At 37.5% G+C, this 72,089-nt stretch overlaps 1 protein-coding gene across 2 annotated transcripts; it reads left to right on the forward strand.

The window, feature by feature from the left end:
• Positions 1 to 7,163: 7,163 nt before the first annotated feature.
• Positions 7,164 to 44,866, forward strand: DSC3 (desmocollin 3). 2 transcript variants are annotated; one of them, XM_061169130.1, is made up of 16 exons: positions 7,164 to 7,232; positions 13,872 to 13,956; positions 15,540 to 15,739; positions 17,424 to 17,543; positions 21,194 to 21,349; positions 23,423 to 23,567; positions 26,125 to 26,291; positions 28,896 to 29,030; positions 29,417 to 29,602; positions 32,637 to 32,896; positions 33,009 to 33,151; positions 34,448 to 34,672; positions 36,789 to 37,010; positions 38,045 to 38,166; positions 42,498 to 42,740; positions 44,669 to 44,866. In XM_061169130.1, the coding sequence occupies exons 1-16, from the start codon at positions 7,164 to 7,166 to the stop codon at positions 44,864 to 44,866; spliced, it is 2,676 nt and encodes an 891-aa protein (XP_061025113.1). The 2 variants fall into 2 exon arrangements, with proteins under 2 accessions (XP_061025113.1, XP_061025114.1); XM_061169131.1 differs by lacking the exon at positions 44,669 to 44,866 and adding an exon at positions 44,547 to 44,573.
• Positions 44,867 to 72,089: the final 27,223 nt, after the last annotated feature.

Below are 72,089 nucleotides of genomic sequence, written 5' to 3' on the forward strand. Positions count from 1 at the left end.
TCTTCTCCTTCTGGGACCCCTATAATGCGAATGTTGTTGTGTTTAATGTTGTCCCAGAGGTCTCTTAGGCTGACTTCATTTCTTTTCATTCTTTTTTCTTTATTCTCTTCTGCAACAGTGAATTCCACCATTCTGTCTTCCAGGTCAGTTATCCATTCTTCTGCCTCAGTTATTCTGCTATTGATTCCTTCTAGTGTAGTTTTCATTTCAGTTCTTGTATTGTTCATCTCTGTTTGTTTGTTCTTTAATTCTTCTAGGTCTTTGTAAAACATCTCTTGCATCTTCTCGAGCTTTGCCTCCATTCTTTTTCCGAGGTCCTGGATTATCTTCACTATCATTATTCTGAATTCTTTTTCTGGAAGGTTGCCTATCTCCACTTCATTTCATTGTTTTTCTGGGGTTTCATCTTGTTCCTTCATCTGGTACATAGCCCTCTGCCTTTTCATCTTGTCTATCTTTCTGTGAATGTGGTTTTTGTTCCACAGGCTGCAGGATTGTAGTTCTTCTTGCTTCTGCTGTCTGCCTTCTGGTGAATGCGGCCATCTAAGAGGCTTGCGCAAGTTTCCTGATGGGAGTGACTGGTGGTGGGTAGAGCTGACTGTTGCTCTGGTGGGCAGAGCTCAGTAAAACTTTAATCCACTTGACTGCTGATGGGTGGGGCTGGGTTTCCTCCCTGTTGGTTGTTTGGCCTGAGGCAACCCAACACTGGAGCCTACCTGGGCTCTTTGGTGGGGCTAATGGCAGACTCTGGGAGGGCTCACGCCAAGGACTACTTCCCAGAACTTCTGCTGCCAGTGTCCTTGTCCCCACGGTGAGCCACAGCCACCCCTCGCCTCTGCAGGAGACCCTCCAACACTAGCAGGTAAGTCTGGTTCAGTCTCCCCTGGGGTCACTGCTCCTTCCCCTGGGTCCCGATGCACACACTACTTTGTGTGTGCCCTCCAAGAGTGGAGTCTCTGTTTCCCCCAGTCCTGTTGAAGTCCTGCAATCAAATCCCACTAGGCTTCAAAGTCTGATTCTCTAGGAATTCCTCCTCCCGTTGCCGGACCCTCAGGTTGGGAAGCCTGACGTGGGGCTCAGAACCCTCACTCCAATGGGTGGACTTCTGTGGTATAAGTGTTCTCCAGTCTGTGAGTCACCCACCCAGCAGTTATGGGATTTGATTTCACTGTGATTGCGCCCCTCCTACCATCTCATTGTGGTTTCTCCTTTGTCTTTGGATGTGGGGTATCTTTTTTGGTGAGTTCCGGTGTCTTCCTGTCGATGATTGTCCAGCAGCTAGTTGTGATTCTGGTGTTCTCACAAGAGGGAGTGAGAGCACGTCCTTCTACTCCGCCATCTTGGTTCAGGGCTCTACTTAATATTGTTTTGAGTAGGAAATAAAGCTCTTAAGGATGACTCCTCTGTGAGTTTGGAATCATTTATTTTGAGATGTCTAAAAGTACTATTTATTACTTTGGGGGCCTGAAAGGGTGATTTTAGTCAGAGATTCTCATTTTTAAAGTGAAATATTATAGTTAAGATCAAGTCTTTCTCTGACCACCATCCAAACAGAACTTGGAATCTGGGAGAAACAGCTAATTTTATTGCACATGTCAAGAACACTGCAACCTTAGGAGAAAGGGACAACAAAATAGCCTTTCTGGGATATGCCTACGTGCCTACTAGGAATATTTCTAGCTTCTCTCTCTCTTTTTCTTTTAACATTCAGGTAAGACCCCTGCATTAGGGTTCTTTAGAGGAATAGGGATCTGGTATAACCTTACATAGATGCTTGAAAGCAGTGCAAGAAAAGAACCTTGGTGTTTGGCTTGTTCAGTGAACACTAAGTAGCTAATTGGTAGAAAGCTATTCCTTATCTAGTGACAGAAGGGCTTGGGAAACTGGGCAGGCTGAAAAGAAGAAAACAAATCAAGATGAATAAATCTTGAGTAAATAAAATTAATGAGTAGATAATTAAAAATAAAATCAAGAATTAAGAACAATAAATAATAACTGCTGAATTAAATAATTTACCGCCCATAGAGAACTGGTGGGAAAATCTGCTTCTCCACTCCTGAGCTAGCTGATAGGCATCTGAGCTGGGGGTCTGCCACTTCCCCAAGCTGATTTTGAGGGATGGTCCTCCTAAACTTCTGGGAAAAAAGAAGACTGACGGGCCAATGAATCAGATGAATGACACATGGGATCTGGAAGTTGGACCATTCACACCTGTAGCCTTCATCCGTGAGTAATGCTCTTTGAACAACTGATGTACACAATGCGCTCTCCTGGCGACATGAGAACATACAGGAGAAACTAAAGCCTCACCTGGTGGGAGGAGACTTTCACGCTGACGTGAAGCGAAGGATTATGGGATGATTCCAAGATGAGAGGGACTAAATTGACCCTGTAGCAGGGCTTTGTTACCCTGGGTTTGTCTAGTTAATGTAAGAAGTTATCACTCACACAACGGAGTTGTTGTCTGTGTGGAAATCCATCTTCCTTCCAGTCTGGTGAGAAGTCACCAGGAGACCATTCCTCTCTCCTTGAAAGGCCTGTTTGCAGAAGAGAGGCTATTTGTCAGGGCGTCTGAAGATTTCCGTGGAGGAAGAGTAAAACCATTGTAATAGTTCTTGAATCATTTATTAATAAGGAGAGACTGAAAGGGAGCCTTTCTGAGCCTGGCACACCCTATCTGGATTGGACTATTATCATGGTGTTACTTAAACTGGATACTTCTGAATTTGAGAGATGTACAAATGTTCAATTTTTGAATGTTTGTTGCTAGGTTAGAGTGAAAGGTCACACCTCTGTGGCAGGGAGTGTTTTCTCCGGAAAGGAATGGGTAATCCTACTGTCAATCACTCTGGGTAGAAATTAATCCTCAGGAGTAAGGACACAGCACAGAAAAGGAGGAAAGATAAACTTCTGTTCCCTGGGAGGCCAGGGCTCATTCTGGTCTAGGCTCGAGGTTCTCTTTGTTTCCTGGAGCATTTCCATGGGGGTGGAAATAGAGCTGGGAGGGGTGCTTGCCATGAGGTTGATGGGGATCGTGGGATGGCTCTCGTCCTGAGCAGCAATGCAATATTATAGGTTACTCTTCACGTCAACTGTCTTCAGCAGTCTTTTTAAATGACCAAAAAAAAAAAAAAATCTAGGCCGTTCTTAGAGGCGCTGTGGGAAATTAGTGGAGGACCTATGGCCACACTTTGGGAAAGGTGGTACAGGAAAAGCAGCAGACTCTCCTGGAGGCTGGAAGGGCAGTAGCAGAGTTTAGTACTCTTAGAGAAAAACAGCAGTGGAGATGAGAGAATCCGACCGCCCAGTTGCCAAGCACCAGGGAAGAGCCTTCTCTAAAAGAGCAAGTGATTACACGAAGGGGAGCTAATTTCTAAAAATTAAGTCTGAGAACGCTCCTGGCATTTGAGTACATGTTTGTACAGTATTTCCCACTCTTGCTCCAGCAAGCAATTTGTTTGAATACTGTTCATTACCGTGACTATTTACCCTAAATAATATTCTACAAATGCTTCTGAGCTAACGTCTCAGGGCAGAACTCATTCTGTGTCACTATTAGGACTATTCAACATGAAACTTTTACTTGGTTTTAATTTAAGCTTTTCATAAATATCTCTTCCCTTACCAGCAAATTTGTTCCAAACATCATACAGTTGTACTGATTGTGTTTTATAGGCGTGTGTGAGGGGACCCACATTTGCGGTGTCACCGCCCATATAAACCGCTGAGGTGAGTGGGTGTGTGAGACCAGCACCTGTGGGCACGGAGTTGTACAAGGCAGCCTTCTCAGTGGGCTAGGAGTCGGCTCCCAGCTCCTAGGGTCTTTACCCTTTCTGTGGCCAGAGATTCCTCCTAGCTACAGAGAACTCTTCCTAATGATCTTAAGTTTGCTTTCTACTGAAAATTTGTCAATTCACCTGGATCCCTGAAGTTTTATACGTTAGCTTAAGATCACCTTCCATTTTTTATTTTATTTATTGATTTATTGATTGATTGATTGATTGATTGATTGATTGCTGTGTTGGGTCTTCGTTTCTGTGCCAGGGCTTTCTCTAGTTGCGGCAAGCGGGGGCCACTCTTCATCGCGGTGCGCGGGCCTCTCACTATCGCGGCCTCTCCCATTGCGGAGCGCAGGCTCCAGACGCGCAGGCTCAGTAGTTGTGGCTCACGGGCCCAGTTGCTCCGTGGCATGTGGGATCCTCCCAGACCAGGGCTCGAACCCGTGTCCCCTGCATTGGCAGGCAGATTCTCAACCACTGCGCCACCAGGGAAGCCCCCACCTTCCATTTTTGATCTTCTATTTATTGCTGCTCTTACCCTCAAACTAAGAAGATAACAAGAAAAAATAATATTTCGTTCCCATTTTGTACATTATTCTTTTAGTAGTGACTTCCAACTGACTTTCCAGTTTGGGGTACAGGGTATTAAAATAAAGATATTTCAGAATAACTCTTTACGCTTTATGATGTCTCATGATGATTTAAAATTAATTTTATTATAGAAGGCATCCAGTTCTAACTATATTCAAACTAAAGCTCATGTTTTAAATAAATTTTCAACAATTTCATTTAAAATTGTAATCTCCACAGGAAAAATAAAAGCAATTTTTAAATTTGTCTTCTAGTCATATTTATAATTATAACTGCCTATGAAGATTCTTTTCTAAATTATAAAAATGCATTGCTTTTTATTAGGACTTTAATATACTCATGGTGGACAAATGCATGTCTTAGCAAAACAGGAAATTCCAATTCCAAGTTATATTCCATATTGTTATTATTCAGTATTCATATTGCACCTAGAATTTTACAATACAAATAGAAAATATCACCAATATGCTTTCTTACACTATTTCTGGAATAGATTCCTATAATTTTTATTTTGTAGAAGTTAAATATAGAAGCTCAGAGGAACTGTCATATATAGTCAGTAGGTTTAACAATCGCCTTAATTATACAGCAAATGATAGCTATCTTATGGTTTTAGGCACATGGAAGACAGTAGTAATCAGGTCAGACTCTATTAGACAAAGTTGAAATCACTGAAAACTAGGGCTACTGAGCATAAAGAAAAACATTTCAAATCTTTTATTTCCTAAATATTAAGGAAAAGCTATATCATGGCAGAAACAGGTTCATTAATGAAGTTAATGAGCCCATTAACTCACCCAAAGTGATCATCTTTCTTACAGATTGAGGGGACGGTTCTCCATCTCTTCTAGGATGAAATTCAACTCCTGAGCCTGGTTTGTTAGGAGACTACCTTTCTAACTTAATTCTCAGCACAGAAGGTCTTCCATCCAGTGGTTCTGAAGAAACTCCTTTCTATTTCCTTGATGTGGGAAACCCTCACAAGACTCCTGAGAGCTCCACTAGGGCTATTACTATCGTCTTTGCCCCAAACATGTTCTTACCCTTCTCCTTTTCTCTGTTGGTTCTTATCTCAGGCATTATTTAGTTCTGGAGGCTGAGGGTCCAAAATCAAGTGCTAGCCAATTTGCTTTCTGATGAGAGCTATCATCCTGGCTTGTTTCTAAAGTTGGCCTGGGGCCAGAGGACACTTTGAGAGGCTGGTCTTGAGGTCATGGGTCAAGGTGAGGGTCTGGAGGATGGGAGGTGAAAATGGTTGGAGTGAAGTGTGGAGAGCATTCTCTGAGGTTGGAAGAGCTCTTCCATACGAGGCCTCCAGAGGTGAAACAGGATCTCTGATGGGTGCATAGGAGCCTTGGATGCCTCAGAGATGGGACTGGGAAGCTCAGCTTAGGGTCTGAGTCCTGAGAGCTTAGGCCTGTGAGTTTTAGGGAAACACATGGTTTAAACAAGCAGCCTATTGGGGTGACCAGGGTGGGATGAATGAAGGCCTTAGTGCCTTCTCTGATTAATCTGCAGTGTCTGAGGGTCCTGACCTTGGAACTTGTGCATGGACTTTAAGAAGCAACAGCACATATGTAAGAGGGAGTTCATCCTGAGTCTAGTAGGTGGGGCCTTAGAGGACACAAAACTCAGTCTAGAGAGAAACAAAGGAATGTGCCCTAGTGTTGTAAGCTTCCTCTCTATTAAAAGGTTTAGCATACTGGGCTATGATGAATGCCTTTATTCTTCCCTCGTAGACTTTGAATTGCTTTGGGCAGGAACTGGGTTTTGTGCATTTCCTTTCTTCCAGCCCCAGTGCCTGTGCAACTCTGGGCAGTGATAAACATTTGTCGAATGATATTGAATCTGGAAGCCTCATTTTATACTAGAAGCTTTTGTGTGGTAGATTTTTCTTTTACCACAAACTGAAAAATTGCGTCTTAGTACAATTACCAGGTAATTACTCAAATCAATAATTTCATATAAGAAGAACAAATTCTTAGAAGACTCAGATAAGGCCACGAGATTGGCAGGAAATGAAAGCTTTGAGTGTAATCCCTCATATTTTGGGTGCGTGAAAATGGTAAGATATCAGAATTTCCTTTATTTGCTTTTAATTTCTGGTATAACAAGTGTCAGCTTATTCATGCCTCTTGGGATAATTTCCCCTCCCGTCCTTTATCTTATCGCGTGAGTCAAATTTGGGAAGAATACGTATATTTTGCATTAACCAGGAGACTTTGCCCAGCATTTGATCAGATGTTGAAGGGAGGATCCGCTGGTCCAATGACAAGGGTGTTGCTGGCACCCAGGAGCGCCCGTGTTGGGGCAGGGATCCCTGCAGGCGGTTTTGGGTTCTGCAATAGGAATGCGCCAAGCAGCGTCTGCGAGGAAGACGCCACTGAGATTTGGGCGGAAGGCGTGGCAGCCGGTGGGGTGGGGGTGGGGGTGGGGGTGGGGGGAGATGGTCGGGGCGTGGGAGAGCTGGCAGAGAGAGGGTGGCCTGGACAGCTTTCCCGCGAGCGAGCACCCCCGCGCGGCCTCCGAGAAGCCTAAGGGCAGGCTTGGGCAGCTCCCCAGAGGCTCTCGCGGTGCTAAAACTTGAGAAAAAACGAGGGGCGGTGCGGCGTCTCCCGAGTCCAATCCTGTCTCAGGAGTGAAAACGCTCTCGGGCAGGCAAGCCTGAAAAAGGGCCGGGCGACGCAACGAGCAGCTGAAAGAAGCGCACCTCCGCACCGCTGCACCTCGGCGGGCTCTGGTCTCTTGCGTCCCACCCGGTGCCTGCGTCCTCCTCCCCGGCCCCGCGCCCCGATGGCAGCCAACGGGCCCCGGAGCTCCCTGCGCGGAGCCCTCTGCAGGCAGCTACTGCTGACCCTTGTGGTGAGTGGAGCCCGGGCGGGATGGGGCGCGACCACCTACCCGGAGCCGGGATGCGGCAGGGGGGCGAATGGGCCCTGGTCCTGCGGCGGGAGCGGTGGGGGCGAAGCGGTGACATCCGCGGCTCAGCTCCATCTTGGGGGGGCGGGCACAGACGAGCCAGATTCGGGCTCTGAGGGATGAGGATGGGAAACGAGTCCTGGCGGGACGGTTCCGGACTGAGGGTTTTGTTTCGGACTTGTTCGAGTGTTTGAATTACAGGATGGGCTCCCGCTTCGCTGAGCTCTCTCGTGCGCCGTGGCGAGTGGGCCGGCTTGGGGTTCGCGCTCCTTTCCTGGCTCCTAGGGCTGGTGATGATGGTTGGGGTGGGTTTGGGTAGAGAGCGAAGAAGAGTATTGGGTTAGGTTTTGGAGGATCCCTGAGTGAGTTACAGGGGCTGACCCCCTACCCCAGGGTCCCCTGGGATGGGGACGCTGGTGAGAGGAGGGGTTGGAGCGGTGCCCCTGGGTCCCGGCGTTGAGTTACCTCTGAAAAACGGCTTCCAGGTTTTGCCTCCGTTGAAGCAGCTCACCGGAGCGGTCCACCCCCGCTGGCCACCCGGAGTGTACCTGGGGCGCGAGGGCGTGCGCGGCTCGATTAGGGATGGGGGTTGGGTCGGCGGTGTAATGGGGGGAGTGGGGTGGGGCAGAGGGGATAGAATCAGGCTGAGAGGAGTGTTGGGAGAGGCGTGGGATTGGGTGGTTCTTTGTCCGGCTCCAGGCAGGACTGCGCAAGCCCAGAGCCCAGCCTGGGGTCTTCTGTGCCCAGGAAACCTGAGACCCAAGATGAGATCCACCCCGAGAGGAAGGTACGGACAAGTCTCGGATAACTCGCGAGACACAAAGCAAAAAATCGGGAACTCTGTGCGATTACGCGGAGCTGCGGGCGAGACCACGGCTGCGCTCAAGACGTGCTCTGGAAAGAAGCTGCGAACCCCCGACTGCCCCGCGCTTGGTCCGGTGGCGAGAGCACCAGCCTGGCTCGGGAGCAGGTCGACTCTGGCTACTTGGATTCTTGCTGCTCTTCTGCCCCCAAGCAGGGCATGTTGGTGCAAGCTTTGACCTCTCTGAATCATCGAGTTATGAATAATGGATTAGTAGTTATGATCTAAGATACATTGATGGACAAGGGATTGTACAGATGAGGGCGTCGACCTGTCAGGTAGCTGTTCCAACAAAATGAGCTGAGAAACGACTCTTTACAAGTGGGAACTGCTTTCAAAGTGTGCTCTTTTGTGACATCTTTGAAAGTGTTTCCAGCTAATACGTTTAAAAGCGTGAATTTAGTGTTTTGTGTTTTCCCTGCGAAAGGAATCCCGGAATGGGGAGAAAAAAAACAGAGAAGGTGCTGTGTTCTCAAGATTTCTCGTGTATTCGCTGGAGGGGAGGGCGTGGAATGCAAGGAGCTGTCCCGGTGGCAGGGTGTGGTGGTGGGAGTACTGGGGTGCGGCAAGGCAGGAAGGTGCCTGTATATCTAAACAGGGATAGCATCAGCTTTAGTGTATGACTTCCTCGTTTAGGATTATTTTTTAAAAGAATTTCCTGAAGTTTAGATTAAATGGTCTATCTGGAGACTTGAATACTAGAGAGTGTATATAGAATAATTTCTTTCACCTGCAATCCTCAGTTTACAGACAACTTCAATTTCTGTCCAGATGGATAAATTAAGACTTCTGTTGACCATCCTATATCTGTATTTCCTTTTGACTCCTAGGACTCTCCACTTTTCAGTATAATATTAAGGGCATAACATTTTAGAAACGCAGTTTGCATTTTATGGATCCCTTAATGGATCTCTCAAAGACAATTCTTTGTTTGAAGAGAGCTCTTCAAAGCAAGTCTTTAACAGAAAACTGAGACTTTTAAGGTGTTAGCTTTCCCACTGAGCTGCCCCGTAGGTTGTGGAATCTTCCCTTCTGCACTTTTCTCCTGAATCTGCATCCCTTTCCCACCTTTCTATCCTCAGTATACTCCAAACTGCTGCAATTAACTACAATTCCTAATCATCCTTCCACACACATATACAAAGAAAAGGAAGAAAGGAGAGGGGGAAACTAGAAAAGAAACGTGTCAGATCATCCCATTATTGTTGAAAGCACTGAGTATCTCTTAAAATGTTTCTCCTTTTAAAGTAGCAAAATTGTTAGGAATGGTGAAAACTAATTCACATTAGCTCAGTTGCTCAGATGTCTTCTGTTATAAATAAGGAGATCCTTTTATATGTGTGTTGAATATTGTTTGCCATATCAAATCCACTTTGGGAATTATATTTACCATTATATATTATAAATGGTATGTACTTGGACATGGTTAATCTATCACTTGCTAAAAGGGCTCTTCAAAAGGAATTAAAATAGTATTTTTCTTTATAACATAACATGCTTTTCCCCTTGGAGTATGTGAAATTCTGCCTGCAACCTATGTTGACAAACGGGCATTCTATCTTTTCAGACTTTATAGCATTTGAGAATAATGTGACTCCTTTAACAGACTTTTTGTTATTATTGTTCTTGATAACATTTGACATATTCAATTTTTAAAATAAAAGTGAGTATAATACTTTCTATTATCTTTTGCATTAGTGGGGGAAAAAAGCTTAGGACAAATAAAAGAAATAAATGCAAACTAGTTTATTTCAAAACCACGATCTTAAGGAAGTCAGAGTTGTAGTATATATTTATATCAGTGCATTATCACCGACCTTCTTTAATGGAGATTATTGGTGCTCATATTGAGATACAGCTAAATGGTGCAGCACTCTCTGAGTCACTAAATACATGTAAGCTGTGCACATTTTTTGGCCCTGTTGTAATCCTTGTGGCAGTTGCCACCCCATATATGGCATCTCTGGTGACCTGCAGCTAATCATACTTTCCATTTAACTAGAATCCCATCGTACAGAGTTTGGTTAGAAAGAAATTTAGTAGACTCATCAAAGCACTGAGAATACAGAAAGAAAGGTAAATATTACAATTCAGGGTGGTAAGAACTTGAAAGGTAAGATTTCCGTCTTGAAGGTGGCTAGTGTCCACAGGAGAAACGACGAATTGAAAATTCTGTAACCGATATGCTCAGTCAAGATCTCCTTTATGTTTCAGATACTCTATAAATTTCTGTTCTTTGGCTTCTTTTTCCTCTATTGAAAAAGGTGTTATTTTAGAAAGCCTACCTTGCGTATTCACTCTAACATTGAACAACAGCACAAAAATGAAACACTGGCAGGTATGCCTGTGTTTTCACTCTCCCTTTGGCATTAGATAGTTCTATCAGGATTTAATGATTTGTATGATAAGCTTTCTATTATACAATTAATACAATTTGGACAGTACTGTAAAGTGAAACAAAGCAATTCATTTCTCCCAGACTAGAGTAGATAATACTTTATATTATCATTTTTTAAAACTTAATTTGTTACATTTTAATATAAAGTTGCTCGCAACTCTTAAGTTTTATGTCAGATATTTAAAGTTGTCCTGGAGGGTTCTTCATTAAAATAAATTCTTTTATAACTCAAATAGTCAATCCATAATTCATTAATCTTTAAAAAATTTTTTGTATGTTGTATTTTTTTTGTTGGGCACTCATCTGTACAAAAGTTACTTTTTTTTTTTTTTAAGTTACTTGCCTTTCTTTTATTTATTTATTTATTTATTTATGGCTGTGTTGGGTCTTCGTTTCTGTGCGAGGGCTTTCTCTAGTTGTGGCAAGCGGGGGCCACTCTTCACCGCGGTGCGCGGGCCTCTCACTATCGCGGCCTCTCTTGTTGCGGAGCACAGGCTCCAGACGCGCAGGCTCAGTAATTGTGGCTCACGGGCCTAGCTGCTCTGCGGCACGTGGGATCTTCCCAGACCAGGGCTCGAACCCGTGCCCCCTGCATTGGCAGGCAGATTCTCAACCACTGCGCCACCAGGGAAGCCCACAAAAGTTACTTTTAAAATACCTTTAAAAGTCATTAGTTCATCATTGCTAATCTAATGGTGGTTTTACTTTATTTTATTTTTTTACTTTATTTTCAGTAATATATCCAATCCCCACAAACATAGTATCAGATTTCTTTATAATTCAGGAAACATGGCATAACTGAAATCTATATATGAATATCATCCTTTCCAATATCAATCCCTTATATTAATGAATTAATTGTACATGCTTTCCAGTGATGTACTATACAGCGACGAAGATGAATGGGCTGCTGCTATATATTCAGCATGGATCCATTTCACAAACATAATTTGAGGAAAGAAATCAAGTTGCATATAATTAGCATATGACTACATATATTTAAAGCCTAAAGTTGGCAAAACAAACCAATCTTCATTAGGGATACATACTCATGGGATAAAATTAAGCAGAAATGGGGAAGTAAATGATTTACAAAAAAATATCATTCATTAGTGGTTACCTGAATTTGGAGAGGTTGAAGTCAGGAAGAAAATGCAGTTATATAGGGACTTTGAAAATAATAGTAATGTTTTATTTCTTAACTTTGAAGGTAAGTGCCCTAGTGTTTCTTTTATTATTTCTTAAAATACACGTGTACTTAGAATATATCTTATGAAGAACAGTTAAAAAAGGAAAAAGAAACAAGTAATATAGAGGATTAGCAAAACCAAACGCTATCATTTGAAAGTATAGACCAACCTGCTATGATTGAACAAGTGAAAAATAGAGAAGGCACAGATAAGACAATATTAGCAATAAAAAGAGGCACAGTTATGGAGAGGACAGATGTTTTAAAAAGTAGATAATAATATATTATTCTAGTTAATTTGAAAAGAGACAAAATAGGCAATTTTCTACAAGACACAAATTACCAACATTGACTCGAGGAGGTATACAAACTGTAAATAGACTTATAAAGACACTGAATTAGAAGCCAAATGTCTCCACATACACACACTGTCATATCCATCAAGCCCAGACCTGAGATAGGTGAATTTTTCCATAATTATATGGAACAGATAATCTCTACCTTATATACATTGTTTCAAAGAACAGAAAAAAGTGGAACTCTCCCTAACTCATTTTATGAGGATGGTATGAAGTTGAAAAGTAGTAGCCTGATCTTACTTGTGGACATATATTTGAAATATTAAAATAAGTGGCAGCAAACAAAACCAATAATGTATTTTTAAATATGTAAGGGCCTATTTATGGAATTTCAGTTCCATTCCATTCATCTATATGATTGTCCTTACACTAGTACCACTCTGCCTTGATTATTGTATTTTTGTAGTAAGTTTTGAAATTGGGAAATCCTTCAACTTTGTTCTTTTTCAAGTTTATTTGGGTCTTTGGGTCCCTTGCATTTCCTCAAGGATTGATTTTTAATTTCTGCAAAAAAAGCTATTTGGGATGTCAATAGGGAGTGCATTGAATCTGTTAGATGAATTTTGGGAATACGTCGTTTAATCTATGAAGATGGGATATGTATTGTGAATAGAATTGTTTGCTTAATTTTGTTTTCAGATTTTTTTATTGCTAGTATATAGGAAAACAATCGGTTTTTGTATGTTGATCTTGTATCCTGCAACCTTGCTGAAACCACGTATTATTTTTTTTGATAGTTTTTAGTGGATTCCTTAGGATTTTCTATGTACTAGATCATATCATTTGAAAATAGAGACTATTTTATTTCTTCTTTCCCAATCTGGATGCCTTTAATTTTATTTGTGTGTGTGTGTAATTGCCCTGGCTAGAACCTCCAGTACAATGTTGAACAGAGGTGGTGAGAGTAGGCATCATTGTCTTGTTCTTTATGTCAGAGGAAAGCATTCAGTCTTTCTCTGTTAAGTAGGATGTTTTTCATAGATGCCCTTTATCACATTGAGCAAAATCTCTTGAATTCCTAGTTTGTTGAAAGTTTTTTTTTTTTTTTAATTAATTAATTAATTTATTTATTTATTTTTGGCTGTGTTGGGTCTTCGCTTCTGTGTGAGGGCTTTCTCTAGTTGTGGCAAGTGGGGGGCCACTGTTCATCGCGGTGCGCGGGCCTCTCACTGTCGCGGCCTCTCTTGTTGCGGAGCACAGGCTCCAGACGCGCAGGCTCGGTAGTTGTGGCTCACGGGCCTAGTTGCTCCGCGGCATGTGGGATCTTCCCAGACCAGGGCTCGAACCCGTGTGCCCTACATTGGCAGGCAGATTCTCAACCACTGCGCCACCAGGGAAGCCCCTGTTGAAAGTTTTTAATTGTAAGTCGGCATTGGATTTTGTCAATTGCTTGCATCTATTGAGATGATCATATGGCTTTGTTCTTTATTCTTTTTTAAAAACTATGTTATTGAGGTGAAATGGACACACAAAAAGCTGTGCATATTCAATGTACACCACTTGATGAGCTTGGAGATAAGTATGTACCCGTGAGAACATCATCACCATCTATCCCATAAACATATCCAGTACCTCCAAGTTTCCTCTCACCTTCTTTATATATTATTGTTATTTTCTTTTGGTAAGAACACTTAACATAAGATTTACTCTCAGCAAAAATTTTAAGTATACAATACAGTATTGCTAGCTGTAGATCTCTAGGACTTATTTATCTTGCATATCTAAAACTTAGTTCTTTATTCTATACTGTATTAATGTGACCATTTTTTCCTAGGTCTTCAGTTTTGCTTGTGAAGCTTGCAAAAAGGTGATATTTCATATACCTTCCAAACTAGAGGCAGACAAAGTGGTTGGCAGAGGTGAGCAATTTCAAAACAGTGTTTTTAAAACAAATTTAATTTACTTATGCTGGAAAGAGCATGTTATCCAATCTTTGCCTTTTGGAATTAGCCTGAACCAATAATTAGATACAAGTCAAGTTTAAAATGTATGTTACGTTCTTTAGAACTCTGTAGAATTCTGTCATCGATTCTAATGAACATGTGCTAATCCATGCTTTTGTAGTCAGTTATGTTTTAACAGTAAAAATTACACAAAGAATTACATGTAGAATGTAGCCCTTTCATTACTCTAGGATTCTAAGCACTGGAGAGATATAGGTAAGGACCTGAGAGAATCAGAGCAGTATTTTTATCAATGCCATAGCTGCAGTGAGAAATATAACAAGGTGAGCTATTCCATTCAAAACTGAGCTTAATCAGCCATTTGCACACTTGAGAAGTTAGGGAACCTCAAACTTTCCCAACAGCTGGGAAGCTCTGCCCAGGTGGACTTTCCCTGTGGTACAGGGAATATTGGAGGAAAGCATCATGTTTTTTTCAGAGATACAGCTTGTCCCAGAGATACCACATTAATTTTCAACAGAGTGTCCCATTTCTGGGAAGGAAGAAAGGAGAGGATGTAAAGAGAAGTCGGGGGTGTTCCTCCAGGGGAATAGACCAGAGGTTATCACTCTGCTAAAAATGTGAACACGAGAGAAATATGTCATCACTTCTAAAGATGTTCACTTCATTTTGACTTAACGTTTCCATCTGTAACAGATTTGGATTAAAGTGAAAACACTATACATGGGTAACATGAATCTTTTGAGATGATATTACTTAAGTGAGTATTAGGTTATTACTTAAGTGTGTATTAACGTATCAGTTTGGTTTCTGTCAAAGCAGATAGTGGAAGAATGGGATGGATTTGATACTTTTGATATAAGTATCAAAACACTTGTATGATACTTATATTTTATGACTTTTCACTTGGCAAAATTCCCAGGGGGAGAAGATTCCACATAGAATTTCACTGGGGAGCCCAGGAAGGCGAGGAACAGGAACACGAAGAGAACTGTGGGCCCCGGGGGCGTTGGTGAGGGTCGGGGGATGTGACAGAAAAGTGCTCGTGGGAAGAATTTAAAGATTTTTCTTACTTGACTATTTGCCAAACTCATACACTCTGTCACTCTTTGTGTGTAACTTCTGGCTTAACACAGGTGTATCTTAAAAGACTCAGACTATATTGTTAAGGAAAACTTTTCTGTTTGTTTATCCAGGTGTGTGGGGGGGCACGTAGCTCAGCTTTGTCATGACTGCAACACACAGACGTCTTTAATAGGAAGATCATTTTCATAAGCCTGCTAGAAGCATATAAAGGTTTAAAACACCTTATTTAATACAAATATACAATCCAGAATTATCATTTTTTAACAGAGAAAGTATTATCACTTTAAAAAAATACATGTAAAGAGTCTTGTTAAGATATTTGATAAATGCAGAGTGATTGGTTCATTTCATTTCACTTCAGGATTTTGAAGAAGATTGTATGAATTATTTTAACACTGTTTTTCTTTTTGCATGTGTTTCTTACTTTACAACTTGGAAATTCCTACTTGCAGTTAATTTGAAAGAGTGCCTCGGATCTGCAGACCGCATCCAATCCAGTGATCCTGATTTCAGAGTTCTAGAAGATGGGTCAGTATACACAGCCCATGCTGTTGTGTTGTCTGATGAGAAAAGATCTTTCACCATATGGCTTTCTGACTCAAAGAAACAGACACAGAAAGAGATTCCTGTGCTCCTGGAACATCAGAAGAAGGTATTCAAAGTATATTGATATTTTCAGGCATGTTTTTCTTCTCATTTAAATACTCTCATTAAAAATTGCAAAGAAGACAAAAGAAAAAATGGGATTTATTTTCCTCATCTTTTCTCTTTCCTTCTGTTTGCTTTCCCTTCCTTCCTCCTCCCTTCCCTCCTTCCCCCTCCCTTTTCAACACTGGTTAGACATTGGATCTTACTTTGTTAAATCTAAATGACACCTCCTCTGTGAAGGTTTCTTCCACCTCTAAAGTCTACTTGCTTTTGTATGCCAGTGTCAGTTTGGTTATCCCTCTGTTGTAGCATTGGGAATTTTTTATTAGCGCAAACAATTTACCTGTAGTTGTTAAAGGGCATGAATCAATCCCTTTTGTGCTTATAGCCTCATTTATACCTCACCCATAGTCAATAGGTACCTGTTAAATTAATATTAAGTGCAGTAGTTCCCAGTGAATAAGAGGTTGATTTCAAGTGCCACAGTGATTCTGATGTTAAAATAGGATGGAAATCCTGGAGTATGCATGCGTCTGAATGGTATTAGCCACCACTCAGTGATTGTTCACTGTAGTTCTAAATTCCATGTCATGAGGAATGCCATTGTGAAAGTACTCACTGGATTACAACTAATCGATGTGAAGTGTATCAATGAAAAAGTCATCTAAATGCTTAAATGACTGCTTAGATGGAAATCACTAAAAACTCCAATAGTATGTTCTACAGTGATGGAAATGTTCTGTAATCTGCACTGTGTGACATGGTCACCCAATATTAATGGCTACTGATACTTAGCATGTGGCTAGTACAACTGAAGGATGGAATTTATATTTTATTTAATTCTAATTAGTTTAAATAGTCACATGTGGCTTGTGGCTACCATATTGGACAGTGCAGGTAGAGTGTTCAGGCAATGAAGAACACGCATTATCTTACTATAGTTCACCCGAGAGCATGAGGTTTTAGCAGAAAGAACAAGTAAGTGCCGTCTATAGATTGTCTGAAAGAGGATGTGTTCTCCATCTCATTTTGGGATGGAACGGGAAGAACTGAGAGTACAGTGATAATTTTCCTAACCTGAAAGTATGGTCAGTGTTAGAAAGGTATGTGAAATGAAATTTTTTGGTTCATGAAAGTGTTAAAGTCTGGATACATTCTTTCTTTCTTTTTTTTTGTTTTTTTAATAAATTTATTTATTTTATTTTATTTATTTTTGGCTGCGTTGGGTCTTCATTGCTGCACACGGGTTTTCTCTAGTTGTGGCGCGCGGGGGCTACTCTTTGTTGTGGTGCACGAGCTTCTCATTGCAGTGGCTTCTCTTGTTGCAGAGCACGGGCTCTAGGCACGCGGGCTCCAGTAGTTGTGGCACGCAGGCTCAGCAATTGTGGCTCACGGGCTTAGTTGCTCCGCAGCATATGGGATCTTCCAGGACCAGGGCTTGAACCCGTGTCCCCTGCATTGGCAGGCAGATTCTTAACCACTGCGCCACCAGGGAAGCCCCAATGGATACATTCTCTCTTATCCTTCTAACACAAAGAAGACCTTATTATCTGGTCTTTAGTTTCAGCATGGAAATTCCTGACACTGAGCCTCCAGAGAGGTGTTGGATTTATGGTCCATCCACTATTTTACAATGAAGGAGGCTGTGATGCTTTTGTTTATTGTTAATTTTCTTTCTCTAAATTCAGGTACTGAGGAAGAGACACACTAAAGAGACTGTTCTCAGGCGTTCCAAGAGGAGATGGGCGCCTATCCCCTGCTCAATGCTAGAGAATTCCTTGGGCCCTTTCCCTTTGCTCCTTCAACAAGTAGGTTTTCCATTCCTTCTGATTGGGATTGCTAAATTAGTTCCAAGAGTCTGTTTTGTCCAGGTTTTCATAACTCTTTAAACATTTAAAAATCAACAGATTTGATTGAAGATATTCATGAGGAGTCATAAAAGTACATAAAATGGGAAAATCACTAAAAAACTAATAATGAGAAAAACTAGAAAATCACTAAAAAACTAATAATAATAATAATATGAGAAAGACTCTACAGCCATTAAATGATCTTTATTAGTTTATTCATTCACTTAGCAGCCAGCTATTGAGCGCCTACCCTGTCCTGTGGAAGGCACTGCTCTAAGTACTGAAGCTAGAAATAACATTTAGTCATGGCCTTTGCTCTCATGTATTTTATGAGTCTAGCGAGGAAGATAGAAATAGGCAAATGATCACAATACTGCGTGATGAGTGCTGAGATGGGGCTGGGTTGGGGTGATTTGAGAACTCATGGGCTGAAATGCTGTAAAAAACAGAAAAAAGACTTAGAGGGGGAGGCATCTGAGCTAAAGCCTGAAGGATGGGAGAGTGTCATGCAGGGAAATCATTGTGGAAGAAGAGAGGGGGACAGAGGTGCAAGCAAGCATGGCTCCTCACAGGAGCTCACAGAGCTTAGTCTTCCTGTGTGTGATGGGCGTGGAGCAGGGAGATGGGGCAGAAGAGGCAGGTAGGGTCCACCCAGAATTGGCCAGGTGTGCTCTGCTAGACAGTTTAACTTTTTCCTAAAAACAAGTCATTTTTAAGCAGGGTCAGGTTTACTTTTCATAAAGATCCAAATGGAATATACACAATGGAAATAATGACTGAGGTGAGGCTATGGCATTGTGCTTGCCTTTTTCCCTTAAATTTCTATTACTGTGGTTGATGTTTAATACCAATGGTGCCACCCATGTCCTACTTGTTTATGTTTTTAACTATGCTTCCAGTGTCTTTCACACTTGTAGAGAATTCTATCCAGTTCTGGATCCTTGTTTCTTCTCTTAGATTATTGTACTTTAAGCACTGGTGAAAGCATCTTAAGAAATGATTTCTGTTTACCAAACTTATACTGATCAGAGGTAATTTTGGTCTTTGCACTGTTAAACCAGTCATCACTTCTAGTCCTCATTTCCTTGACGTGTGTCCATTTGATTTAGCTGACCTGTCCCTCCTCCTTCACGTCGCTTCTAGTACAACATTCACCTAGTTTTCCACTTTTCTCACTGGCCACTCCTTCTTCATATGTTTTGCTGGCTCTTCTTCATTCCCACATCCCCACAACCCTCACCACCCTGACCCCTCAATCTCTAAGTTTGGAGAGCTCCAGGGCTCAGACTATGAACCTTGTGTAATGTTTATTTATATTCACTCTCTCGGTGATCTCATCCAGCCTCATAGCTTGAAGTACTTTTTATACATTGGAAACTTAAGACTTCATATCTCCAGCCCAAACTGCCTAATTAATATTCCTACTTGGAATTTCAGTAGACATTTCAAACTTAACATATAAATATCAAATATTTGAGTTTTCTTATAAAAAATATCCTCCCCTCTCAGTTAATGGCAGCTCCATGCTTTCAGTTCTTGGGGCAGTAAAGTCCGTTCCGTAAGGTTTTAATTGTGGAGAGCACAATTCTCTTTAAGGAATTAACAGAGGGATTTACTATAGTGTATTAAACAGTTTACAGAATTGTTGGGAAGGCTGAAGAAACAAACTTTAGGTTGAATTTTCAGGAACGAATCTCCTAGTTACCCCACAGAATCTATAACCAAGGGACATACTGCTTTCTTCATGATGGGGAAGCCAGTCATTTTAGAGCCAAAGTGCCACTGCCATGGTCAGGAAGCTGCACTGGTCAAGGAACCATCACAGGCAGGAAGCTGCTCCTCCAAATGCAGCTCCAAAACAATCTTAACTGCTCCCATCAGTGTCCACAAAAAGATTGGTCTGTATCCTGTCTCTCAACATCCACAAAGTCTGTGAAAAACCACTAGAACTTCTGCTGCTGCAGGAAAAAAGAAAAAAAAAAATTGCACCACAAAGTGCCAGCAAAAACAGTAGAAGCAGCAAAAAGGAGGCATCTATCTCCCTTATGGCTTCCAAATTTCATGCAAGCACACCTGACTGTCTGTATTTTAATTCAGAACTCTCGTTTCAAGAGACCCTGGAAAAGGGAGAGTTTTTGGTTTGTTTTTATCTGAATCTTTCTAATAGCTACACTATGAGAGGACACAGTAGAAGGAGATGAAATCGATGCTGAGCCCCAATTTACCATATCCATCCATTCTTTATAGTTAAAATTTTAATTCCTGTATTATAATAGGATAAGGACATAGCCACATTTTACCAAGATCTCAAATCATAGTGGCTAAAGCATGACAGAGATTTAGTCCTTTCATGCCAACGTGTGATCTGGTAAAGAGATTCTAATTTGAGAAATCACCAGGGGCCCAGGCTTCTTTCCTTTTAAAGCTTGGCCATCCTTGCAGGTTCAAGATGGCTCATCATTGCGTCCCAATGAGGGGAAACACCCCTCCACTTTCTAGAGTACAGTCTGGATCCTGCATGTATTATTTTTGCTCACACCCTATTGACCTGACTTTTTCGTGTGGTCATACCTAATTGCAAGGGAGACTGAGAAAAATCTTTCTTCCAGGCAACCTCGTGCTGAACTGTAAATTCTAATACTAAGGAAGATAGGCAGAGTAGACATCAGGGGATACTTGCACCCACTGACATAGTGTCATCCCTGACTTCTGTCTTCACACCACGCAGCCAACCCATTGGCACATTCTGTTGGCTGTATCTTCAAATTATATCCAGAATCTAACCACTTCTCACAACCCCTATTGCTACCATGCTGGTCTAACAAACAGTTCTCTCTCCCCTGAATTCTTGCAGTAACTTTCTAAATGGCCTTCCTGCTTCTTCCTTTACCTGCCCACCCAAGTCTAATCTTAACAGAACACCAAGAATTATCCTTCTAAAATATAAATCAGATACTACTCTTGTCTAAATTCTCCAATGGCTCCCCGTCTGACTCCAAGCAGAAGTCAATATCCTTGGAATCTCTTACATGCCGTGCCCCTATTACTGCATTCGTCCTCCTCTCCGACTTCCTTTTCCCCTAGTTCTCTCTATTCCAACCACAGTGGCCTCCTTGCTCCTTGAACACTCCAGGAACAACCCTGGTCTGGTTGTTTTGCACTTCCTGTTTCCTCTGCCGGGAAGAGTCTTCCCTGTTTATTCTCATTCTTTTAATTTTTGTTAATTCCCCTCCCTAAGGAACATTACAACTGGCATTCCTTTCAACAGTATATGAGAGCCCCTGTTTGCCTCACCTCTGTCCACAGTGGGTATTATTGTTTTTTTCTACCTTTGCCAAATCACTAGATGGGAACCTGTGCCTTAATGTGAGGTTGTCTTTGGTTACTATTTATGTTGAACATTGTTGTCATTAAATTTGAGCAGTTTAAAAAAATCTTTTGCCAAGTTACCATTGTTCATTACCATTTTGCATGTTGATGAAGTGACAAAGGTGATTATTATATTATTAAAGTCATCTCTTTAAAATAAAAAAATATATAAACATATAAATTGTATTTAAAAATAGCATTTTCATGAAAAATTTTTTACATATGCTTTTTCCTCTTAGGTTCAGTCTGACGCAGAACAGAACTATACCCTCTTCTACTCAATAAGTGGGCGTGGAGTTGACCAAGAACCTTTAAATCTGTTTTTCATAGAAAGAAAAACTGGAGAACTATATTGTCGCAAGCCTGTGGATCGTGAAGAATATGATGTTTTTGATGTAGGAGTTTTATTGATACACATAACTTTAAATGATTAAACTATAATCATAGTTTAAACTAAACTTCTGATAGCGCATCTACTCTTTCCTGTCTTCTGAACTTCTTCTTAGAGGGGATCTGAAAGACAAAGGAAATAGATTGTGTAATGTTTTGGAATACTTGGTCTGCTCTTTATCTCAACTTCTATTAGGTAAGCCTGAAATGAAGCCAAGAAATTTAATTGTATTTGGATGTAAATTCCAGCAAATTTGCAGGAGTTGGTTTTGCTTATGAGATTCTCTTTCTCTCTCTGGTCGTGGTACTTTCTCCTCTCTCCGAGACAGGGCCACAGTTGATTGGAAGGTTCCTCTTCCAGTGTCCCTCTTCTGCTCTGTGTTTTTTGTTTTTCCTTTTTTGGTCTTTGTTCCACCTGTCTAATTATCTGATGATATCTGAGAAGTATATAAGGAAGCAAAACTGGGAGACCAAGTCCAAACGAGGCATAATAAGCCAGGATTCTGATATGGATGAACTTACATCAATGGGGAATCATTCAGACAATTTTCAGTGTAATATGGTCAGTGCTCTGGGGTCATGTGGTACAGGGGGACTGATTCCCCATAGGAAAGAGGGATTCTCTTCCTAAAAGAAGAGGGAAGAGATGCTGGGTAAGTAAACTTGACTGATGTTCACCACATGACATTTCTTTGCTTTTGGCTGGAAAATTTTCAACTCAGTGTTGTAATCACATGCTGAATAGAAATACGTTCTATTTGTCCACCAATAGGGGTCTAGTTAAATAAATTACAGCATGTCTATGTGGTAGATTATTAGACTGCCAATAAATCCCGTTTTCAAAGCATGTTTAAGGGCTTTGGGAAATGGTTACAGCATAAAGTCAAGTTTGTTTGCTTTTCGGAAAAAAAGGATATAAGCTTACAGTAGTATGATCTCAATTTTTGTGTACAAATATATACACAGAAGGGACTGAAGGAATACATCAAATGTGAACAGTACTTATCTCTGGGTAGTAGCTCATGGATTTTTATTTTCTTCTTTTGTACTTAACTGAATTTTTAAATTTATCATGATAAGGATGTTTCTTTTATAATTGAAATAGTGCACTTTTAACTATGGAAAAATTGTTTATATTAAAAAATCATTTAAAAATGAAAAAAAAGATATAAGTTCTATTTGACATTACATTGCTTTTGATTAATTAGTAATGTGGAAATTGTTAAATGTATTTTGTTAGAAAACCTCTTACAAATATGTGATCTATGAGGTTAAACAATAAAGGGGCTCAGTAGTGACAAAGTTGGGACTCATTGCCTTATTTAGATGATATAGTCAGGATTTTCCCCATTGCAGGGAGGTTAACTGTTCTTCCCAATACAATTTTATGATTATGGGGAGAATAAGGACTGTAATCCACGTCTCCATATTCAAATTTAATTCCTTAGTCTCATGACCTGAGTAGTCTCTGATTCTCTGTACTCTGACCTAGGTTTCATTTGATGTGTAGCCACTTCTACCAAACATTGGATACTTTTAACTGTAGTTAAAGTCGTTCTACGTTCGATGTTTTGATAACTAAAGAAGCATTGAATAGGAATTTTTTTTTTTTTTAAATTTCCACCACCACCTCCCCTTCCTAGCTCTTTTTTTTTTTTTTTAATTTATTTATTTATTTATTTTTGGCTGTGTTGGGTCTTCGTTTCCGTGGGAGGGCTTTCTCCAGTTGTGGCAAGTGGGGGGGCCACTCTTCATCGCGGTGCGCGGGCCTCTCACTGTCGCGGCCTCTCTTGTTGCGGAGCACAGGCTCCAGACGCGCAGGCTCAGTAGTTGTGGCTCACGGGCCCAGTTGCTCCGCGGCATGTGGGATCTTCCCAGACCAGGGCTCGAACCCGCATCCCCTGCATTGGCAGGCAGACTCTCAACCACTGCGCCACCAGGGAAGCCCTGAATAGGAATTTTTGAAGTGATTTATTATTGAAAAGATTTGCAGAGAAGGTAGTAGATAAAGCATAGTATTCTTTCATGCTGGAATCTTTTATAATGGACTGTTGAACTTGCTTTTCACTGTTTTACAGCTGATTGCCCATGCGTCAACTGCAGATGGGTATTCAGCAGAATTACCTCTTCCACTGTCCATCAGAGTGGAGGATGACAATGACAACCGCCCTATTTTCACGGAAGAAATTTATAATTTTGAAGTTCCTGAAAGCAGTAAAATTGGTAAGACAACTTTTAGGAGTAAAATGTGCTATGTTAAATGTTTATATACATTGTTTGAGAGGTTGAGTTTTTACTCAAAGCCAGATCATCCTGAGATGACACTGGACCAATAGCTACTTACCAGAATACATTTAATCCTATCAAATCTAATCAATGTGTAATTTACAAGGTATTATAGGAGTTTGTAGTGTTGTTGGTATGATACCGATGAATTATAAAGGCAGATAACAGTTATTCAAGCTTTGTACCATATTTGGCTTATATACTTTATTTCATCTTATTATTATGTGGGTTTATCATTATTCCTAGCTCCAAGGGAGGACATGCAGGGTAGAATGTACGATAAAACTAAAATCAATGTAGATATTTTTATTAGGTTTTATTTAGGAAGGTGTTGAATGATGTCCACTGAGGATACAATTTTTTAAGCTCTTATCTATATTGTCTCTTCTCTTTAAACGACTACTTTACTACTTCCAATTTAGAGTGAATACCGGAATAACTTTAGAGAAACTTGCATTGTGTGTTCTCCATCCTAAACACTTGCTCTCACATGTGGAAAACCAAAGTGTTTCACTTCAATAGGCCCTTAAATGTGGCATTCTTAATGTCTTCTGAGACTTGCAATATGGAGAATAACCACTCACAATAAAGTTGAAAGGAAGTGAACTCAACCATAGAGGATTAGCTAACTTGCTTATTAAAGTTTCTAGGAGTTACTTAGATCTTCACTGGACTGTTGTAACTGCTCTTTCCTTTTATATTTTAGTTTGGTAATTTGATGTCATAGATGTTAACCTCTTTATTACTCACATGGTACAATTAAAAAAATTATTGTTGCTTTGGAGTTTAGGAAACCTAGTTTTTGATTCAGGGTCTGTTATTATTTCACTGTGGGAACTCATGGAAGTTCCTTTGAGTTCTCTGATCTATAAAATGAGTTAATTATGTTAGATGACTTATAATGTTTTTAACCTCACAAGTCTATGACTCTTACATTTTTCTGTTTTCAAAGAGGGATGATTGGTTTTAGACTCTTTCTTGAACATTCTGTTCTCTTTGGTAGTAACAGAGAAGGATCTAGGGCAAACACTTTGATGCCCAGATTAACCCAGAATACTTTAAGCATATCACACCAGTAGGTTCAGCCCTGTTAAGGCTGTGATACTCTGAAGGTGTTCTTTGAGTTTGCCTTAACTCACACACAGAGGGTTTGGGCAAAGGGTGCTCAACGAATAGTGAAATATAGCACTCATGGAAAAGAATTTTCAAGTCAAGATTTTAGGAAGGTTTTATGTAATAAGTAAAGGAGTTCTGTATCCAGAGAATTAAAATAGTGTTTATGTCTTCCTGACTGTCAATGAAATTGCAGGAAGAAAATGTATGTCTTATAAAGATTATAAACAGTTTTCTATGAAAAGATAATTTATTTTCTTATAATAATAAGATTATTACTTCATGTCTTCATATTGATCCACTGCAGAAATCTTTTTGTTACTTATAAGTTTGTATTTGGACATTCTCTACAAATTTATATCTATATCTATATATACATATATATGTATACATATATATACTTAAGCACACATATACACACATATATAAAGTTTAAGGATATAATGACAAAATTATTTAAAACTAATACTTCCTTGCATTAATAGTTTTACTTGGCTTTTATTTCCCTCAAATATAAAATTTTAACAAAATATGTATATATATATATATATATACATATATATATGTATATGATTGTATGTGTCTATGTATTGTTCCTCAGGCCAACCTCTCATACAGGGCTATAGGCAAAGTGGATCTATGTATTATAATTTCATGGGCATTGGAACACTATCCTTAGACTATAAAAATACCACCTGTATGTACTCTTTGATACTTGAAGTCCTTTACCAGAGCAATATTCTTACTTTCCATACTGATGAAAAATACTAATAGCTCTAACTGCAGAAACAGTTAACTTAAATTCTCCCTGAATGGTAAATAGTATGAAATAAGATTAAGTGGGGCTGGGGGCAGTGAGGTTTGGCTACAAATCTGGTGAAAGAGAAGGAAGCAAATCAAGAACTAGCAAAAAATAGAATAGAAAGGAGACTGAGATGTGAAAGGTCAACTTCATCATCTATCCAGTTATAACCCAAGTCAGCCTTGATTTAGTTATTAATCAAAACTTTGATTTTAAAAAATCTGATTTACTTAGGAGACATGGTTTCTCTCTCCAGCTAGGTTAGTTATTGCAGTATGTGGGAATATGTGTTGAAATTATTCTTGGATGCCATTTAAATAAGTTTTTAATAAATTTACTATCAAATAGTTTAAGCTGTGGGCAAAGTAAGAGTATGCCTTGATTCTCAGCATTAAAGTGTTTCATATTATAAATCTGAAGTCATCTTCATCAGTACTATGTAAAGATGGAATATCTCTGGTAAGAAATACATCGTAAATGAGGTTTCCACCATCACTGTTAGAATTTGAGAAGTGTAGATGTGCCTAAACATATTTTGCAATTCTGGAAAGTAAAGACTCTTTTTTTTTAAACATGTAGGTACTACAGTGGGAGTGGTTTGTGCCACAGACAGAGATGAACCAGACACGATGCATACGCGCCTGAGGTATAGCATTTTGGAGCAGACGCCAGGATCACCTGGGATCTTTTCTGTGCATGCCGGCACAGGTGTAATCGTCACAGTCTCTCGTTTTTTGGACAGAGAGGTAGCTTTCACAATCCGTAGATTATCATTTTATTTGGGGCTGAACCCACCACCCCCAATTTACTATAATTTGCTATCCTGTGGATTAGGAGTTTCTCATTTTATTTTATTTAGGCATAAGACAATAAGAATTCCTGCCTATGTTACATGTTTTTATATTATTTCTATTTCCTTATGTAAGAGAAACCATGAGGAATAGAAATAAAGATCAACTGGTGTTCAGAAGGGGTGAGAAAAAAAGATATTGCTATGAATGTTGATATTATTGAATAATACTTCATTTCTTGTGTATGGCTAGTTGGTTCCAGCTCAGTGTTCCAGCTCAATTCTCATGTAGGACAATTAGTGTTGCTTGTTCCATGGGTATAGATTATACCCTGATCCCTATCCAGTTATTATAGATATGTACTTTTAATCAGGAAAGGATTAGCTGAGATAAAGTTGATAGATTATTAAAAATCTGTAACACTATTTGGATGATAGTAATAGCATATTTTTATGTGTATAGCACTTGATGTTCAAATTCTTTATGCATAATTTGATCTCATCTTTATAATTTCCTTGTTTGATTAGACAGAGGTTATATCCAATCTATAGGGGAGAAAGGTGACAGTCAGAAGGATTGATTGACTTGCCCAGGTCAAATTACTGCACTGAATCTTCTGATCTTGCTCTTGTCCATTTCATCAGCCCATATTTAACTCAGAGTCTTGCATTATTGACTGAGGCAGATCAATCAATTTCATATGTACAAAGTAGCTTTATTAGAACACTTCAGTGGTTCCCACTAAAACTAGAATAACATAAATGGAAGGATCGATATGACTGGGAGAGATATTATAAAGAAGAAATCAATGGGATTTGATGTCAGAGCAAAAGGGAGGGATGGTGAGAACCTATAAAAAAGAATAAAAAATAGTACAAAGGTTTTATTTATTATTATTTTTATTTTTGTGGGGTCAGGACATGCTATGTGATAAAATACATAATGGTCATAATAAATGGGAAAGTTTGAAGGGAACAATATGAATGTGTTTTGAATCTGCGGAATATTTAGAGATGATATGGTAATCAGGTGAAAGCAAGGATTTTTCCTAATTTTTCAATATTGACAAATGAGGCTTAGAGAAATTAAATAAATTAAGGTTACACAGCTTGTAAGATACAGATTTGGGGTCAAACCCAGATGTGCTTGCTTGATCAAAAAAAATATAATGGGATTTTGTGGGGAACAACCATGAGGTGTGCTGTAGGGGACAATACAGGAAGTAAAGAAATGAACAAGGGAGCTAGAGAAACTGCATTTAGAGGAAGAAAAAACAGGGTCTCAGAGAGTGCTGGAGCCTGTGGAAGGAGCGTTTCGGGGTGGGAATGTTGGTTTCCACCGTGAAAGAAGGATGAGTAAAATAAAGACCAAGGAAGGGAGAGAGGGAAATAGAAAATGAAGAAAAATAAAAGAACAAAAGGAGTGGCTAAAGAAGAGTAAAATAGAAGGGAAAGGCAACAGAGGTGATTGTGTCAGAGACCAGGGACTCCATTTCATCATCAACACACCATTTGCAAACTCCATTCGTAGAAGTCAACAGTGACCACCTAATTGCCTAATCCAAAGGTTAATTATTAAAACTCTCTCTATTGCTGGCAGTTATTAAAACTCTCTTCTCTTGGATTTCTGGTTCTCCTCCTGCTTCTCTGATCTTTTGTTTTGAGTGTCTGTCCTTTGCTTAGTCTTCTTACTTCCCTCCTGCTTGAAATGCTGTTGTTCCTTATATCTTCAGCTCTTCTCATCCTTGAACCTCTCCCAGGAAATCAGATTCTTGCCATAATCTCAACCACTATCTACGCACTGCTGACTCCCAGATTGGTGTTTCTGGCCTTGAACTCCCCTTAAGTATAGGGCCATCTATCCAGCTGCCTTCTGGACCTTTCTCCGTAGATTTCCCATAGGAACGTAAAATTCGATACCCACCAGACAAAACTCATTTTTTTCCGCCTCTCCTTGCCAACCTTGCCAGTGTTCACTTCCTCAGAGAACTGCTGTCTTCCTGTATTGGTTGGTGATACTTCTGTGTGCCTGTTATCCAGGCAGTACACCTGAGCAGCAGCCTCCACCCCCTCTTTCTCTCGTAACTTGTGCATACAATCTGTTCTGAAGTCCAACTCCATTCTGACTTACAAATAACTTTCCTCACCCTTTCTTTTTGTCCTCATTGCTAATGCCCCAGCTTTGTACTACTTCAGGAGCCTTTAACTGGTTTCTTTGAATCTCATCTCAGCTCACTCCAAATTATGCTCGACCTTCTTTTAAATATATTCTTTCTCAAACTCAAATGTTTCTATTTTGTGCTCCCAATGTGACTCCCATAAAACCTTCCCCATTACCTGCTGCTTAAGCATAAGTCTACATTCTTACTATGGATCTTGTAATTGAACTTCTGCTTACCTTTTCAGCTTTATTCCTGTCTACCATGTCTTTGGGTATATACAAATAGGGAAATCAAATAAAAGCATGGATACACACCAATAGAAGTGTGTACAACTGAGGTTTCCTTTATAAATCTAAACAAGGTTTTCAAAGCTAATTAAATATTTGCTTTGTTTTCAGGTTGTAGGCAAGTACTCATTGAAAATGAAAGTACAAGACATGGATGGTCAAACTTTTGGATTGATGAGTACAGCAACTTGCATCATAACAGTAAAAGATTCAAATGACAATTTACCCACTTTCAGCAAAAATGCTGTAAGTAGATCATAGCAAAATTGATCTCTATTGTTATTTTTATTTAATCTGAATTAATAAAATATTTATCATACTTTGAAGTATGTATGTTTATTTTATCAATAAAATGAAATATCTGATGTATAAATATCTTTTATTTATTCATAATAGTATTTATATTATCTCCCTTTTGTTAAAGGCCATAGCATTAGTCTTTATTTGTAACAAAGTTCTTCATTCATTAAAAAGATAACCCTTAGTAAAACAATGCTTTTGTGATGCATGTTTTAAAATAATCTAGGCAAAAACTGTAAGAACAAGTACTTTTGGAGTGGAAGAAACATTTTACTTTCTTTGTAAAAGTTTCCTTTATAAAGTAAGTTTTTAATGAGTTTTCTCTGTTTCAGTATGAAACATCAGTAGAGGAAAATCTGTTCAATGTGGAAATCTTACGAATACCTGTAGAAGATAAGGATTTAATTAACACTACCAGTTGGAGAGCCAATTTTACTATTTTAAACGGCAATGAAAATGGACATTTCAGTATCAGTACAGACAAAGAAACTAATGAAGGTGTTCTCTATGTTGTAAAGGTAAAGTAATAATGAGTAATAGACAATTTGGCAAGTTAAGTTTTAATCAACTAATGGTTTAATCAACTAAGTAGTTTCAGATCATAGACTTTACAAGTTGGAAGAGAACTTAATCTATTTAGTTCACTTGTTTTGCTTTAATGCTGCCTTTCTTCTATAATTTGTTACCAGCTATTAGGCATCTAGCTTATGCTTGAACATTCTCTATTGTAAGAATCTCCGTATATCCATTGGCAGCTTATTCCATGTCTGGAGAACTCTAATTCTCAGAAGGTCTTACTTTTACTGTGCCTAAATTATTCTCCTTGTAACCCATGTCTTTGGACCAGGTTTTGTCTCTAATGTTATACAAAACAGGTATAATCCTTTGAAAAGGCTGTGATGTCTATTTGAGATTTACCTTCTCTAGGATAAATATTCCCAATTCCTCTAACTATTCTTTACATGATATAATTTAGAGGCTCATATTCTTCTCTCTGTGTGTCTCTCTCTCTCTTGAATATATGACTTGTTGTATCTGATCTTCTTAAAGGTAATATTGAGGATGAAATATAGTATTACGTCAAACAGCACTGAATGAACATATTCTTTGTTCTATATGTTGTATTTTTGGTAGTACTGTTACATTCTAGGGTCCAGGTTATAAGGGCAGAAAAGGCTCTTTTGGGAAGGACTCTTGGTTTTATATTCCTAACCCAGAAAAAGAAAGAAAATTGTCCTGTAGTGTAAAACACTTACTGTGTGCGCTAATGTTAAATGTCACTCTTATAACAATTGTACAGAAGAGAAAACTTAGTCTCAGAGACATTAAGAAACCTACCCAAAGTGACACAGCTCAGATGTAGTAGAGACAGGATTTGAGTCTATGTTTCTTTGATTCCAAGTTATCTGCTCTTAAGCCCTGTGTTAAATTGCTTTGCATAGCTCTGTGATCTTGGAAAATTAACCTCTGTATTATCTGTAAAATATAAATAATACTTCTCTCTGCTTTCCTAGTAGCTATTCAAATATGATAATGAAAATGAGAGCACTTGGTAAACTATAGGATATTAGTATTATATTTTTAGAAGTCACATCATGTTCTTGGGAATAGTGTTATAATTTTCCATAATAGATAACTTTTTTGAAACTGTAGAGTATGAGCTGATTCAGCCTTTAGCTGTGTCCTGGGTAATCTTTCCATCTTAGTATTTTCTCTCCATTTCAGCAACAGCAGCTGTGCGTCAGAGCTTGAGTGAGGAAGACAGAGTTCTTGGTCATTCTCAGCGTAGGAAGTCCTCACATCCATCTTCAAAACAATACATTTTCTAGGGAATTGTTAGCATCTTAGTGCAGATATGGGATATTTTTGGACAATTATTTTTCAGTTGATGAAACAAGAAGGTATCCTATGGTTGAAGAGAGTTCATATTTTTTCATTAATCATTGATTTCATCCCACCAGATTTCTAAATCTTGCAGAGTTTTAAGCTACTACAGCAATATCCAGTTTAAGCCTTAAAAGGTTGCATAAAAAAACTCTAGGGCTTTTAGCAAGTAACTCTAGATTGAATAACTGCACCTCTTCTAGGGCAGCAGCTATTTTCTAAATTTCCATCCATTTCTCATTGCTAGCAGACTCTCAGCCTGATCATAGCAATACGAGCAATTTGTGAGGTAGTGTTCATTAGCAGCAAATAAACAGATATTAATCTTTTTCTCTCTTGGCGCTCGAGTTTCTGGGATATTAATAAAAGAATCAAAAAGAGTTTCACATACATCTTGTAGATTCTAAGATTCAGAAATTTTCTTGACTTCTTATTGGACTTGTGGTATTAGTATCTCAGCTTGATAATGCCTGGATGTGGAGATGTGGAGAAAGGCTTAAACCCAAAATTCTACTCCTCAGTTTTGATTTTGTTCAATGTTCAGCCAGCGATTATTTTGATAAGCAGAAAGAGAATGAAAGAAAAAGTGCGTTAGCTTTTCAGTACAGTGTAAAATACTGTTTTATGGATTTGGCTTGTTTGCTGTATAAAAATCAATTGTAACCAAAGAATTGATTTAGAAGATTTTAGAGGCTGGTGAGTCAGTTAAGCAGAAAGATTATAGTGTGGCGGTTAGGAAAATGGATTCAGACCAGACTACCTGGCTTCAAACTCCAGCTCGAATGAGTTTCTTTTGGCTTTGAGAAACCCAGTTTATTTCCTCTTCTTCACTTTCCTGCTCTCTAAAATGGGGATGATGATAATAATAGTGCCAATAGCACATTATATTTTTCTTACCCCTCTGCATTCTTCACTGTGAGAGTTTCATTGGATAAACTACAAACAATGCCAAAGTATAATTCTCAAATTGTCAAAAATAAAATTTTCATAAAAATAGATAGTTAGCACGGGTAAAAATTTTACTTAACTCATCAGTGAGGGACTCAGCAAAAAGCCAAAGCAGCTTCCTAGAAGAAATGAGAAGCTGTATGGATTTTGATAAAAGGAAAAGCTCAAATAAAGATTGCTCAGTTATATGCCTTAGAGGACAATTAAAACGTGCATTTTATGGTAAAAATGGCATTTTTACCATTTCTATCAGAGAGAAAATAAAATCACTGCACCATTTCAGCTTTAAGTCAACATCTAGTTTTATAAGAGCTGTAAAATGTCTGGGCCCTTATCAATGGTAAATAGTAAGTTGAACATTCTCCGAGAGTCAGATGACCCTTAGGCCGGTCTTCTAAATAAGGCCAGAAGAACACGGTCATGTTTTTGCATTATCTTCAGGTTCAGAATAATTTTCCTTAGTAAGAATGAGCTATAAAAATATTTTAGGAATCGCTTTCCCACAACTCCATAAAACCACCTGCAGAAACTTCCCGACCACTCTTGCTAAAGGCTTAGTGAAGAATCACCTCTCTCTTTAGCAAAGGATAAAAATCAATATTGGCTAAATGGGAGCACAGAATTTATGTAGCACTGTTCATATCGACAGAAGTTCACTTGCTATTTGAAATACCAAATGTATTTTACACTGATGTTCATATACTTGTCCTTTTTTTAAAGCCACTGAATTACGAAGAAAACCGTCAAGTGGTCCTGGAAATTGGAGTAGGCAATGAAGCTCCATTTACTGGAGATGTGACAGGCATAATTACAAACATGAACAGAGCCTTTGTCACAGTTCATGTGAAGAATCAGGACGAAGGGCCTGAATGCATACCTGCAGTCCAATATGTACAGATTAAAGAAAACTCCCCAGTGGGTTCAAAGATCAAAGTATATAAGGCATATGACCCTGAAACTAGAAGTAGCAGTGGTTTAAGGTACAAAGAAATCTATAACCACATACTAATTATGTATTTGTAATAATTGAGACAGTAATATATTTTAATACATTTTATAGTGCTAAAAACTATTTTTACTTTTTATTAACAGGTACAAATTATTGTATGACCCAAAAGGGTGGATCACGATTAATGAATTTTCGGGCTCACTCGAAACTTCCAAAATCTTAGACAGGGAGGCTGCAACTCCCAGAAATGCCTTGTATAATGTTACAGTCCTGGCAATAGATCAAGGTAAAACACCAGTTTTCATCTGGTATGTTATAAAAGAATTAAAGAATAAACTTCATTTATTCTTGTGCAGAATTATCCTTGTGCTAAGTATATAGAATTCTTAGAAATTACTTTAAAGATTGTTTCTATTTATCTTAATCATCAAACAAGGTGAAACTGCTTGGTGACATGAAACCATGCCTTATTTATCTTTATATCCCTAGCATGGCAGCATCTTAAATGCCTATATATCTCTATGTCAGAGGACAGAGATGAAACTTAAGTCTAGGACTAGATGAAATGGTCTCACCAGACTCTTCTAGATCTCTTTACATCATTTTAAATTGAGCTGTTAAATAGCTCAGCTGACTATTAAGTCAAAATAATTCTTTCCTTGAATTCTGTTCCTTAAAGTAACCCAGAGTTTCTCAACCCTGGCTATGTATTAAAATAATTTGGGACATTTAAAAAAATATCAAGGTGTAGATACTACCTCAGACCAACTGAATCAGAATCCCTGGTTGGGGAGCCTGGGCATCGTATATATATATATATACTTTTTTTTTTTTTTTTTAATTTTTCGTCACTTCTGTAGTTTTAATTTCTTTTTTTTTTTAAACAGCTTAAATTTTATTTATTTATTTATTTATTTTTGGCTGTGTTGGATCTTCGTTTCTGTGCGAGGGTTTTCTCTAGTTGCGGCGAGCGGGGGCCACCCTTCATCGCTGTGCGCGGGTCTCTCACTGTCCTGACCTCTCTTGTAGCGGAGCACAGGCTCCAGACGCGCAGGCTCAGTAGTTGTGGCTCACGGGCCCAGTCGCTCCGCGGCATGTGGGATCTTCCCAGACCAGGGCTCGAACCCGTGTCCTCTGCATTGGCAGGCAGATTCTCAACCACTGCGCCACCAGGGAAGCCCGGGCATCGTATATTTTTTAAAAATCTCCCTAGGTGGTTTAAATGTGTACCAGGATTAGAGTAACTTTTCTGTAGTCACTTTACTGTTCCTTAACATCTGGACCAAAAGAAACCCAAGGAAATAGAGAGTTTGAAATTCAGACATTTATTTTTACTTTTTGGTATAATTCTGGTAAAAGGTTTATGGCCAGTTATATCTGATACTATCAACAGCAGTACTCATTTTAGGTGATCTACAGGTTTCATTTATCCATCTACCTTCTTATTTACCATTTTCTCTAATTATCAGAGTTTATTAAAAAAAAAAAACCCATACATCATATGTAGAATCTAGTTGATTATTTTTCTTAAGAAACTATAAAAGTCTATGAACTACACTAAACTTTTTTCCTTTCTTCCTAGATGGTAGATCATGTACTGGAACCCTTGTAGTTAAGATTAAAGATGAGAATGATAATCCACCAGAAATATCTCAAAGTTATCTAGTAATTTGCAAACCAAAGATGGAGTATGTTGACATTACAGCTGTTGATCCTGACGAGCCCATCCACGGCGCTCCATTTGACTTCAGCTTGGCAAACGCTTCTCCAGAAATCACCAGACTATGGACCCTCGTCAAATTTAATGGTATTTCATCAAAAATAATGATTTATATGCTCTGAAATAATTGAGAATGGATTTACTGCTTTACTCACGTGAAGCATAATGTAAAATGGATTCTCATGAACATATTTTAGAAGGCTAACTTGAACTTGTGCACACATTGTGTGGGACCTGTGTTATATATTGTACATAAAATGAAAAAAAAATCGTAATTTTTATGAAGGCTGAATTTACATTTACAACAAAGACAAAAAATCCTTGTTAAAAAATTGGGCAACTTATCATTAAAACAAATTGCTCTTGCTGTGTTTTTGAAGTAACTACTGTGCGATGAGGAAAGAACAGAAGGTGGGCGGCTTAAATTTTAGTGTAAGCAAACTCTGGAAATGAGGGATCTGGGTATGTGGGATAAGCACTCTATAACATTCTGGAAGGAAACATGGTGGGCTGTGGACAGAGGCCTGGCATTGAAGCCTGCAGTGCAGACTGCTACAGTAGTGGTTTCTGGGGCGTACAGTTTTCTATGTTATAGCCATAGTTCACTGCTGTTCTGTTGCTATGTTGTGCTCTTTCATGCAATTCGACTTTTGCATATGCTGTTCCTTCTGCCTAGACTACCTCCTTCCCACTTCTTAGCTTGATATTAATTCATAATATTTATGGAGCACCTACTATCTACCTGTTGTATCTACATGTAATCTACATGTTGTATTCTTATCTGTTTACCTTTCTGCTCTAATACATGACTTTCTCAGAACATTTGTAACCCATCTGTGTATTTCCAGCACCTAGCCCAGTGCTTTGTAGACACTAACTGCTTAATAAATGTTTGTTTAATCAATAATTGATAAACAAATATGCATGAAATCAGGAAAATAGTAGGGCAATAAGTAAATCAGGGTTGTTAGAGTTTAGAAGGTTTTAGTAGGAATGCCGAGAGATTTGGCGGGAGTGGTGATGAAGGGCCTTATGTACTAGCTGAGGAGGCTGACCTTTGTACGGTTGGTGACAGCAGATACGCATTGAGAGTGTACAAGTAAGGCAATGCTGTACCAGATTTATGTCTTTAAAACAGTGACATTGATAACAGTTAGGAGGGCAGTTTGAAGAGTGCAGAGTTGAGTGGCAGGGAAAGTCAGAGGCTGCTGCACTAGTACGAGTGAATGGACATGAATATGGCTCAGGCTGTGGTCTTGAGGGACGAGAGAGATTTGAAGGATTTTACTTTAAACACAATATAATCCTGAAAAGTTCCAAATAAACCTTAGTGGTAATTCACATTCCTCTGGGGAGCTTTGTGTCTGAGGTGTAGCCAGAAATCTTTGAAGTTCTCAACAGCTCTAACAGTGCATTTAAGAAAGGCTTAGAAATTACAGATCACTTCCAGGAGGTGCATTATGGTATTTTGTCATTTCACTTATTGAAAAACCCAAAAGATTGCAATTGCCATTGAAAGTGTGTGGAGCTTTCGGTCAGTTGATAATAAAGTCATTGAAATAAGGTAACAAGATCATTGGGGAAATATCACTGTTCGTAAAAACTTGTATTGTTAGGATATAGATATGTCTGTGTTTATGTAAGCCTTATACCTAGCCTGGGTGATGTTAATTAGTTTTCTGGTATTGAGATTACTTCCACAGGGAAGGTGTTAAATACCAAGGGTCAATTGTGCTTTGAGAAATTACCTTATACATAAAGACAATGGACAGGTACCAGAAGGTAAATGGATAAGAAAATAAGAACTTAAGACATCTCTTGTGTGTAACTATTGGTGTTAATTCTTCATGAGTACCATAAACTGGTACTTTAGAGAAATGCTTGGAGTGTATGTCAAGAGCCAATCTAGCATCATTAGCTTGTAGATAAGGGAGGAAATAAGGGAATACTAAATATCGCTGAAAGGCTGCTGGGTCACTCCAATGCCAAATTATTTCTTTAAGCCTCTCTTCTAAAAAGTTACAATGGGCAACATACATCTGGTGATATTAGTGCTTGAAAAGGTTGAAGATCGTCATCTTTTTTTATCCATTTTCACATGGAAGGTGGTTCCTTGAGAATAGTGTCTTTAAAAATAGGTGTGGTGGAACAGATGTTAAAGGAGGAATCAATGTTCATTAAAAATATAATTCTTTTCTTTCAGATACAGCTGCCCGTCTTTCATATCGGAAAAATGCCAAATCTCAAGACTATTTTATTCCTATTACTGTAAAAGATAGAGGAAATCAATCTACAACAAAAACCTTGACAGTGAACCTCTGTGATTGTACTCATCCAGATCAATGTCACACGTTTCCACCGCATAGAGCGATACTTGGCAAATGGGCGATCCTTGCGATACTTCTGGGTATAGCATTGCTTTTCTGTAAGTCCTTTTACTTACCTGACTTTAAAATATAAAATAAATATCTGAGTGCAGGAAAAGGTCTTTAAAAAGAAATCTTGTCCAGCTATCTGTCAGGTGTGAGTCCCCTTTACAAATTCTTTTTGTGTTATTTTCTGAGTTCTGAGTGAATATTTTCTGTGAGAAGAAGCAAAATCCTTTTTGAGATCAAAGATTTCATACTTGGACAGAACTGTTGAAAATTCCTTAGATTTTGCCAAACCTGTCAATGATTTGATTTGTAACCAATCAAATCTGCCCTTGTAGCGAGAGAGCAGCCATAGAAAATATCTAAACCACAGGCATGGCCGTGTTCCATTAGAACTTTATTTATGGACACTAAAATTTGAATTTCATATAATTTTCCCGTGTAATAAACTATTATTCTTTGGGTTTTTTTCAGTCATTTAAACATATAAAAACCATAGCTCATGAGTCATACAAAACATGGTGGGCTGGATTTGGGGCCATAGGTTGGCAGTCCTTGGTATAGGGGCTTGTAGAACATTGTAAAGAGTTGTTGTTGTTGTTGTTAGCTTTATTATCATGTATTTCAACCTCCCACAATTATGAGGCAGAATGAAAATTCTGAATAGGCAAAATACAAAGTAAGTTTAATTAAGATACTTGGAGATAAATCTATTCTGGGAAGAAAAGTCTGCTTTGTTATCTTTTCGTATTGGCAAACCATTATTTTGGGAATCAGTAAATCTCTTTAAAGTCTTTGTCTTAAAAAATGTCATTGATTTTTTAAAAATTCATGATTCAAAATACTTAAATGATGGGTGGAATTCAAACTCTTGAAGATATGTGTATCAAAATATACATATAATCACTTTAAATGTTAAACTCTAAGCTAAATCATGGCCTGTTAATTTAGAAGGGCCAAGGTAATTTGTGGGACACCATGCTCAGTGACTTGTTTTCCCCCTGTGCACCTTAGGTAATAAGAAAAGATGAGTATTTTATTGTATGCATGTTAAACATTTTTGTTTTTGTTTTTGTTTTTAACTCAGTTATATTGCTAACTGTAGTATGTGGATTTGTTAGTGCCAGAAATAAAAAAAGTTTTCCTGAAGATTTGGCACAGCAAAACTTAATCATCTCAAACACAGAAGCACCTGGAGACGATAAGGTGGTAAGTAATTTTTTTATTTTTTTGAATTTTTGAATTTTATTTTATTTATTTTTTTATATGGCTATTTATCTCTGAGTAGTTCCCACAATTTCTGTAACTCATCCTTATGAAGTTATATCAGAATTTAGGAGTTAATTTCTATTTTTCATTTGATCAGATTCTGTAGACATAAATATGTTATCTGTCAATATTCAAATATTTTTGTAGTGGCATTTATTAAACTAGATGTATTGCTTTAGTTATCTTTTTTCTACTCTCTAGAGTTATGGTTTAAAACTTGTTATTTGATGTTGTGAATTTATTATAAGAAGAATCTTTTTGACTGCTCTCTACGATGTATATTTTCAGATATTGTTTGTTTATCTAACTCTTTGACCATTTATAATGGGAAGAACTTGCTGAAAGTTCTCAAGATAAACTAAAAATATCAAAAAGATATATGTTTAAAAAAAAGTGTGTGTTTGGGGGGGCAGATTGGAAGAATACTGCAGCTTTCTTTTCTTACATATTTCTTGGGACCTCTGAGGTGCTTGGCACTATGCTTCTTGTTCTGCGGGAACTATGTAAAAAATTATTACAAGGCATGTTCTTCCCTTGAAAAGATTTCAATTCATTCTTGAGAAATTGAAAAATAAATAGGAATGTGACAGTAAACTATTAGCACCAATATGATAGGACACTGGTGGAGTTCAAAGATACTGATGATACATAAGTATATTCATGATGTCTGGATATCAACCAGAAAGGCCTGGTGGAAGAGGTACAGATTACTCTGTAACATAAAGAACACGAAGGGTTTGAAAGTGAAGAGATGGAGAAAAACAGCCTAATGAATAAAAAAGGAGATGACAAAGTTTAGGGATTATTCAACAAATAGTAAATAAATTGATTTGAAATGGAAGAAATGATGTTTTGGACTAGAGGCTTGACACTTAGGTTCTGGAGGGAGAAGATATAATAAGAGAGGGATGGGGGATGAAACTTTTTTGTGGCACACTAAGGATTTTGGATTTATTCTCTTGGTAAGGGAGAGCCAGTCAAGGCTTTCTGCACGAAAGTGGCATAACGTGAGCAGTGTGATACTGAATCAGTAGGGTGACCAACAAGAACAGGAAGACGTTAGGAATGGGGAGGATAAAGGATTAGGATCTTTTGATAATTTAAGCATGAGATAACTCTACTAGGATAATGGTTATTGGAAAATTAAAATAGGGGTGGATAAGAAATATTTTAAATGTATAAATAAAATTGTCTTCTTTTAAGTAATAAAATAAAATAAAAAGGGGAGTCAATGTGATGGAAGCTATAGCCCGGGACAGTGACTTTATATCAGGCCTTTTCTGTATCTCAAGGTGACGATGCCTTTCTTATCGACTATTTCTTTCACTTCCTTCCCACCATCAGGCAAAATCATGACTCATCTATGCTTGACATGCCTATGTGTGGAACCCTGTAATTATCTCTCCATTCAGGAAATAGATTTAGCCCCATGATAGTCCTTGACTCATAGTAAGCTCTTACTTTATATCTGAGAATGGAATGATTGAGCTGTACTTAATATTTTTTCTTTGCCATTTGATGCTGGAGTCGGTGGCATTGATTGGCCACTTCACCATAACATACATCCATTTACCTGCTCTGTATTAGGAACACTTCTCAAAAGGACTTGAAATTGTTAATTTATACCAGTATATAATTTTAGGCATATTTTTACAAAATGCAACAAAATTTCACAGTGAATATGTAAACTCATTTTAATACAATGAGTAAAGGTGGTAACTTTAGTTTTGAATCTGAGTTTAAGTCAAAGGCATTCAGATGGGGTTAGGAGTTGTGTAAAAAATCAGGACTGGAAAAGTAAATTTGAAAATCACTGACATGGAGAAGGAGTTGTTGATGCCCTATGAGAATAAACTTGGGGGAAGGAACAGAGATTAGAGAGAATGTGAAACAGTACTGTGGATTCAGCTTTGATTTTAGTTTATTTTCATTTCTCCCTTTATTAGCTTAGAAATATGATCTCAATATGTATTTATAATTACACAATTATACCCATCAGGGAGATTTGATAAACAGGATTTGTGTGTGTGTGTGTGTGTTAGTGTGTGATAGAATTTTACTGTAGCAGCAACCTAAGCAAAAAATGTAGGGTAGCAGTGCTACCAAATGGCTACTTTTCAGTTCTCTTTTCTGGTATTTTTTTCAAAGGCAGTAAAATAATATGTTTGACTTTTATAGATATATTTCAGATTCAGTAAATTATCTGAACTTGAAAATCTTTGTTTTGATAGAGACTCTGCATATTAGATAGAAAAAATAAATTGGTAAGAAGATGACACAATGGCACCTGATTATAGTGGGGGTCTTGTGAAAGTGATGGTTTAGAATTCGAACTGACATGCAGAGGTTATTGCTATAACTAAACATCTCACCTGTGGCCTGGAGGGTTGGTGTGCAGTTCCAGCATTAAGTTAATGTTTAATCAAGTCTTTTCCATTTTAAAATATTCCCTTGACTCTTTGTCCTCCCCTAGATCCCTCCATATTTCTTTTTCTTTGAAACTGAATTTTTTGAGAGAAATATTTTTTACTCGATTTCTCTATGACATTACTTCCTGTTCATTCCGCACTCCGTGGAAATTCTTTTGACACAGATCACCACTGGCCACTTTTTTGCTTGACTCTCATGGGTGCTTACTTTATTTGAACCAGTTCTTACCCTACTTGGATTTTTTCTACACCATTGATCTCCTTACCGTAATCCTCTCTTGGCTAGAGAGTCATGCCTCTTTGGTTCCGTATTATCTCAGTGGCTATTCCAGATCAATTCTGTCACAGCTCTAATTCCTTTCTCCACCCTTTAAAACATGATGTTTCTTGTCGTTCTATTCTTAGCCTTTTTTTCTTTTGGTCTGCAATTTTCTCTGGGTGATATCATTTATTCCCATGGCTTCAACTCCCCGCTACATGGAAGTGACTCCCAGAATTATACTCCAGCTCAGATCTCTCACCTGAGCTCCAGACCACATATTCATATACTCATTTTGGAAATCCACAGGTTTCTTGTTTACCACGTCCAAAATTGAATTGCTTACCCTCCTCTCACCCGCAAGTGCATCCTTCATCCCTGTTTCAGTGAATCATACCATCTATCCAGTTGCACAAGCAGGACACATAGGAATAATTCCTGACCCTTCCCTTTGCTGCCTCATCCATCTAACCACCAGTAAGCACTCTATGAAGTCCATCCTCTTCTTTTAATCATCCCTGCTTCGACTTTGGCTTAGATCCTTATCGTTTTTCACCTATAATGTTTCAGTGACCTCTCTGATATCCATGACTCTAAACTTGTCTCCTTCTTATTATTTTTTTTTTTAATTTATTTTATTTATTTATGTATTTATTTTTGGCTGTGTTGGGTCTTCGTTTCTGTGCGAGGGCTTTCTCTAGTTGCGGCGAGCGGGGGCCACTCTTCATCGCGGTGCGCGGGCCTCTCACTGTCGCGGCCTCTCTTGTTGCGGGGCACAGGCTCCAGACGCGCAGGCTCAGTAGTTGTGGCTCACGGGCCTAGTTGCTCCGCGGCATGTGGGATCTTCCCAGACCAGGGCTCGAACCCGTGTCCCCTGCATTGGCAGGCAGACTCTCAACCACTGCGCCACCAGGGAAGCCCTCTCCTTCTTATTTGTTTTTCACATTATTGCCTAAAATGATTTTTTAAAAATATGTCCCTTGCCTGTTATTAAAACCGTTCTTTTAGTCCCCATAATCTTCAAGATAGTCTAAAAATTTTAGCATGGCATATAGATCTTTATGTCCTCTGGCCTTTTATAACCTCTCTAGCTTCCTCTCTCTCTCTTTGAACTTTCTGTGGTAGGCATTCTTGACAGGCTGAAGTTGGGAACCCCCAAGGAACTCCATTTGCCTTTGCCTTTGCCTCTAGACCCTCTTACAGATAATGCATTCTTCCTCCTATTTCTCAGTAGGAATCCCTCAGCTCAGAGTTTTCCCAGTTTGCTCCACTTACTTTCTCCGAGTTTGAATTTTCATGCTCTTCCTCTGTGTCCCTATAGCATTCTGTGTTCACCTGTACATCAGCGTAATCACATTCTTAAAGTAATTGTCTATTTTTCTGCCTCATTGGAGTAAGAGCTTCTTGGAGCCACTGAGGGACCATGTCTCTATCTTTGCCCCTAATTGGAAAATGATAAATGTCTGTTGAATGAATGAATGAATAAAAGGTTGAGTAAATGAGCTGTCTCCTTTGCCTTCTTGTGACTTTACTTGGAATCCATTTCCTCCCTATATGAACTGTCTTATTTTATTTTATTTCAGTGTTCTGCCAGTGGTTTTACGACCGATACAGTCAACAACTCTAGCCAAGGCTTTTGTGGTACTATGGGATCAGAAGTCAAAAATGGCAGGCAGGAAACCATTGAAATGGTAAAAGGAGGAAACCAGACCTTGGAATTGTGCCAGGGGGCCGGGCATCGTCACACCCTGGATTCCCGCAGAGGAGGCACCATGGAGAGGGACCACTCGGAATGGTACAGTTTCACTCAGCCCCGCCTTGGTGAAGTGAGTTTCCTTGAGTGTTTTGACCCTGCAATTTAAATGTCCAAGTGGAGGACATTAGGAAATTGAGATTAACATATATTTTCAGAAACTTCTTTTTCAGATTCTCCAATGTATCCTTTCTCTTTCACTCTCTGATTATTTTTGCCCCTGCTCTTCGATTTTGTTACAGTATTTGATATAAAAGTTTTTATTTCATCTGTCACATTTCTCTTAATTTCTAAAATCTCATGAAAATTGGAGGATTCTACTATCCCTCACTAAAGTTACATTTCATTTTTAGGTGTGTGTTTATCTCATGAACTCTTTTAATATAGAAGAATAGGGAAAAAATCTCATTCTCCACAATCACAAAAATCCCCAAATCAAATCTGCATCTCTCTGTGAAAACAAAGCATCTGTACAGAATTCTGGAGTGAATATTAAATAATATGGTTCATATGAACTATTTTTTCATGTAAAAAGCATCATGCATATATAAAGTGTTTTCTAATTCAGAGGAAAGCAAGGATGTGAAAGATAGGGGGGTTCAATAAGGGATTTTCTTTCCTGGCAGCACATCAAAATTCCCTGGGAAGCTTTTAAAAAATACTAATGCCTGTGCTTCACCTTGAAAGATTCTGATTTTAATTGGTTTGGCTTTTTTTTTTTTTTTTTTTTTTTAAGCTCCTCGGGTGATTCAAATGTGCAGCCTGAGTAGAGGACCACTGAATTAAGTATTCTTTCTGGTACTAAGTTTTCACTTCTTTTATCAGAGAGTACCAGTGCTGTTGTAATACAAACACTGGTCCAGAAACCCTAAGGCCTTTGATGGACTGCAGATGGGCAACATTCTGTGACATGGCTGTAGGTTATCATAGGTCCACAGCATATTTATTTTTTTCATCAAATTCAAGTGTTAATCCCTTTTCTGTTTCTAGACAGTCAGTAGCCATGTAAGATCAGGCTGAGGAGGAGGGAAGCTTAAGAAACACTCTTAGGGGTGTTCTCCAATGTGCATGTCAGGTAATGGGATGTGAAGCTAAAATGGTCATGAAGAGAGACACTTGCTAATGTAAGCCAAGGTAATAAGTGCTGGGTTTGAGAGGGGATGGGTACACAGGTGAGAAAGGGGAGAGGTGCACGAGTTTGACAAGTTGGCAGACAGGCCAGTGACAAACAGCGAGGGTAAATGTGGCTGAATGCTTGGCCTCTATTCTGGCCAGGTTTTTGCAGTGTGAGTTATCTTGATTATTTTAAATTTCACTGAAACTTTTTGGTGCATCTTTTTATTTTGCCATGTTTTGGCTCTCTCGGAAGCTTGATTCTGAAGACAATGTGGTAATCTTGCCGACATTATATCTGCAGATAATAGCGATTTTAGTTTATTGAACATGTACTACGTGCTGGACATAATAAGGGTATTTTTCATGCATTATTATTTCATCATTTAATAATGATCCTGTGAGATAGTCATTGTCTGTATTCCTATTTTAGAAATGAGGAAACTGAGACTTAAAGATGTTCAGTATTATAACTGGCTCAAAGTCATGTAGCTAGTTGGTAAAGCCAAGCAATGACTCCAAATCAGGACTGCTTGACTATCCAAGCTCAAATTCCTAACCGTTATGCATATTGTCACCATTTTGTGGACTAGCCTGACCTCTAGTATAAAATTTAGGGATAAGAATTTAATAATAATTTAAATGTACTTAAATATAATGTGTATACATAATTTTGGATTTGTATGGATTACTAGAAATGTAAAATATACTGATTTTGTGGTATGGCTGTGATATAGACCAACCATGTGCATTTTTTTGTAGGTAGGAATCCATTAGAGGACACACTGGTTAAAAATTAAACATAAAAGGTAAATAAAAAATAAATTTTATATTTATCTTTCAGTGTGTTTAAAACAATAATACAATCCCTTTTTTTAAATTTTACAGAAATTGCATCTATGTAATCAGGATGAAGACCACATGCCATCTCAAGATTATGTTCTTACGTATAACTATGAAGGAAGAGGGTATCCAGCTGGTTCTGTAGGTTGCTGCAGTGAAAAACAGGAAGAAGATGGCCTTGACTTTTTAAATAATTTGGAAACCAAATTTACTGCCTTAGCAGAAACATGCACAAAGAAATAATGTTACAGTGCTACAATTAGACATATCTTTGTCAGACATTCTGGAGGTTTCTGAAAGGGATATTGTAAATTTTAATTTATATCTAGATACCTAGATATATATGAATATGAATATATATGAATTTTTCTAAAATTTTTGAATTATGCTACCTACCAATTTGTACTTTAAAACAGTTTGTTACTTATCTTTTCAGGAAGTTTAAAATGTTAAAACAGATTTTGCCTCTTTTACTGCTGAGTAAATAGACAACCAGCAAATCTCATGCTATAGTACTGGAATTAAGGTCTATAAAGTACCTCCTCTTCTTTGCATATATTTTTCCAATAAATACATTGGCTGAATATTAGTCCAACAATAGAAGCTGTATTTGATTGACTATAGTAGAACAGCTCTCTGGGCTAGAAATTCCATTCTTATTCCAGATTTAGATAAAAGTAGAATATTAATCATTATGGTAAATTATGTTGGATTTTTTTAGCTCTAAAAAATCAGTAGCACCTGGTCATTTGCTCTGAAGGCTACTAGAGTTTTGTTTTTCTTCTGGGTAGCAATTAGATCATGAAGAGCAGTTCTAGCTACTAGATTGCCCTAATAAGGTCTCAAAAACACAGAGCCACAATGTGAAACTAGACCAGAAAAGTGTAGACCAAAAAAAAAAAAAGTGTTGTTTTTATACTTTTGAAAGTGTGTTTTATGGTTTACAAAAGTATTGTTATGAGGAATATATCTAAGTTTCCTTAATCTCGAGAAAGAAAATTATATTCACCATACCATATTTTCCTGAGATTCAGAACTACCTTTGATAACTTGCCAGTAATGAGAATTATGTTGCTTTTCTTCTCTTGAGAATTATACTTTCATATTTTCATTTGCAAGTTTAGCACATATGGCTCTTTATTTTCTCTCGACAGTAGTCATTTGCAATTAGAATATCTTATCCTTAGATGGACTGTAGTTACGCCATTGCATCAGTCTGAAGAAACAGACTCCCATCGTAGTTATGGTAGCAACGAGCATTAACATTCATTTCTATTCACTACCATTTTCAAATAAAATACATTATTCCTTATTAAAGCAGGTAACATTACACAATGCTAGAATGAATCAAATGAATATAGGGAAACTTAAACCTTAGGTGCAATTTAATGTCTTCCAAGGTGTTGCTTAAATTTTGTGCTTCTCAAATTTGTTCACATGCTACAGCCTCTGGAAGGCCTTGCAAAATTCCCCAAAGCAATGACGTTTAAACTTAAAATAATTAACATCTAATCTTATGATAAACCTAATAGCACATTATTATATACTCACTTCAAATGATAGTTTAAAAAATAGACAACAAATAATAGGTACCACTAGTTGAAGAAAAGTTTGAAAGAAAAATAATTAAGACTAAATTAATTTTAAAATTTTGCAGCTATGAAGAATTGGGACCTGCTCCCCATACCCGACGCCTGCAAAAAAAAAATTCTTTATTTTACTTTGGAGGCAGAATTTGTTGAGCTAGCGCATGAGGTGGCAATGTCGATAGGAATACAGTTTGAACTGGATATATGTATATATATACACATACATGCATATTAATGTTTATTGATTAATGGTTAACTATATAACCATTAATCATTAATGGTTAAATATATAACCACTAATCATTAATGGTTAAATCATTAATCAATGCAACATTTAAAACAAAGTGGAAAACAAAGTGAAAAACAACATTTAAAACCAAGTGAAAAACATTTAATTTTAAATGAGGCGGGGGTGTGGTGTGTTCTATAATAGAAATCCGGGATTTAAAAAATAGAGAACTTATGTTTGGTTCTTAGGTGCTGCATGATAACTAAGCATATCAGGAAATGGTTCATGTACCTTTATGTAATTTGTTTAAAATTGTATACAGTTAATTAAACTTTTCTGGTTTCAGTGGAAAGGAAAGAGGAATCAGGTGGAACAGTAGATTTGCTTTGCAGTCTCCTTCTGCATCTACAAACTGGGAGCAAACTGGTGACTGGCTATCACAGCTAGGGCTCCCTGGCTTCCAGTGACAGGTTTCCAGAGATGAAATGTTTTTCTTGGAGCTAACGCTAAAAACTTCTTTTAACTTAATTCTGGTAAAAAATAAATCTTCTACAACCATTTTCATTGTCTCTCCTACCAATCGACATTTAAAAAAATTTAGAGCCAAATAACCATGTTCTCTGGGTCAGATTTTAAAGGCTAAAGGGGGCTGTGGGGGGGTAAATCTTACGAAAGTGGGGCATGACTGTCCTAAGACCTCAAATCTGTCACCTTTACGCTGTGTTCTAATCAAAGCCTGGAAACTATAAAATGTCATTTCCCTAATCACTGCCCTGTTTTAAAGAGACATAGATGTGATTCAAGGAAATCAGCCCTCCCATCAGGCCCCCTTTCTTTAATCTCTCTCTCAACCTTGTCAATAACACTTAGCTGGCAAATACTCCGGGCTGTCAATCACCCTTCAGTATAAATTACTTTTTACAGGTTTGCTTTCTTACGAGGATTTTTTAAATAATAGAAAAACTAAGAAGTTTGAATTCATGAAAGAAAAAGATTACGTGGTCAGGTGGGGACACAGAGAACTCCAGGAGAGGGCAAGCCCAAGTGGGGTATTTGCACAGTCAGAGAGGAACATGAAAACCCAGGCCTTCAAGGGCAAAGAGAGAGGCCACAAAAGGGACATGAGTGGTAAACGCTGAAGCAACATTGTTTGCTTCTTAATTTGTCCTAGGCCAGGCCCTTCCTTCTCCTTTTTCCTCAGGCCAGTGGCAGCTGCCATTTGATTTTGGTGAAGTGTCACCAACCCTTTCTCTGCCTCAGCTTATTTGGAGTGTGGAATCAAGAAGAGAGCTGACTCCTTGCTGAGTCTGAAAGCGTTTTCAGGACAGGCCTGAACTGGTTGTGCAGGCCAAACACGGCATTCGTGGGGAATGCTGGATTCCTAATGTTGCCCTCTGGTCACTGAGATAGATGTCTTCAATGAAACAGGTGTCTGAATTTTCTATTTGATGCTCCATTTTCTGTTTTCTAATTTGCTCCTGAAATCTAGCTTTTTAGACTTAGACCTTTTAAAGAGTAATTTTCCTTTTAAGGGCTTCTTATTTTTAATGTAAACATTTTTAACATATAGTATTCTTCTTTCCTTACATGTGTAAGGTGAAAATTATGCTATTTTAGTGTGAAAGAAAATATCTTTTTGAACCTTTTTCTTCCAGTGAATGTTCTTGAATTTTTATGTAAATGTACAGATTATTTTTTTCTTATTTTTGTAAGAAAGCAGCTAACTATCTGTCTAAAGTACAGTGAGATTTTGCAACGTTTTTAACAGAGCTTTAATTTTGCTGTTCAGAGAAGTTACTTTGCTTTTAGAGAAACATGGCAGGTTAAAATAAGCAAAAATTTAATGTGTAAAACAATATTTACAGATCTGGGATATAATAAAACAATGTTAACTTGATTTCTTGTCTTTGCTATTTTTAGAGATTAAATTATTCCAAGGTGGTCATGCTGCAAAATTGTGCTTAAGACTGGAATGGAAACAGATCCTTAGTAATAGTTTCATTGTATTTACAGGGAAATACTTTAGAGAAGGAGTCATTACCAAATTGTCAACATCATTATACTATTTGGGAGGAGGTCACCATTTGGGGCACAGCTTTACAAATATTAACTGTCTGCTAACTGTCTATACATCTGTCTAACTATCAGCTGATTTTGACTGGTGAAGAAGTATTGTAAGGTTGTAATTGCAGAATGTTCCAGAATTAATACAGTGATACAGGATTCTTACTTGGAGGAGCAATGTAGTCAAGGATAAACATTATGAGTTAAAAAAAAAAAAATCAAGCAATATTCCATTCTTGGTTCCACGTGTCCAGCAGAATTGGTTTGGTTAGATTTTGGGTCATAGTGGCTGAGAAGCATGGAATCTAGAGTCATTGTTTGAATTTGAATCCTGGCTCTGCCACTTACTAAGTGTGTAACTTTAGAAAGGCTACTTATCTTCCAAGTCTTAGTTTTCTTATCTTTAAAATCAAAAAAGCAATACCAACTTTACAGAGTTGTGGGGATGATTAAATGAATTCATATATTTAAAGCATGTAGAACATTGCCTGTACATAGTAAAAGATTTATGAATGTTATGTATATAGGAAGTAAAATTATGTAGTTGAATATAATACAAAACAATATCTGATCTCTTTTTGGAGAAAAGGTTATGGTTATATAGGAGAAAAGGAGGAGGGGGGAAGAGACACTTATTCCCCCCCAGAATTTGTGCTCATAATACACAAAACAATTCTATAGCATGTTTTTCTTTCTGATAGGTTGTTTTTATTCCCCAACCCCCATCCCATTTAAGCAACTAAGTCCTGTTTTTATTAGATTCTGTGTACGTGTGCCAGAGAATTAACACCTAGAGATTCAAGGTCTAAGCCATCCAGGTAACCCTGATCAGACTAAGAGCTGCCTTAATGACCACTTGTGTGAGTCGAAGACCAACCACCAGACTCTCTCCCTACTCAGTGCCACTTGCCACTTGGTACTCTATCGGAGTGAGTGAGACTTAACCCCAGAAAAGAGAGCTGAAGATAAAATCCCAAATGACTGAGGTTTGTTTTCTGCCACCTTGACTCAATAATGACCCAAAAAAGAAATTGAATATTAGAAAAATGAAAGGAGATATATTTCTGGAACTTCTGGAGAAGTGAACTGAGATTCTTTCCTACTATTCAAACAAGCAACCGGTGATTGTGGAAAGACAGGGAAGTACGTATACAGCACATTTTCTTATCCATTCATCTATCCATGGACATTTAGGTGTTTCCACCTTGTGGCTATTGTGAATGGAGCTGCAATGAGCATGAGAGTTTAGGTTTCTCTTCAAGATCATGATTTCAGTTCTTTTGGATCATACCGTAATTCCATTTTTAATTTTTTGAGGAACCTCCATATATTTTTCACAGCAGCTACACCATTCAGCCATTAAAAAGAAGGAGACCATGCCACATGATACAACATGGATGAACCTTGAGAACGTTATGCTAAGTGAAATAAGCCAGTCACAGCAGGACAAGTACTGCACGATTATGCTTATATGAGGTATGGAAAGCGGCCACAATTATAGGAACAGAAGGTAGAATGGTGGTTGCCAGGGGCTGGGGGCAGAGGGGGAAATGGGCAGTTGCTGTTCAATGGGTGTGGGGTTTCAGTCATGCAAGATGAAAGTTCTAGAGATGGGCCGTACAACACTGTGTTCACAGTTAACCATACTACACTGTACACCTAAACGTTTGTTGACGGTACATCTCAAGTCATGTGTTTCTCACCACGTTGGGAAAAAAAACCCAACATACTTCCCTTCAGGAAAAACTGGTTTCAGGTGTCCTCGGGCGAGGTAATTTCCATGAGTCTTCAGGGTAGGAGAGGCTTGGTGTTCCGCCTTTGCCTCTGGTTCCCAGTGTCCGTGGCTCCTTTTCAGACACCCTTCGGTCACTCAGACATCTGCTGTATTTGAGCACAGCCTGAAGACACCTGGGGATGCACAAACATGTGGGCAGTGCCAGAGAAGCACGCTGTTGTTGTCACATGTAACTGCAAAAGCAGAAGGATCTTCAGAAGGCAATTTGAAACAAGCTAAAACATTGGCAGAAACACCTGCAACCTATGTCTTCTGTAATTGTTCTATCTCCTGTGGACAGCACAACAATAGTGGGGAAAATACACACTTGGGATATTATAAGCTAGTATTTTACTTAGGGGCAAGCTAATAGATATAATATTCTAGAAGAAACCTGAATATTTGTTACCAAGTTCCCACGTATTTATTAAATTAATTTTATTGTTTTTTTTCAAACTACGTAAGGTAAATACAAGCTGTGTGATATGTGTTTATACATTTTTTAAATTGAAGGATAGATTTCCATGTTACCTTATTAGATTCACTTCCTGTATAGAGACAAATTGTCTGTGGTGGTGAATTGTATTACTGGTGACAGCTGAGACACTGGCATTCTGACTCATAGACTATGCAAGTTTCTCTGACATGATGTGATGAGTTCCAAGCAACAGTGCAACTTCACAAAGATTCCTGCTACATTGAAATTTCTCTGTTTTTTTTCTTAATATGAATCATCATAGTCAAGTTAAAGCAGATAGAGAATAATAGAAGTTTATTTGGGGGAATGCAAGAAAACAGCTTAAACATATTAGGCATAGAAGGAAAAAAAGCAAAGCAGAGAGGAAAAAAGTGATGTGAATTTTATTAGAATCACATTGGTTTAGTCACATGTTGTTCTGTGATTCTAACTTGGTGATACTGGATGTACCTGGTCCACTCTGGCAATGGTCCTCAGAATTAAATATGAATACTTTCCTCAGTCCAATTCTCAAAACACTGTATTCTTCAAAAGGAAGGCTTATTCACCTCACCCTCTTGATTTGGAAAGATCATGTATGATTTAGAAGGAATTCTATGCTGTATGTGTGTAAACCTAGAACACAGATAATATCCATGACCACAATTCCAGATGTAGAAAACATGTCAATATTTTTTCATAACTTAATTTGTCTTTATCTTGACAGTCCCTCACACCCTATTTAGCTGGTTGGCCATAATAAAATAAAAATGGACATTTTATCAGACTAAAATTAGGGTTCTCTTTCACTCTTCTATTCATGGATTGTGTCCCCGTTTCAGAGAGTTTATGCTACTTCAAGCAATTGGGGATCAGAGGGAAGGGTTTCTCTTCCTGAGATCTTCAGATCCAGGATGCCCCCTAATTTTTTTAAACTATTTTGCTAATCCTTGAAAAAGTTGTAAGCTCCTATTTTCTGACCAGATTTGTAGGTAATTTAATTGAGCAAATTATTATCTCAGGCAGCCAATTAGACTAATTTCCCATCTCCAGTCTACACACCAACACTCATACCGAATGTGTAATGATAGAATAAGATTATTATCTTGATAGATGAGGATAACACATTAGAACAATGATCCAAAGAGAAGCACAAGAAAATAAAACAAAAACACACATGTATACACAAAGAAAACATCAGCTTTAAATTTGAACGCAATTTATGTTCTAAATATCTACAAAGGTTGTTTGGCTCATTACAGTAAGATTATTTAACTTGCCAAGTAACCTGGACAAACTATTTAATTTCACTGTGCTTCTGTTTATTGTCTAAAGCAAGTCCCTTCCCTCCCCCCGTCCCTCCCTCCTTTCCTTCCTTCCTTCCTCCCTCCCTCCCTCCCTCCCTTCCTTCCTTCCTTCCTTCCTTCCTTCCTTCCTTGTCAGTCAGTAAATCACTGACAATTATTTCTTGGTCAACTACCACATGCCAAGCACAGTTCTAGATGCTAAAGATACAGCAGGGAATAAAGCAGCCAGTCTGTGCTCATGACAAATCCCAAGAAGGGAGGGGAGACAGATAATGAACAAATGTACAAATACATGTCATGGAGCAATGAATGATGTAAAGAAAAAAATAAAGCAGAAAAAGGGCACAGAAATATGGGAGATTTTTATTTTCTTAAACAGTGGTTATAATTATAACAGTCTTTAGGTGACTTTTGAGCAAAAACCTGAAAGAAGTGAATGAGGAAGCCCTGTTGCAGGGCTGGGGAGGGCAGACAACGTTCTGGTGAAAGGCAATAGTTAACCCAAATGCTCTGAGGTAAGATTTTGCTTGGTGTGTTCCACGAAGCTGGTGTCGCTGAACTTGAGTGGAAGAGGGAAGACGAGTGGGAGGGCCGGGGAAGGGGCGTCACCGTGGGAAAATCCTGCAGGGCTCTGTGGCTATCATAATGGTTTGGGGTCTTACTTTGGATAAGGTAAGCGTCCACTGGCAGGTCTTCGGCAGAGGAGAGACATGAATTATAACAGCAGTTCCTACTCCCCAGGTGAGATGAGTTAGTACATAGAAAGGGTTTTCTTCTTCCTCTTTCTCTCTTCCTTCTTCGCTGCCTTCTCTCTTTTAAAATTTTCTTCTCTTCTCCACTTCTTCCTCTTCCGCATTTCTTCTTCTCCTTCCCATCTCCCCCCTTCCGCCTCCTCCTCTTTCTCCTTTTTCTTCCTGTTGTCTTCTATTTACTGCCTCCCCGACTTAGACTTGAGTTGCCTCCTAACTTTACTACTTACCAGATCCCCTCCTTCACATGTCACGATGGAGGCGCCCACGTGAGTGACTTTGGAATGTCACAAGGAATACATAAATAGGCGTGAACCGGCAAGTGTTTTGGGGGGAACCAAGCTGCCAATGTCAGCGCTTGGCATCTTGTTTCTCCTCCAACAATGGGAATCCAACTTGTCTTCGAACATGTCGCTACAGCCATGAGCCTGGTCTGATTTCAGATCTGATGTTTGCCTTCCAGCCAGCTTACGTCACCTTTGAATGGTTTGTCTCCACCCCAAGTCAATCCATTTTTCCTACAAGGCTTGAAAAACATCCCTCTTAAACAGAGCCTGCGTGTCTTTACTAATCTGATGTCATGTATTCCACAGTTTAGGTTTTCTATTTATCTCTACACCAACAGTCCTATAATTTTTCATGCTGGTAAGAAAGGTAAAGGACATAAAGGTGTATGTTTCAAGGAGCCTATCAAATAAACAAACATACAGAACCATTTCCTTGACGATTAAGCAGATTAAAGCGAAGATCTTTTTTTTTTTTTTTTTTTTTTTTGTCTTTCTCTGTCTTATTTACTTCATTTAGCATAATGCTCTGAAGGTCCATCCATGTTGTCCCAAAAGACAGAATTTCCTTCATTCTCATGGCTGAATAAAAGTCCATGGTGTGTATATCTATATCATCTATACCTATGTTTATACTATACCTAGATCTATAGACACATGTATAAGTCTATATATCTTTTTTTTTTTTCTTTCTCCCCTCTAGGTGGTCAGAAAGCACCGAGCTGATCTCCCTGTGCTATGTGGCTGCTTCCCACTAGCTATCTATTTTACATTTGGTAGTGTATATATGTCCATGCCACTCTCTCACTTTGTCCCAGCTTACCCTTCCCCCTCCCCATATCCTCAAGTCCATTCTCTAGTAGGTCTGCATCTTTATTCCTGTCTTGCCACTAGGTTCTTCATGACCTTTTTTTTTTTTTCCCCTTAGATTCCATATATATGTGTTAGCATACTGTATTTGTTTTTCTCTTTCTGACTTACTTCACTCTGTATGACAGACTCTAACTCCATCCACCTCACTACAAATAACTCAATTTCTTTTCTTTTTGTGGCTGAGTAGTATTCCATTGTATATATGTGCCACATCTTCTTTATCCATTCATCCGATGATGGACACTTAGGTTGCTATTATAAATAGAGCTGCAATGAACAGTTTGGTACATGACTCTTTTTGAACTATGGTTTTCTCAGGGTATATGCCCAGTAGTGGGATTGCTGGGTCGTATGGTAGTTCTATTTTTAGTTTTTTAAGGAACCTCCATACTGTTCTCCATAGAAGTCAATATATCTATATCTATATTTATCACATTTTCTTTATCCTTTTAATTGTTGATGAATACTTTGGTTGTTTCCATGTCTTGGCTATTGTGAGTAATGTAAAGCAAAGATCTTAAGGAGATTAAATTTGGCAATTTATCTAACTTTTATTATAAATTAAAAATCACCTTAATTGTGTTTACTGACATTCACTATAAAAAGAGATGAGGGCACTTGTCCAGTTGTTTTACTACAGAGCTAATTTTATCTTTGAGTTTATTTTATGTCCTCAAATAACATTCAGATAATTTTAGGAAGCCATCAGACATGACTAGTGTATGATACAGTGATTATTAATCCACTTTATTCTTAATTATGTCAGCTCTACCTGAACTCACAGTTAACTGTTTTCTTTTTTTCCCCCCTTTCCCCTTCTCTGTTCAAAACCAGATGCTTTATTTCACACACCATAAAAGCTCAGTGCAATTCATGTGTGGTGGATAGCTATTTACAAGTGCTTTCTTCCTGCTGCTGCTGTTGCTTATATGAAACATGAATCATATAAATGTACTGGAGATGGTTTCTATGAGAAAATTAATTTATTTTTCATACCTTGCCAACATTAGGTGAAAATCCCAGTTTTGGGCTATGGTCTATTTTTCTAAAATTCTATTTTAAAATTAATGAGGTTAAGATTTCAGGATAGAGCCCAATCTAAGTGGTACTTTTCCCTGCTCCTTTATTTTCTACCTAAAATAATATTAGCTAAACATGTAGATATTGACCACATTCATTTCATACCTCTGTTGATGAGATGACTTTTTTTCTTCTCCTCGAATCTAGGCAGTTTCAGAATCCCAGCATTTTGGACAGTCAATGGGGATTTTTTTTCCCAAGCCAACTGGTGTATTTTACTAATTTTACTATGGCCTTCGAGGCAGAAATAATGGACAATTATTAGTGATACCAAATGTGTTACTTTATTTGAGGCAGTTTTAATGGACAACTTCTTTTCTATTCCTTAATAACAACATTACCCAGCAAGTTGGCATAATTTCTGGACCTAGAAATTTTCCAGAGGAATCTTGCAAAGTATTCTTTTGGAAGTGACATAGAACTTCTGTAAATTTCTTGTGGGAGATTTTACTCTGAATGAAGTGAGAATCCATTGGTGGTTTTTAATCAGGGGAGAGAGATGAAATATGCCTACCTCACTGGATTGCTCTGAGGATGAACTGAGCCAGTGTGCGTAAAATATTTAGAGCTTTGCCTGGCACTGAGTGGCATTCAGTAAATGTCAGCATTTGTGTGGTTATTTGGTATTCCAGATCTAGAGTCAGATCTGGGCCACCCCAGTTCATTGCCACGTGGGCTTCTTCAACCCAGCTGATTACTTGTCTCTCCCTCCAGTCCGCTGAGCTGGAGCCTCATAATGTAACCTAATCATGGGAGTCACATCCTATCACCTTTGCCATATTCTGTTGGTTAGAAGCAAATCACAAGTCCAACTTGCATTCAAAAGGAGAGATGACACAAAGATGTGGACACTGGCAAGTGGGAAATCATTGGGGGTCACCCTGGGGTCTGTCACAACAGGCCATCTCCTGGTTTCACTGAAAAATGGAGCTTCAGGGGTTCATGTTTATTTTGCTTTGTTTTTAATGTTTTTTATTATGAATTTCCAGAGGAAAGGTAGAAAACCACTGACTTAGACCTCTATGTTCATACTGAAACTCCAGTGATAGAAACTATAATGATTTATTGAGGGATACATTTTTTTCATCTATGTTATAATTTTTGATATGTAACATCTTACATCTGTATAGTAAACATCTCACATTTCCTTCTGTAGCTATTCTATCTAGATACAGTCTAAGATTATAACTGGAGCCTGTGTTGTTTAGGATGATTGGGAAGAGGAAAGGAAGAAAGAAAACATTACTGAGTACATGTTGGATGGCTTAGAATTTTATTCTGACATGTTATTATATTTATTTTATAGATCAAGTAACCCAAGGTCAGAGATTCAGGAATCTGGCACAGAGCCATAGAGATGTGAGGGAGCATGGGGCTGGAGGAGCTTTAATTTACACCTCGATTTGTTTCTTTTAGAAAGTTTATTCAATTTCCACTCTGTTTTTTTGTTCCTAAGTGGTTACAATGCTGAAAATTATATAGAAAACTTCTCAAGTCAATGCAATAAACATTTCATTATTTGAAATTGTCGAAGAAATGGGGTATTCTACTTCCCTGCTTTTCAAAATTTAAAAGAATATGTTTTTTGAAGTTGCTGCAGGTTAAGTTTTATATATGTCATTTAGGTCAATTTGGCTGATCAGGTTGCTCAAATATTGTATTTTTTACCATATTTGGTCTGCTCATTCTATCACACATCTATACTGAGAGGGGTGGTTAAAACCTCCTATTATGATTATGGATTTGCCTGTCTTAAATTTTTGACAATTTTATATAAATTTTCATATCTTTCTGTTTAATTGATTTATCACTATGAAGTGTTTCTTTTTATCACTTGTAACATTTTTAGCCTTAAATTCTAATTTGTTTAATAGTTATACAGCTATACCAGCTTTCTTTTGCTAAGTATTTTGCTAAGAGTATATTTCTTTCCCTTTCCTTTATTTTCCTCACATCTGTGTCTTTATTTAAAGTGTGTTTCTTGCATACAGCATGTAGTTTGATCTTGTCTTATAATAAAGGAAAAATCTTTTAACTGGGTTAATTCATTTATTTAAATATTGATATAGTTGGATTTCAGTCTACCATCTTGCTATTAGTTTTCTTTTAGAACCATCTGTTTTTTGTTACTTTATTCCTCTTTCCTTACTATATTTGCATCAATCCAGTTAAAAAAAATTCATTATATCTCTACTACCAGTTTTATTCATTATATCTCTACTACATTTACTTATTTATTGATTTGCCAATTAACCAATTAGTTTATTTATTTTAACAGCTTTATTGAGATGCAATTCACATACCATACAATTCATCTAATGTGTAATTAACTGAATACCTTCATTATAGTCAAAGTTGTGCAACCACGACCACAATCAATTTAAAGACATTTTCATCACCCCCAAAAGAAATCCTATAGTCATTAGTTATAATCCCCTTGTAACCCCAGCTATATGCAACCACTAGTTTACTATGTTTCTATAGATTTGCCTATTCTGGACATTTTATTTCAATAGAACCATATAGTATGTGGTCTTTTGTGACTGGCTTCTTTCACTTAATTAACATAGTATTTTCAAGGTTTATCAATATTGTAACATGTATATTATTTCATTCATTTTATGGCTGAAAAATACTCCATTGTATGGCTATACACATTTTGTTTATTTATTCATCATTGATGAACATTTTGGTTGTTTGCACCTTTTAGCTATTATGAATAATGTTTCTATGAACATTCATGTGCACATTTTTGTGTGGACATATGTTTTCATTTCTTTTCTATATAGCTAAGAGTGAAATTGCTGGATCACATGGTAATTCTATGTTTAAATTCTTGAGGAACGGTTAAAATGTTTTTCAAAGCAGCTGTACCGTTTTACATGACCACAAATGGTGTATGAAGGTTCTGATTTCGCCACATCTTTGCCAGTGCTTTATCGTATGCTTTTTGATTGTAGCTGTTTTAGCAGATGTAAAATCATAGCTCATTGACAAACAAAAATACACCAAAAAAAAAAGTGAAAAGAAAGAACAACTATCTCTTCCAGTTTTTGCAGACTGGCTTTTTGTTGAGACCGTCCTTCATGGATCAGTGCAAGGTGAAAGCTTAAGGTCTTCTTATGACTCTTCTGAACCTGCATCTTGCCTAGGCATGCGTGGGATATTCTAAAATCCCACATATAAGCAGCTGCTTTTGAATGTCCTGATTTCTCAAAGAGTCTCTCTCCAGATTCTCCTCCAGATCTTAGATGGTCTATTGCATGTCTCTATCTATAATCTCTTACTCGAGGTGTCTGTGAATTTGTAGCCCCCTTGTAGCTTTTTTGAGGAGTGTTTGCCACTTTACTCTGCCTGCATTCCAAGTTATGTGAGACAGAGACTAGTGAGTCAGCCCTTCAAATATCCTCCAGCCAGATTAGAACACACTTACACAATAACTTACAAATAAGGTCTGTTCTGTTCCCTCTGGTCCAAATATGAGGGGAACTGGGAACTGGATTGCTGCTGCTTAAGACCAAGCCTGCCACTGTACCAGGGAGGAGGTAAAGGCAGATAAAAACACCACAAAACTTTGCCACCATTTTGGAGATGACTTTTTTGTGGTTGGGTGTTTGCTATGTCACAAACCTTTGTGTCTAGAACTCTTGCAAAGTTGGTTTAGATAGTTTCTGGTTGTTTTGTAGATGTTTTTATGTAGGAAGGAGAGTTTGGACCTTCCTAGTCTGCCTTTTTGCTGATGTTGGATTCCATAGAGTTTTTAACTACACAAAAGATTCCAATTTTTTCCATGTTTCTCCCCACTTTCTGGCATTTCACTTACCAGATGTGCTAAGGAATGAAAGAAAATCAAAGGATCCATTGTTTACTGCCCAAAAGTTGAGCTTTATTCCCCATTGTGTTACAAGTAAGATACTAAATACTAATGATTCAGGCTCAATGATAGTATTTGCATATAAAATTATTTATAAAATTTTTCTGACTTGAGTAATATTGATGTAAAATATCTTATGGTGCTATGTTTGATTTCCCTGTAGAGTTGGTAAATATCTTTATATTTCAAATGTTTTTTAATATACTTCAAGTATCACATTTTATTTCAAGTCATAAAATTATTTGCTATCAATTTAGAAGAAGGAATACCTGTTTCTCCTTTTTAAAATACTTGCAAATGAAGCAACTGACAAAGGATTAATCTCCAAGATTTACAAGCAGCTCATGCAGCTCAATAACAAAAAAACAAACAACCCAATCCAAAAATGGGCAGAAGACTTAAATAGACATTTCTCCAAAGAAGATATACAGATTGCCAACAGACACATGAAAGAATGCTCAACATCATTAATCATTAGAGAAATGCAAATCAAAACTACAATGAGGTATCATCTCACACCGGTCAGAATGGCCATCATCAAAAAATCTAGAAACAATAAATGCTGGAGAGGGTGTGGAGAAAAGGGAACCCTCTTGCACTGTTGGTGGGAATGTAAATTGATACAGCCACTATGGAGAACAGTATGGAGGTTCCTTAAAAAACTAAAAATAGAACTACCATATGACCCAGCAATCCCACTACTGGGCATATACCCTGAGAAAACCATAATTCAGAAAGAGTCATGTACCAAAATATTCATTGCAGCTCTGTTTACAATAGCCAGGACATGGAAGCAACCTAGGTGTCCATCATCGGATGAATGGATAAAGAAGATGTGGCACATATATACAATGGAATATTACTCAGCCATAAAAAGAAATGAAATGGAGGTATTTGTAATGAGGTGGATGGAGTTAGAGTCTGTCATACAGAGTGAAGTAAGTCAGAAAGAGAAAAAGAAATACAGTATGCTAACACATATATATGGAATCTAAGGGAAAAAAAAAAAAAGGTCATGAAGAACCTAGTGGCAAGATGGGAATAAAGACACAGACCTACTAGAGAATGGACTTGAGGATATGGGGAGGGGGAGGGGTGAGATGTGACAGGGTGAGAGAGTGTCATGGACGTATATACACTACCAAATGTAAAGTCGATAGCTAGTGGGAAGCAGCCGCATAGCACAGGGAGATCAGCTCGGTGCTTTGTGACCACCTAGAGGGGTGGGATAGGGAGGGTGGGAGGGAGGGAGACGCAAGAGGGAAGAGATATGGGAACATATGTATATGTATAACTGATTCACTTTGTTATAAAGCAGAAAGTAACACACCATTGTAAAGCAATTATACTTCAATAAAGATGTTTAAAAAATAAATAAATAAAATAAAATAAAATAAAATACAATTTAAAATATCTACTAGCGTTGCCTTCATGTTTAAAATCCTTCTTTTGAGATTTCTTATGTTTTTCATTTTCAAGTAATGATTCTTTTTCTTCTGAGAAAATGTAATATATGGACATAGGAATTGTCTTTGTGAAGGTAATTTTCAAAATGGTGTTGATTTAATCAACCCAATTAATGTTGTAATTATGAGATATCCTCACAAGTAGGCTTCAAAGTTGGTTTTTACTTTCAATTACCTTTTCAATTAGCTAAGAAGTGCTTCACAGCTAAAAATTTGTCCAAATAAGACCTTTGAGAATAAAGGGGTCATTTTGAGAGAATGACCAGCCAAGCAGCTTTAAAGGATTATTTTCGTAATGAAGCAAGGGTAAACATTAAAGAGATGAGGTGCTTTATGATTTTGACAGCCTGTGAGAACATGCCAAGAACTATATTTAAAATAGATAACCAACAAGGACCTACTGTAAAGCACAGGGAACTTGGCTTAATATTCTGTAATAACCTAAATGGGAAAAGAATTTGAAAAAGAATGGATACTTGTATGGGTATAACTGAATCACTTTGCTGTACACCCGTAACTTAACACATCACTGTTAATCAACTATACTCCAATGTAAAGTAAAAATTTAAAAAAAAGAACATGCCAAGATAGTAATGACCACATGAGTCGATAACCGGTAATATCATGATCAACCTTCTTGTGCATGTATTTTGTGAATATCTTTGATTATCCCATTATACTTTTTATATTTCTGGCTTCTTAAAAAGTAAGTATTGCTATAATAAAATAATACAAACTCATTATTCAAAAATATAAACATTGAAAGAAAAGTATAAATAACAAAATACATACCATCCCCAAATTTTACCAGTCTGAGCTATCACAGTTAGAGATCTTTTTTATTCTTATGGTAGCAAAATTTCATCACCCACTCAGCTTCGTGCCCTGAAAGATGAAGAGCTGTGTATGATCTTTCTATCTAAGCTGAGGTCTCAAGGTGAACCCCAAGAACTTCTACTCACAGTGGCTTCTCATTTGTAATTTCCAGGTCTGCTCACTCAAATTATCAGCCAGCATATCTCAGAATTGAAGGCTATTAGTAGGAATACTCAGGATTTAAAAACAAATAATTTATATTCTTTTCTCAGTATTCTCTCTTTGGGGTGGGGTGGGGGTCAGAAGCTGTGCTACACGAAAATTCCACAGATCATTTCGACTGGCGAATTTATCACAACTGGTTTTATATTACATTATGTTGAACTCAATTTGAGGAGAAACCATTACAGATTTATCTAGGTGTGTACACATTAGGATGTCATATTTTAGCACTGTTTCCCAACATCATAAATCTTTTATCCAAGTGCATTTTATTTACATCATGCCAAGAATCCAAAAATTATCAATAACAGACATTACAAACTATCTGTCCTTGGCCCATGAAAACAATGGTAGTGTTTGAACAAAATATTACCCTAGTCAATTTTTAAAATATATCAAAGATGAGTTTATATCAAAAAGCTTATTTAAGGCAGCACTTAGTCATTTCATTTATTTTTATTCTTACTTGCTGTCTGTTTAATTTTTATACAGATGTTCTAGCTGGAAAAAAAAATCCCCAAATCTTGATATTTCAATAACATTTCTATAGTATAAATATTTTCTCCTGAAATGGATTGCAAATTTAGACATGATTACTTTTCATTAGAGTAATCATGGAAATATTTTTTAAATATAAATATTTATAAATATTTTAAGACCATATTTTAAGCTACTTTGTGTAATGTGGGAATTTCCTTTTCCATGAAGGTGTGAGAGTAGTGAGAAGGAAACAAATGTCCAAGAAGTATTCCTACTTTTCAAGGAGTATAGAATCCTAATTGGACATGGGTATTTTTCTGATACTTGGTAATGAGTGGGGTGTCTGATATTGATGAGTTGAAGGGTATTTGATGAAAAAGATAAACACATACAAGATGATAAAAGTCAACATTTGAGAATGTGGCCAAGATCTTCAGAAAAAAACAGTAGGCTGATAGCAAGAGAAATGGTGGGCAAACATCCTAAATTGTGACTCTAAAACCCAAAACTAAGGTCAGAAATTTATTAGATAAGTTGCAATTCTTGTTTAGAAAAATAGACTCTATGCCAGAGTTTAGAGAAAGTAAAAACAAACAAACAAACAAATAAATAAAAAGTAGAACTCTGGAAGCAAAAACATCCAATGGGACAGCATTCAAACTGAGGGTTTAGGTTATTTTATATCATAGTAGAACCTACTAAAATTAAAAAGGGTTTTACTGAGGCCCAATGGGAAAGAAATGTTCAAGAGAAGCAAAAAAAAAAAAAAAAAAGTAAGAGAAGGAGAGGAAAATTCCCAGCTATGATTAAAAAATAGGGTGGACCAGCCAGATAACTTGGAACCATGAGTTTGTGCTCACATGCTGATGTGGTAAGTACTTAAAATAACAATACATGCAGAACCACAGTAAACACAGTGGGAAGAAATAAGTGTAGCTGTCATAAAATCAAGGTGTGAAAAAAATCTAGAATCCAGTGGCAAGACATTAGTGCTGATTAAGAAAAGAAAATTGAAATTAATCTAGTCAACAAATCGGATCAGTGTGCACACTCTGGACCTTATCATGTGACACTGATTGATTGATTGTGAATGCTTCTTCGATTTGTGTCTCAGCTGCTAAAAGACAAGATCTATACCTTTGTATGTTATCAGTGAACTCTTCATCAGGTCATATGGGTTTTCTTTTCTTCTTGTAAGTTTACTGAAAGCAAAAATAAAAATTGTAATCATGTTTAACTTAAATAAAATGTGATATTTTAAAAACTCTTAACCCAAAGCATAGTTGTTACAGCAGGAATACTGTATACACATCAAGCAGAGATGGATCTCAGTTGGTGTGATATCACAATCCCATGTTTTACTCCTCTTTCTTACTATGTGCTATATAGACATTGATGATCCAGCATTTGCTCCTGGAATACAACCAGGAAAGGAAGGTCAGAAACTGGTACAATGATGGTGGAGGGATATGTGGCTGCAGTCTTTCATCTGATGGTGCCAAGAATTCCTTTGAGTCAAATTCAAAGCCTGAAAAGCTGTCACTCTGATTGACCCAGGACCACTCAAAACACCTATTCTCTATTCCTCCTACTGTTCCTTCCGGTACAGTAAGCTAGAAAGAGAAAAGCTTCATTCTTCAGACTCACTTGCATTTCGGGTTTTGGCTGTAATTTAGGTTCCATCCATCAGATGCCCTTGCACAGGTGCTGGAAGGTCGAAGAGAATCGGAGGCCTGGCTTCTGTTTCTTCTGTGCTTTTCTTCTGAAAAGAAGTCTTTTGGAGGTGTCATATTCCTGCGATAGCTTTCTGATAATTGATGCTTCTTGATTGTGGCTTTGTCCTGATGGTGGTAATTTCATGAACATGGCAGTGGTGGCTTAGTCCTGGAGCCAGACATTGTAGAAGCAGCTCCCATGGTGACTTGTTCTTCAGTGTGGCTCTATATTATTTCATATTCAACATGTTCAGTTCAACCTTTTAAATGATTAGTCCAAATATCTGATATTATTGTTGCTCTAATCAGTGCAATTAAATATTGGAGTTAAATACTGGCTAGACTTTGGGTGGTCCTGAAAGTTTTGAGACTGGCTGTTGAGATGTGCACATTGGTGGATGTCACTAGTGCACATGGGTTGCACACTATCCAATGCATTATCCAGTGCTGAGCCACTTCCCCACTATTCCTTTGGATTGAGACTTAGGGAATTTTCTTAGGTCTCAAAGATATGGTTGATGTGTCATTCCAGTTAGAATGGTAGATTCCAAGCTTTTTGTGTGTGTGTGAATGTGTGTGATAAGAAGTTAAAACAGGTCTTCAGGATGACCATAAATCTCATCAAGAAGCTTCATCTCCTCTGTGATAGGAAGACTTCAGGAATGATCCCCAATAATTCCCATATCCTAGTACTCACACCCTTAACAAATCTTTCCTTGAGTATGAGCTGGATATAGTGACTTGATTCTAACCAAAAGAGTACAGCAAAGTTGATGAGATGTCACGTCTGTAATCTGATTACAAAATACTGCAACTTTCATCTTGCTTGAAGATTCTATTGCCTTCTTGGCTCATTCTTTGATGAAGCAAGCCTCCATGTTGAGGATGCCTGTACAGCAGGGATCTGAGGCCAACAGTTAGAAAGGAACCAAGGCTCTCATTCCAACAGCCCATGAGGAACTGAATCCTTCCTACAACCATGTGAGCTTGGGGGCCTGCTGGAGTCTTGTGATGATTAGAGCCCAGCAGGCATGCCTGCAACCTGTGAGAGGCCCTAAAGCAGAACAATCAGCTAAGCTGTGCTGGATTTCTGACCTAAAGAAACTGTGAGATAATAAATATGTTCTTTTTTTTTTCTTAAATACTGATGCCTAGTATGATAACACATACATATGGAATCTAAAAAAAAAAAAATGGTTCTGAAGAACCTAGGGGCAGGACAGGAATAAAGACACAGACCTAGAGAATGGACTTGAGGACATGTGGAGGGGGAAGGGTAAGCTGGGACGAAGTGAGAGAGTGGCATGGACATATATACACTACCAAATGTAAAATAGATAGCTAGTGGGAAGCAGTCGCATAGCACAGGGAGATCAGCTCAGTGCTTTGTGACCGCCTCGGTGTTTCTGTGACAGCAGAAACTAACACAATATTGTAAAGCAATTATACTCCAATAAAGATGTTAAAAAAAATACTGATGCATAGGCCCTTTCTGACTGAATTGGACTGAGGGGAGGGTGCCTTGGGCATCAGTATATATATATATATATATATATATATTTTTTTTTTTTTTTTTTTTTTTTTTTGGTTGCACCGGGTCTTAGTTGCAGCAGGCGGGCTCCTTAGTTGTGGCATGCGAAGTCTTAGTTGCAGCAGGCACGTGGGTTCTAGTTCCCTGACCAGGGATCGAACCCGGGCCCCCTGCATTGGGAGCATGGAGTCTTATCCACAGCACCACCAGGGAAGTCCTTTAAATATGTTCTTTTAAGTCATAAGCTTTAGGATACTTTGTTATTCAGCAATAGATACTTTTTACTTACTTTTATTTAGTTGTACTGAGTTCTTAGTATGTTCATTAAAAAAGCATACGACTTTTCTGTTGGCAAGCTGGGAGTTTGATAGCTTCCAAAGTCTTCGTTTAAAATTCCAAAGATTCACAGCGAAGGAAAATATCAACAGAGTGAAAAGACAACCTACGGAATGGGAGAAAATGTTTGCAGACTACATATCTGATAAGGGGTTAATCTCCAAAATGTTTGAAGAACTCCTACAACTCAATAACCAAAACTGATAACCTGATTAAAAAATAGGCTAAGGACTTAAGTAGATATATCTCCAAAGAAGACATACATACAGATGGCCAATAGGTACACGAAAAAATGTTCAACATCATTAATCATCAGGGAAATGCAAGTCAAAACCACAACGAAATATCACCTCACACTAGTCAGGATGGCTATTATCAAGAAAACAAAGGACAACAAGCTAGGATGTGGAGAAATTGGGACCCTTTACACTGTTAGTAAGAATGGGAAATGGTGCAGCTGCTATAGAAAATAGTATGGAGGTTCCTCCAAAAATTGAAAATAGAACTGTGATATGATCTAACAATCCCACTTCTGGGTATTTATCCAAAAGAATTGAAGTCAGGATCTTGTAGAGATCTTAACACTCTCATGTTCATTGCATTGCTATTCGCTATAGTCAAGATGTGGAAACAACCCAAGTTTCCACTGACAGATGGATAAAGAAAATGTAGTATATACATTCAATGGAATGTTACTCAGCCTTAAAAAAGAAGGGAATTATTCAATATGCAACGACATGGATGAACCTTGAGGACATTAAATGACATAAACCAGTCACAGAAAGACAAGTATTGCATAATTTCACTTATATGAAGAATCTAAAATAGTCAAATTCATAGAAGCAAAGAGTAAGAAAGGTAGTTGCGAGGGGCTGGGAGAAGGGAAAATGGGGAAATGCTGTTCAATGGTTATAGAGTTTCAGTTATGCAAAATGAGAACATTCTGGAGATCTGCTGTGCGACACTATAACAACACTGTATTATACACTTAAAAATTTGTTAAGAGGGTAGATCTCATGTTAAATGTTCTTACCACAATAAAATACAATTTAAAAAATTGCAAAGATTAAAAATATCTGAAACAAGATGGAGACAGTTCTGTCATTTTAGCCAAGTTTTGAAAAATTGAAACTCTATTGGTTAGGCATTGATTAAGAATATTCACTTTGAAAAAAATCAGCCTCTTTCTCACTCTTTCATTCTGTCTCTAATTTCTCTGCTTTCTTAGGCCAATCATCTCAAACTTCAGCCAGGTTGTGTTAACATTGTATCCTGTCCTAATTTTATTACACATCTAACTTTTTTCCCCTCTCATGTGATATTTGATGCTTATATTTCCCCGGGTAATTTTGAACTTCTTTCCAAGTGAGCAAGCTGTGAAAACTCTACTTTCTCTTTCTCTCTCTCTCCACTGCCTCCTGATTTTGGGCAGGTCAAAATCACCCTGACGTCCAACCCCCTAAAATAGTAAACTATTGTTTACACTTTGAGGTACTCAGTAAATTTAGAAAAACGGATAAGTGAAATGAAAATCAAATAGAAGATTTCATGAAGAAAATACTCATCACAAGTTAAATTTATAGAATTATAAATTAATCTGAGTTTAGTGATAATCTACTCTAAAATTCTATTTCTGAATGTAATTACTGTATGACACCTTCCAGTCAAGGGGCCACTCCTTTTTGAGAGTTCAAACTGTGATTTAAGAAATGGCCACTAGATGGCAACATATATCGATAAATTAGACCGTTTTCACAGGTCAACTCAGAGTTACACGGTGCACAATTTTCACACAAAAGATTTATTTTAAATTAATTGAATGACTTACATCTTTTAAGATATATGAGAAAATTTTTAAAAATAGTCTAAAACTGTTGTCTAGGGAATTTTGGAATTTGATGGTATTTTCAATGTTAACAAATATTCTGGGTTGATAACAAAGTGAATTGTAATCGCAGTATTTGTGGTGTCAAAAATGTCAGTTTTGTATGTAAGAGATATTATGGATCTTGAACTGTAATCTTAATTCTTTGAGTTATATGTTCTAAATCAGCATTTCTTAATGCAAGTTAATAGCAGAGTTTAAAAACCTGGATTTATAAAAGGTAAAATAGTTCTTTTTTGTGAGACTTTTCAGAGACTTCACATGTTAATGTGTATTCTTTCTTTTCAAAAGGAATCTTATGTATAATTCCTCCAATGGACGTTCTTTTGTGAAACATTTCCTTAGGAAGTAGTACTCCACAATATCCCAACGAAAATGCCATTCTGAGGATTTCTAAGCATGACAAATAATGTCATGTGAAGCAGTTGTAGGCATGCGAGAAAATAGGAAATACATGTAAAGTAAGGAAATATAGAATATGGGGGTTCTAAATCTAAACTAATTTTTTTAAATTTTGCAATTTTTAAACTTTTAAGAAGTACCTAAAAGTACCTTAAAAGTTCTCATCACAAGAAAAAAAATTTGTAATTCTGTGTAGTGATGGGTGTTAACTAGATTTACTGTGCTGTAAAATGTTAAATGTGGTGATCATTTCGTGATAGATACAAATTTTGAACCATTTTGTTGTACATCTAAAGCTATTATAATGTTATATGTCAGTTATATTTCAATTCATAAGAAATTAAGGTGTAAACTCTCAAAGAGCAACTTGGTAGCAAGAGAAAATATGGCCAGGCAAGAAAGTCTCAAGTGGTCCAACTGGGTGGGTGGTACTCAGAGGGAAAATGCTAGGGAAAGCTGACCAGAGCTTCTTTGATAAACAAAGGCATCCAGATGGAGAGTAGAAGAAAGGAGATGAGCAAAGATAATGGCTCCCACAAGGAAGAGAAGCAGAATTAGTGTAGGAGTGAGAAACACGCCCTCTGAGGCATCCTAAGGCACAGGGGGGGGAAAAAGTACCTAAAATTCATCGGCTAATCATCCAGCCTGAAGATAAATTATATCCTGTTCTGCAGAAGATAATGGGAATATTAAAAATCTTGTGTTAATGAGCCCAAATCACTTGATATAATCAGAATGGATTTTTGCACATTTTACTTTCTTCTTTATGAGAGAGGGAAATGGGGCCGGAGACAGGAAACCTGGGATTGATTTTTAAAAAGCAAACTCTCAGGCTGTCATGGACAGATCTTTTACATTTTCTTGTAAAAACTCTACTATTTCTCACTACAAATTCATGTTCACATTGGTAACACCCTACAAGATACTGCAGCGTGAAAGACAGATTCTGTTATGGTTTCTACGAGGCCAAATTGAGAAATTACTTGGTAAGGTGTCACTGCAACCACACACGGTGGGACTAAATATCACACACATTTTCGCCATGAATAAATTTGTTACCAGTTCCATGTGTTAGGCATGAAAGAATTCACGTTGATTAATAACCTCTGGTGGATGATTTTGAATTAAGGAATCAATTTTGATTTATCATCCTATGCTGCCATCCGGTGGTTACTTGAGAAATGAATAAAGTGGAGAAATCTAATGTTTAAATAAATGATTTGAGCTATCTGCTTCTGTGAAATAAGAGAAATAAGGGACTCAAGCACGCACGTGCCTTCTGTCTGCAGAAAGAACGATATTGGGTGGCATTCCTTCATTTATTTTCTCTATCTTTCACCCCTCGGAGATAGGCTGAGTTTAAAATAGTCGCTGCATAATGTGTGAAGGAGACAAATCCTGAGAGGACTTAACCGTTCTGAGAAATAATTGTCTCTTATTCTTAAATATTTCCATGGGGGGAGGAAAGAAGGACATCAATTTTCACCTTAATTTTCGTTTGAGCGGGAGAACCCATTTCTTTCTGAACAGTTTGTCTAAACTGGGTTTTGAAAAGTATCCATCATATCCATATAGTAATGAAAAAGCTAAAACCCATCAGCAGAGAGCTGGGCTGATTTATTTTGGAATGTGAATACTTCAGGTTTTATCTTTTTTTATCTTAATGAAACATGGTGCTATTATGCAGGTGATCTGGCCATTACCGGCAAATAATCTACCCTGTAATGGAATGAAAGTCTCTTTGAGGCAATTCCATGTAGAAACACTTTCATTTATTCACTGCAGATAATGAATTATCTTCTAAAAGAAGGGTAGCTCTTGATCACTTGTTTATAATTTAAAACAAATTCCTTGTTCTTTCAGAGTTGTAGCTTATGAAAAGATAATTTAATGAACATTATATTAAGGATTAATCTTAATAATCATCATCATCATCTTACCACTGTATTGTCAAACCAATTAAAGTCATTAGTCGGTATACCCTAATCAAGAATTTTTCTGTTAACGTTTCTATTTTACATAAATAGATGTGATGAAGTTTAGTATGTACATCAAAGTCATAGAAGAACACAGAAGTTGAAAGAAAATGAGAATTCTAAACTATTGATTCAGCTTTATGTTTAATTACTCATTCATATAGCCCTTGATACTGCATTCTAGAAAACATTAATAATTGGAATTTTCTTATGAAGTATCTATATATGGCACATCTATGTTAAAATAGTAACAAATCATGACTTTGCCTAGTCAAAAGGAAAGCCTTGAGGCTAACTTGCTGAAGTTTATTTTATCCCATTTCTGCCTTCTAGTTACCTACTAAATAAGGATATTATCTGTCAGATATTGTGTTGAAAATCTAGTTGTATGGGGTATTACCACTAAATAATCCTTTTATCTTTGTACTGCACGTCGAATTTAGTAAACATCATATTAAAATGTAGCCACCTTATCAATTGTAAGTACATAGTTATAATCATTTCAATTATACTTAATTTCCTTCCGTAGGAGAAAAAAACTATATGCATAACAAATCAATATAAAATGAAAAAAGTAAACAACAGCTTGCTAAATAAGTAACATAAAGCAATTCTCCATCAAAGCCTCAGTAATTATTGTGTGGAACAGGCTGCCCTTAATACAACAATTAATTAATTTTTCCAAATGAATTATGCAAGCCAATATTTTCTCTTCATTAATGTTTTGTTGAAGTCATTAAGTTTCATTAATGAATAACAAAGGAGCAATTGGGTCTTTATTCTAACTGATATATATTAATGTGCTTAACTTGAACTAAATGTGTTTCCAGTCTGTAATCAAATTTGAATCAATCAAGTCAATTTACCAGTCAAATGCCCTTTTGGAGCTCCAGCTGCTTCATGTGGGTGGCTCTTCACAAAGAACAAACAGAAAGTGACCCAGAAGGCTCCATGGCTCTGCCAAATATCACAACAATTCCTAATTACAATCTGTTTGATTTTCTAAAGGAGGATACTGGTGCCTCACATAGAACTCCATTATCTGATTCTAATTATGATGAATGTGAATAAAAGCTTAAAATTAATCAGTGTAAGATAAATGATTATTAGCTAAAATGCCAGTTCCTTCCCCAAAGAAGTAAGAGAACAGATACATTTCTGCCAATGTTAGCTCTGTAACAGTATGAACACAAGCAGGTATTATCATTCCATTTTCATGTGAGATGTGGCCTATAAATATTAAAAGTGTCTAAAGAGCAACAAAGCTCATCTTGTTTACATTTCATGGCTGTCTATATGAAAACAAAGAATACTGGTTATTGGACTACCTAATATAATGACATCATGACCTATGGTCTTACTGCTGGGAGTAAGCCTGGCCACACCCTTGGGGAATGTCTGAACAGAAACACTAAGACACTGAAACACTAAAATATTAAGATGCTTGTATTGTCCACCAGTTCCTCAGTCCACAGAGGGGACTCCAACACCAGAGGTGCTTCTCTATTTTCTAGATTCTTCAGAAAGAAAGAAACTTTAAGATTTCTCATCAATACAACTTTCTATTTTCTAGTTTTATATCTTTGCAATGAGACCATTTTCATTTACTTATAGAGCATCACACAAAAGATGGTAGTGTATCAAAGTCACCATTACACTACTGAAAGAGTGATGAGTGCTTTGAGGTCCTTTTAGAAAAGCTTGAGTAGTTCAAGTTTTGCTGGGTTTATGTTATGACATCTATAATGACAAGCCATCTGGATGAAAAGTAAAAGTTCTGTGAATTAACCAGATGTGTCCAAGTATCTAAATTTTCAGCATCAAAAGACTGAGTGAATTGTTAATCTTACGATAATTAGCTTTCTTGCTTGACTGTAAGATTGGAAGATTATTAACACCGCTAATGGGCAGCATCAGTCAGATGCCATTTGGGAGCTAGACAGTACTGGGTTCAAATCCCATCTTTCCCTCTTGTTAGCTGGCTACTCTTTGAGCAGGTCATAAAACCTTGCTGTTCTCATTTACAGTACAAAGATTTAATCATGTCTACCTTCTAGAGTTGATATGAGGGTTATAGACACTGTCTAACATAACACAAGTTTGTGTGTGTGTGTGTGTGTGTATTCACTTAGTAATTTATTGCTCATTTTGAGGTTTTTCTATAAGTACTTAAGAGATTTAAAACTATCTCTCTTTTTTATTGAAGTATAGTTAATGTACAGTATTATATTATTGAAGTATAGTTGATGTACAGTATTATATAAGTTACAGGTGTACAATATAGTGATTTCACAATTTTAAAGGTTATACTTATTTATAGTTATTATAAAATATTGGCTATATTTCTTGTGTTGTAC

Source organism: Eubalaena glacialis, chromosome 15 (genome assembly GCF_028564815.1).
Source record: "Eubalaena glacialis isolate mEubGla1 chromosome 15, mEubGla1.1.hap2.+ XY, whole genome shotgun sequence".
In the NCBI taxonomy this organism is placed as follows: Eukaryota; Metazoa; Chordata; class Mammalia; order Artiodactyla; family Balaenidae; genus Eubalaena; species Eubalaena glacialis.

What these genes read in the sequence shown, in the direction of transcription:
- DSC3 (XM_061169130.1), top strand. Translation starts at nt 7,164, where the DNA reads ATGGCAGCCAACGGGCCCCGGAGCTCCCTGCGCGGAGCCCTCTGCAGG. An exon ending in TCCTGGAACATCAGAAGAAG is followed by an intron (nt 15,740 to 17,423) that starts GTATTCAAAGTA and finishes CTCTAAATTCAG; the next exon opens with GTACTGAGGAAGAGACACAC. An exon ending in GACCCTCGTCAAATTTAATG is followed by an intron (nt 34,673 to 36,788) that starts GTATTTCATCAA and finishes CTTTTCTTTCAG; the next exon opens with ATACAGCTGCCCGTCTTTCA.